Raw genomic sequence first — 72089 nt, forward strand, 5'->3', positions numbered from 1 at the left:
CTCCCACAACCCTTTTGGTGCGTAAACCTCGTATTTTCTGGACTGCAGAAGTCAAGATGCCATTAGGAATGGGCAAATTACGCAGCCTTCCTGCGTCTTGCATACAAGCCCATGAGTGTAATGCTACCAATTTCCCTCCTTGCTTATTGATAGTTAAGGTAGATCCCAAGACGCTCATTGGCCAACAGGGGAGGCCAAGTGGAGAGTTTTAATAGTTATGCAGTTAAAATGAGGAGAAATATTCAAATTGCTCGATACCATTGGAAACAGCACAGGAGGCTCAGCCTAACCTTGTGCTAGTGAAGCCACCTTAACTCGGTGACACGCACGGAGACGCCATCCAGAGACCGGTTCAGTCTAAGACTGAACATCTTAGACGTTCGTGGTCGATAAAAGCTGGTGGACCATGGAAGTGGCTTCTAGTTAGTGGTGAAGGAGGTAAGACTCTTATTAGTTCATAACGTGGAACGGTCCCTCGGAGCTGAAGCTGGCGAGTAATGGGTTCTAAGGCCATTTATAGATGAGGTGACTTGGGGGGAGGCGGTGGTGGCGGCGGAGGTGACCGCGGTGGTGGCTGCCGTCCGCTGCTGCCTCCTGACAGTGATGCTCATGACATGCTAGAGCATGTTACCACAAATTTAGTGGCTTAAAACAACACAAATATGTCATCTTCCGGTTTTGTAGGCCAGAAGCCCAACCCACCCAGGCCTTGCTGGGCTAAAACCCCGCGGTTGGCAAGGACGTGTTCTTCCTGGAGGTTCCAAGGGTGGAACTGCTTCCTTGCCCTTTCTAGTTTTTTTTTTTTTCCCCCTTCCTGGTTTCTGAAGGTCACCCTCACTCCTTGGCTCATGACCTCTCTCTCCATATTCAAAACCGGTTAGCATCAGTCCCTCTGTCCTTTCGTCCATCATTACACCCCCTCTTCTTAACTCAGCCAGACGAAGTTGTCCGCTCTGAGGACTCTGGTGATTGCACGGGGCCCGCTAGGATTTGCGGCATCGTCTCTCTATCTGAAGGTTCATACCCTTAATCACATCTGCAGAGCCCTCTTGCCATGTAAAGGAGCGTATTTACAGGCTCCCGGGATCGGGGAGTGGAAATCCTCGGGGGAGAGGAGATTATTCCGCCTGACATAGCGATTAATCCTCATAGTGTGTCTTGAAGAGATGACTTAATAGATCCAGACGCCAGATACCAGAAGCTGCCTGGTTCCTGTTTATTCTGAAAGCTACTGCTCAGTCATTCCTTCAGTTTTATGAATCACCACCCACCATCCAATAAAGTCCTCCCCCCCACCCTTAAATGAATCAGACTTCGTTTTATTTGCCTACGTAGGAAATTTATGTCACCAGTTGGGAAGGGATACTGAGTTTGAAGCAAAATAATAAATAAAATATAAAAATAAAAGAGCTGCTCTCCATGAGGCTGGTTGGTCAGGTTTGTCACGCAGCCCGGAGCGGAGACGGAGCCGTGCTGCACGGCTGGGTGCCACCCAGTAGATGCGGGGGACTGAGCGAGTGGGTAATGCCCCTTGCCGAGGGTGCTGGGTGGCGGGAGGGCTACGTCATGCTCAGTTTGGTCCATGTGGGGACCTGAGAGCCAAGGAACGTATCCCCGAACCGTGACCCTCATGGCAGTGTCGTGTAAAAGATGGAGGTAACAGATTCCTTTGATGCAAAACAAGGTTGTCTCAGAAACGGAAGGGCCAGAGGGCAGAGCAAGACCCCCTGGAAACACAAAAGCTAATGGGAAGCAAACAGGGAGCACGTTTCAGACACGTCCTGGGGCTGGACGTGTTCTGGGCTTGGACTTCGGCAGGAGAGGCTTGCGCAGTCCACACACCCACAGCCGGGCCGCAGGGCAGATACAGGGCCCCACGCACGGGACTTCGCTTTGCACCTGAAAATTTAGATCCTGTTGCAAAACGTGCTGGTGTCTGCAGGGGTGAGAGTTCTTGATATATTGACGAGGCATCTTCTCGTGGGTCCCTGGAAAGGGCTGGGCGGGCGGCCTGCAAGTGACTGATGTGGAAGCAATAAATTAAGGATGAACGAGATAAGCTAGAAAGCAAAGGCTTTTTGAAGACCTCCCCTGCCCGAGCCCTTGGGCAGGTGCTTCCCGTCAGAGCAGCTGACGAGGACGACATCCAAGTGCGTGCTTACGTCGACAGGCTTTTCCTACGTGCACCATCACTGTGAGTGAATGCACACACGTAGGTAAGTGTCGTGCAGCGAAAACGTCATTCTGCACTCATTGGAATGACTTGCTGTAGGTGTTCTTTTTTTCTGAGTTGATGATTCCACCTGGTTTTAACTGCCAGTCTCTTCCAGCAGTGACCCTGACCTTCGGCCCGACCTGGGGTAGATCCCTTTACTATTTTAGATTTCGTGTTTCACATCCGTAAACAAAAAGACTATTAGATGGACTCCACAGTTCATTCACTCAACAAATATTTATCGGGCGTCGTGGCTAGGGGTGCACAGATAAAAACACGTCCTTATCCTCATGATGGAGACAAGTAGGAATTTAATTTTGTAGAGTGTGATTAGGTTCTGCACACGGGCAATCAAAGGGAACTGAGGAGGTGCCGGGGGCTCAGAGCTGAGCGGTGAAAAGGACAAGGGAAACAGTCTGTCCTTGAAGGTCCTCAGCATGTGTGGTAGCTTTCCTGAGTCCAAGGATTCAGGAGGGAGTTGGGCGGAGTGGGCTTCCTGTTGGGAAGCCTTAGGGCCACTGTGGGCAGGACGCCACCAAAGGAAGAGCACTTGCAGCCTCAGGGTGAGATGCTGGCCGTTGGTGCTGGATGAGAGCTTGAACACTGGCCTAGGGAAGCCGTTGAGCTGACCATCGCTTCTCCCCAAAAACATCCAGTGCAAGCATTTCAAGGTCTGACCTCCGGAAGGCTCCAGAACCCACAAATCTAAAAATAGATATGCCCATGACCTCGCCCCGCTCTGCTCTTGCTCAAAGGTCGACTCTTTTGGGAGGCCTCTGCCACTTAGTCACTTAATTATTTCTTCAACTTAAAATTAGAACTGCCATCCTGCCTTCCTGACATCACCAATGTCTCTTCTTCTGCCTCCCCCCCCCCTTTTTATGAAGGAGTTAGCATATTCTAAAAATGTTATATAATTTACTTCTCTGTTATGTGCACTATTTATTAAGCATCTCTTGTGCTGGAATGGAAAGCTCCATAAAGACAGGGATTTCCTTTTCCTTCTTTTTTTCCGATTTGCTCTAAGCCGTACCTGGCACATTGCAGGTGCTCAGTAAATATTTATTGAGTGAACAAGTCAGGGAGGATTTTAAAATGAAAGGCCATGCTGTGTTTAGAGAACAGACCTACAAGAATCTCAGAGGCAGATGCATGGAGATGGGCGAGCACTCGGGCAGGGAGCCGCAGGAGCTGGAAATGCAGGCTGAGGCCTTGGTTGCCTGGCTGAGACGGTGGCACTGCACCAAAATCCATGCTGTGATGGGTAAGAAAGAATCTAGATAGAGATTGAAAACCGGGCTTCTGGCAAGACATCGAAGATCTATGTGTTTAACAGGAACGCTGAGATACCAGTGCGTAGGGGAGACCCTTCCAGAATTCTGAATATTTCATAATCTTCTTGCAGTGTCTGGTCAAAAGGAAAGAGATGCAAAAGGAGAAGATGAAAATGTGACCCGGCTGATGCTACCAAACCAAAATAAAATGTTTAGGGAAAAAGGAAAGGACATATAGGCATATAACATCATTTTAGAGAAAAGATGAAAGTAAAACAAAAGCTGGAGAAAACCTCATCACTGAACAAAGGAAGAAAAGAAGAGGTTTTAAGGCACGCAGGCTTTGATGGGCCGTGGAACAGGGAATGAGAAATCTAGTGAAGGTTGGAGGATGTCTGACATTAACAGCACCACAAATCCTACAAGGCAAATCTGATTAAAAATATTTTGAAAGCCATTTTTATTCCATTTCATCCATCCCCCCCACCCCCTGTTATACTCACTGGAAAAAAAAAAATCACTTTCCTTGTTCTTGGAATTATAAAGCCCTGGGGTGACGGAGCTCATTCCGCCCTTTCTCACCGTCGCGTGCAATGCAAAGGGCACCCTGGCAAAAAGCACAGGAGATCCCCTCACTAGTCACGGTCATGACGTCAGCTGGAAGGAGCTGGAATAATGACCTAGGAGATGGGTCACTAGCCCGGAATCCGTGAGTGGGTCAACGACCTTCTGAAATTTAATGGAACCTTCCGTGGACACGTATGCACGTCTCTCCGAGGGAAGGGCCCACGCTTTTCATCATTTTCAAGGAAGCCGTGACAGCACAGGATGCTCACGATGCCTAGTTGCACGTACAGTCCGAGTCCATGGTTCATCGTCTCCGCCTGGGACCCAGGGTCTTCCCCGGACGCGGCACGTTCAGTTTTAAATCAAGGAAACGTCCCAGGGAAAGCGGAACAGGTTGGTCCCCCTCGTGACTCGTGTGATCATTTATAGACATGGAAACACACCCAGAAGCGAGGCAACGATCTCCAGAGATTCCACATTTGCTGGAAAAGCTGAGGCCTCTGGGTTCCTGCCTTTTCCACGTGAACAGGCAATCCTCAGGTCACAACCCTTGTTCTCTATAGTGATTCCGTTTCTTCCTCCGAACTGTTGAATATGAACTAGCTACCCCGGGCAAAAATATATGGTCTACATTTGTCCATATAACTTCTCTCTATAAGAACATATGTTTTCCATATAAATATAGAACCATAAGTATTTAGAAGGAAATCGGGCCTAAAGCAATAGATGTGCAGAAACGTGGTTTGAAAAGAAGCTTTCAGCAAGGTTCTATCCTGTTTACTTCTTCGGATTCAGCCTTCTAAGTACTGGATCACCGCGAGGTTAATCACGGATGAACTAAAAAAAAAAAAAAAAAATGTATCCTCTACTTTGCTATTAAAAGAGAATAAAATGCCTCCTTTGACTGGATTTTATTGCAGGAACTAATTTTCAACTATAATGTGAGTTTTTTGAGCAAGTTTGAGCACTGTGTAATTTATTGCTGCTGATGGACTCGTCTACAATGGCATCCTCTAAATCACATTTAATGGGATATCGTCTACGTTTTTCAACATGTGGGTTTTTTTTTTTATTCACAGAGAAGCTGTATCATGATAAATATTATCTTAGAGTAGTAGTTTGGTTGTTAGGCTGACATGCATGTGACAGTACTGAGGTTTCAATTATCCACTTGCATCAATCAATCTTTTAGTTTTCAACACTGTTGCCTGCAGTAATGTCACAGCTTTTCTGTCAGACAGAAGAACTTTGCGGGAAATGTTATTCATTACAGCTGCAAATCTGTCACCGTGCCTGGCACGGCTTGTTAATGACAACATTTATTTCAAAGGGCCATGTTTCGCTTTGTTGCAGGAGAGTTGACTTTGTGATCGTAAAGTATAATGAAATGCCAGAAAGATGAAGTGAACAAAGTTTTCCAAAAATATACTAAAGGGATCCAAATCTGTTTTTAAAAAAAGAGAAGACTACATTTGCATTCATAGTTTTATGTCCTTCCTCGTATTTGCAAATGAGCGCCCTTGGAAACGGGAAGGCTGCGTGTGGGTGGCTGCAGAAACACCCCACGATGGTTCTGCTCTCGCGTTGGGTTACGATTTCAGGTGGACACCGCTTAAGTGGCCAGGCTTTGGATGAAACACAGAAAACGTTTAGACACTTTGCATGTCTTCTGAAAGCCTTTCACGAAAGCTGTACAAGGACAATAGCAGGGCATAAGGATTCGTGAAAACTAATTCTCACTAATTTGAGTGTAGTATTTCTTAAAACTGTGAGATAAAAAGGGATACGGGTTAGCAAGGTGAGGGACAGAAACGGGAGGGATCTAACTCAGCTTAAATTAAAAAAAAGTGGGTGTTTGATTTCTTAAGGGTTAGACTGATGTATAAGTTGTTTCGAGGTAAAAAAAACAAAAACAAAAACAAAAACAAAAAACACGGCTGGTCATAAAACTTCCTGTTGGGCAGGTAGAAAAAAGCCATAGTTCTTTGCATCTTCTTCCATCCAGGGATGGGAAGTGGAGCTTTTTGTCACCTGTTTGGACCAACAGGATGGGAGAAGCAAAGTTGAACTGGTCCCAGGTGTGGGCTGCAGGAGGCCTTGCGCACTTCCTCTCGGGGCCCAGCCACAAACCCAGGCCGACCTGCTGAGAGACCCTGTGGATCCGAGACAGGCCGTAGTGCCAGCGACTGACGGTGGGTTAGCCAGCTCCCATCCCAGCTGGCAGCCGACCCCGGAGCCGAGTGACGCCAGCCCAGGGCAGCAGACAGAGCAGAGGGGCGGCCAGCCCCAGACGCCTGGATTAAATAACCCCAGACGCCTGCTGTGCGTCACCGTCACCGGCCTGGAGGTGGTTCATTGTTCAGTTTCTTTATCTGGAAGGTGACAGTATTGAGCCAAATGATCTTTTAATTTGTTTCAAGACCTATTTTTTTTGCGGATCGTGTGAACCAAGATGAAAAGACCGTGCAGGAAGATCAAGATTGTAGGTATGAGGTAAACATTTTGTAAGATCTTTGTAAGAAAGATCTACGTGCGTACACATGCTATTACCTAGTCCATCCACTTTTCAGCTTATTTCCCTGTGTACACCTCTGCATGTCACCCATTTTCTAAAAATCTTTATTGCTTTCCCCTCTGCTTGCAGCATAAATTCTCAGCAATTTAGCAGGTGAATTTTGGTTTCTTCTAATTTTTTAAAATTTATTTTAAACATTTATTAATTTATTATTTTTTATTATTTTTATTTTTATTTTTTTGGTTTTGGTTTCTTCTAATTTTATTGAGATGAATTGACATATAGAATTGTATACATTTAAGGTATATAGCAGAATGATTTCACACAGGTAGGTATTGCGATGCCTATTTGTGCTCCCCCCACCCTGAAAATCAAATGTTGGAACCCTCTTCTCCAATGTGATGATATCGAGAAGTAGGGCCTTAAAACCAAGGGGTTTGGGAGGTAATTCGGATTAGATGAGGTAATGGGGGGGATGCTCTCGTGAATGGCCTCAGGGCTCTCATATGAGACACAGAGAGCTTGCTTTCCCTCTCTACGCTCCAGGATGTAAGGATACAACAAGAAATCAGCCATTTACAATGTGGAAGAGGTCGCAGCCAGAATAACCCAGCCATGCTGGCATCCCGATCTGGGACTTCCGGCCTCCAGAGCTACGAAGAAAAAAAAGTCCATGGTATTTGTCATAGTAACCCAGACTGGCTGAGACATCAGGACATATCGACCACCCGGATACCGGTTCCTTTCTGAATATGCCAAGTCGTCATCCCTTTTTTGCATGTACCTCTACGTCGTTAGTTGTATCCTTCTCTCTATGCTTCACCTGGTGAACAATTACTCATTCCTCAAAGATCACGTTGATCTGCGATCTCCTCGATGAAACCTCTCCTAAGTGTCCAAGTTGGAGATATTTGTCACATGAACGCTTTGGTTGTGGCTTCTACTGCATTGGATTGCGATTTTTTTTTTTTTTGCTTATATGGTTGTGTCTACTCTTAGATTTTGCAATTGTGGAGAGACTTCAGATATGAGGGAGAACAAACAATTACCACCCGCTGTCTAACAAAGAAATACATCTTAATAATCAAATGGGAAGAAAAGAGAAGGAGTGATTGATTTGCCTTTTAGATCCCATATAATTTTGTTAGTATAGATAAGATTCATTTACTCCTTTTTTCAATGATTTCATTGGTTTGCCTTAAATTACCGAAGGTAAGAGCTAGGAACAAAACAACATATGAAAGGAACAGTTCATTTGGATGTAGAGAATAACTTATTCACGTGGAGAGTAACTTATTCTCCACATGCTTACGTGCCAAATATTCTTCCTATCAGTAGAAATATATTAAAGGCTGAAAGAAATCTAAGGTACCTCTTGGTAGTAGTAGGTGTATACACGCAGAGGGTACCTTGAAGCCATTTAAAGCCGGAAGACTATTATTGATCAATTTGTCATCTTCTGAGAGCCTGAGTTACCAAAGCTCCTGAAGCTTCCCTTGCAAAAGAAGTGGACAAGCTGCATAATTGTTGCTTGTTAATTTTCTTGGGAGAAAAACATGAACTCGTGTTGTCTAGACACGCTGATTGTAATCCATCAAGCAATGATTAAAGAGTAATACTATTCTTCATTATACAGAATGTTAAAGAGACCCTTGAATAATAATTAGTATTCTTGAAACACAGAACATAAAGGGTCCCAACCTGTAATATATTTTCTGTGAAACAAAGGATTCATAGGAACTCAGTGCAAAAGAAAAGTGAGGATAAATTTTTCGTTCTTAAGAAAAAGACAAGGAAGCGACAATCATGTTACAAGGGCCTGATTTCAAGGAATTTAAAATTAGAAATCACGCAATCCAGTCTCGGGAATAATTCAAATGTAAATATTTCAGGTATAAAACATACACACAAATATATGTACATACATGTGTGGGAACACACACACACACACACACATAAAATACAACCCAACCCCGGGTGGGTTGACCACACCAACTGCTCCACCACTGAGATCACACGTTCCTTACAGATGCACGGATTTTTATGTAACTATTATCTCACCTTTAGTTCTTTTTTTAAAAATTTTTATTTATTTATTTATGATAGTCACAGAGAGAGAGAGAGAGGCAGAGACACAGGCAGAGGGAGAAGCAGGCTCCATGCACCGGGAGCCCAACGTAGGATTCGATCCCGGGTCTCCAGGATCGCGCCCTGGGCCAAAGGCAGACGCTCAACCGCTGAGCCCCCCAGGGATCCCCTCACCTTTAGTTCTATTCGCATGCCTTTCTATATGTATGTCTTTGGTCTCGTCTACTGGGTTTTTCCCTGTTTAGAGGGCAGTATATTTCTTTTTCTAGGCCTTTTCTTGTCACTGCAGCTGAATGAATTATCAATTTTAATCAATACTTTATTGATGGAAGAAGGAATGTTAGCGAACATAAATTATTGGTTTCTATCATTCCTCACTTACATAGCTTATCCTCTTATGAAGCTAAGCAGCCCCCTCCAAACCTTGCTCAAGTAGTTCCTTTCCATAAAAATGTTCGCATCTGCATCTTGTCGATGTTAATCAACCTCCAGCCCCTCGATTCCTTACATGAACCCTCTGTGAATCTCCTCTGACTGTTAATTTTGTGCCAAACATCACATATTGTTATATGTTTTGTGTTTTCCTTCATTTGTCATTAACTTAATAAGTGCTTATCTCTCCTCTCTTTAAGTAGGGTGGAAAACTCTTGAGTGCAGGTTATAAATCTTATTTATCTATTGTCCTCAGTGCCTTCTTGAAATCCTCTCATATGCCATGAATGATGCTTAGAAAAATCTATTGATTCTAATACCAAATAGCAGTAGCTGATCTATCAATTTTCCACTAAGATTTTCATAAATCCTGACCATGTTTATTTCTTTCAACCCTCTCCTAATTGTCCCTCTTTCTCTACTACCTTTGTGGAAGTAGGTTTAATATTGTCTGTACGGGGTGAAAAAGTCTTCTCTTCCCATAAAATGAGCAGAAGCCTGTCTGGGAGGAGGCAAAAGTCACAGCACCAAATACAAGGATTGTATTATTAACAGAAAGCTGAAATTTGAAAATATCTATCATATAGTAGTGAGTGGTATACATTGGATTAATATGTACCCAGTGATACCAAGAGTAAGAGCCAGGATAAATAATTTGTTCGGGCCTCCTCCGGATATATCCAAGAGTCTGTTGGCTGGTTCCATTGCCTCATATTTGAAAACGCCTCCCGTTAAGACAGGACTGCATCAGGATCTGACTGAATGACAGTTATCAACTGTCACCAGACCATTTAAAAGTGAAGTACACTTGCTGCCAACTGTCAGTGCCAGATGCAACAGCAAAGCACTTTACAGAGTGCTGACAAACTGCATTGATATGATTTCTGAAGAGTCTCAATAATTTACGCTAATTAGGAGTGGGCCAGTCTGAAAAGTGAGACGTCTGAGTTACTACGGAATCTTTATAAAAAATGCAGTTGCTTGGGTTTTAGGCTCAGAGAGTGGTGCAGACTTGGCTAAAGAAGTCATCCAGGGTCGTTGATGAGCAGACGGAGGATTCGTTAGCATATTCACCGTGTGCTAAAAACAAATGGAGAAGCGAAGATGCGGAAGTGACCAATATAACAGAACCAGAAACTTCAGTGATCTTCCATAGGTTGAAATATTGGGCTACTTCAGGAAAATGAAATCCTCTAGGCCCACATCCATAGCTTTTTATATAAATATGCTCTTTGTAAGAGATGCCGAAATATTGGCCATGTAGGGATTGGGTAGGCCACAGTCAGATGGTGAGGCTACTAACAAAGGAGGACAAAAAAGATAAAACCAGACAAACTTCCGGCTTTTCTTACCCAGAAGCTTAATGTGAAGTAACAGTATCGTAAGGCCGTCTCCTGGGAAATGGGACTGAGTTATGGGAACAGCAGAGTACTGTCTTCTTCCATATGGAGGTAACGGTCTTAGCCTCAGCACTGGGGAGACCTTGGAACTAGAACACTGAGACTGGTTTGGGCTGCCGGGGAGCGGGAGAGACTCTGGCCCAAGAGCGTAGGCCCGGAGGACAGGACCCGACAAATGAGAGGCAGGAAACCACGGTCTACAGCGCAGAACCTGGAGACATGTCGTCTAGGCCTGAACAAGTCTAGGGCTGATCATCTCTCCCGTGTGGGAGAGTCAGTCGGATGTCTTATCGTCGTCTCCCCAGGACAGAAGCGGGGCAACCGAGTGAAAGCAAATGAGGGACAGATACCATCAAAATGTAAAGAACTCTCTAATCGTTTGAGCCATTTGAAGTCGCAGTAGGATGCCTTGGGGAACAGTGAATTGTCCACAATTGCAGTCATTCAACAGGAATGCTGGGGATATTACAGAGGACGTCCCGTCATGGGCTTCGATCCTGTCTGCCTACGAGTTAGAGTTGTTACAATAGTCTCCATGCTTAACCCATTAGCCAAACACGCACGTGGCAGGGTTCTCTTGGTCACTCTATGTTTACCCCAGCCCTAGAGCAGGAGCGTCTGGCTTCATAGTCTCAGTTTCTCCTACTTTGCCTGCACTTTTTACTCCTCTCCTGCCTGTGGGTGAGCTTAGCCCACCTCTCAGAGCCCGTCCTACTGCAAACTCCTCTACCTGGTAGCTGATGTAGGTTCGTTGAGGAAACTAGAAATCCCATTTCAGAATCCAGTACCAAGATGTTGCTCAATTCAGCTTTACTCATAATGTCCTTGTTATTTTATTTTTGAGCTTCTACCGAGCAGGAGAACCGCATGTGGTTGAGTGTCAGCTCTGTTGCTGGAGTGGCTTTGTTTAGACTCCTGTGACATTGGGCAAGTTACTTAACATCCCTGTACTTGTTTTTATTTTTGTTTTTGTTCTTTTCACCTGTAAATAGGGCGTAATAGAAGTACTTATCTCACGGCTTGTTGTGATTATAGAATGACTTAATTTATGTAAATCACACTGAATCAACTGTCACATGCTAAGCGTTAGCTATTATTAGTATGAGTTGGACTCAAAAATTCAAATTTGAGGAGAAACTGTTGTAGGTAGAAATAAAAGAGACTGTGCTTCAGGTGTGGTGTGAGAGGCCAGGGTTCACGGAGAAAATAGCAGTGTCCCAGGCAGACAAAGGTGGGCTGGGGAATGCGAGTTCCGTACAGAATGGAAACAGTTCCGCCGTTTTTCCATTCTGGGAACTATTTTCAAAGACATGGGTGCAAAGGGACGCGGCATATTCGAGATGAGAGCACAGGGCACAGGGTTGACGAGAGCATGAGATGAGGCTGGGGAGGCCCAGCAGTACCGGTCCCCGGAGGACTTGCCACACTTGGTCTTTGGGGAGGTTGGTTGGTTGTTAGCTGTCCCAGTAACACAGCAAGAAGGTGTGGAGACCGTAGCTTGGCACACTTTCTCTGTACAAAGCTAGACATTAATAACTTCAGGCTCTGCAGGCCGCTTAGGTCTCTGTTGCATATACTTTCCCCCCAACAATTAAAATTCTAAAAACCATTCTTATTCAAAGGCTGGACATAAGCAAGCGTCGGGCTGGATCTGCTGATCCTTAGAGTGAGACCTTTGAGTCCCCATGATGTATCTACCCTCGGAAAAGCTGCCCGCGGCAGAACGTGGATGCTGGGAAAGGCCTCGAGCTGGACCATACACCAGGTAACACTGATGCTGGCAAATTGAGGGCGCTGGAAGGATTTTATAGCAACGCTCTAGTTTGAGAAAGGAGACGCTGACCGCAGCGTCAAAGATGGACTAGATGATGAAGGACCATTTGGGGGGCACTGAAGAGTTTGGATGACGTCATCAGCCCGTTCAAGAAAGTCAATACCCCTGGGACTCTGACTAAGAGGAAACAGAAGGTGTCAGGAGCTAAGCAGGTCAGTCCTCTTCTTTCCTTCCTCCTGCCCGCTGCTCCGAGGGCGATTTCTTCTCTCGGCCTTCCCGGAGTCCAGCTTGCTGAGTCAATGCATCTATTGAGCAAACTATTTTTTAACTTCATTGCTCAGTAAGGCTTTTCTTTTTTTTTTTTTTTCATCTCTCTTTCTGACTGGGCTTGCATCATCTAATAAAGTACTCACACTTCATATTTATTTATTTATTTATTTATTTATTTAAAGATTTTATTTATTTATGCATGAGAGACACACACACACAGAGGCAGAGACACAGGCAGAGGGAGAAGCAGGCTCCATGCAGGGAGCCCGATGTGGGACTCGATCCTGGGACTCCAGGATCATGCCCTGGGCTGAAGGCAGGTGCTAAACGCTGAGCCACCCAGGGATCCCCATTAAATCTTGCCTCAGTTCCCTTTTCCAGAGAACCCAGGTGAAGAGACACATGGATGATGAAAGAAAAGCTTGCAAAGAAGTCTGAGAAGAAGGTCAGCATGAAGGGAGGAGTAGGAGAACACGTGTGGGAGTTGCGGAGAGAACTTCAACGAGGAAGGGATGGTTGGTGACAAAGGACACAGGTTTTAAGGGAAGTTCGGGCAGTTGGGTAGTTGGGAGGTCACTGATGATCTCGGTGGAACAGCTTCCTTGGTGCGGCGGGGAGAGTCACACTGCAGAGGTTTGAGGCTGAACAGGAAGTGAGGAAATGGACACCAATGGCCTGTGGACCTTTCTTGATAAAACCTAGCTTTGAAGGAAAAGAGAGAAAGGGACAATAGACAGTAGTTTTGAGGAAATGGAGTTTAGACATATATTTTTGTTTAGAGTTTTTAATGGTAAAGAGTAAATGTGTTTAACTCTGGGAAATGAACGAGGGGTGGTGGAAGGGGAGGTGGGCGGGGGTGGGGGTGACTGGGTGACGGGCACTGAGGGGGGCACTTGACGGGATGAGCACTGGGTGTTATTCTGTATGTTGGCAAATTGAACACCAATAAAAATAAATTTATTATTTAAAAAAAAGAGTAAATGTGTTTATACTTAAGGATCAACACAACTAGGAAAATCGTGCAGCCACTCTTAACCCATCAGTGGCCATCCAGGTCCAGGCCAGCCTGAACTTTGGCTCTTCCTATCGCCTTTTCCCTGCTTTATTTTTTTCCACTTTACTTCTCTAGATATAAGCTATATGTATTTAAAAGAATATATTTTTATTCTATGTCTCTGCCCTTTCAAATGTAAGCTCTCTTGGGGCAAGGACTCTGGCTTATTTGTTTGTCTTGTTTATCCTCAACGCCTAGAAGAGTGTTGACCCGCAGGAGGTACACAGCATTATTTTTGTGTAACAAATGAATCTGGCACGTGTGAGATGTACGACTGAAAAAAATGAAACATCAAAAAAATAAGGTGAATCAATTTTTTTTTAAAAGTAGAAATAACTAGGACAAATGCTAAAATATTAGATGAATATGAGATTTATTGAGCTAAGCCTGACCTTCAGGATTCCAGAAAATGAAGGCCAGTTTGCTAAGAAGATTCTTATAACTGGATGTCAGAGTCAGTAAACGCACCTTTGTACAGTCTGCGTGACTTGGCTGGTTTTATTGCCCAAGCGCGTTTGCCACTCCAGGGTCTCCATGAGCTCCTTAAAATGCGAAAGCCCATGCACCTAATTTTTAACTAAGAAAGTAAGGAATTGGGATCCCTGGGTGGCGCAGCGGTTTGGCGCCTGCCTTTAGCCCAGGGCACGATCCTGGAGACTCAGGATCGAATCCCATTTCGGGCTCCTGGTGCATGGAGCCTGCTTCTCCCTCTGCCTCTGTCTCAGCCTCTCTCTCTCTCTCTCTGTGTGACTATCGTAAATAAATAAAAATTAAAAAAAAAAAAGAAAGTAAGGAATTTTGGGGAGTGCTGTATAGTGGGGAAAAAAGGGAGAGGTGGGGAGGGCAGGTCAAAAAGCCCGTCCACCTATGCATTTTGCTTGCAAAATTATTTTGCAGGCGTGCGTTAAGCAATGGACTCCACCTCGGCTTCAGGGCTGGGGGGCAGTTGGGGTCACTGTCCAATAAAGGGCTGAGAAACCCAAGGGGGAAGGCACGTGGGGCATGTAAATAAAGAAACAGGTGTACAACCCCTGGCCCTACAACTTCGAATTCAATGAGTGGGCAAACATTCCACGGGGAGAGAGAGGTCGTGAGGTACAGTCTTCCTCAGAGTGGATGAGGCAAGGACGACCTCCCCCCTTCCCAAGCTCCGGCGCTGCTGGAATCCCGTTCACCGGTGGGTGGTGATCGTATCAGCTGTCAGCACTGGCTTCTTACTTACCTACCAGGCCGGTGCTGCTCCCCCATCTGAGGACAGAGCGCAGGTGACCCGTGGCCCAGGGGTCGCGGAGCTTCGGCGGCTCGGCCTTGATGCAGCGTTATTCATATGTGGGGATCACTTTTTCTCCTCTTATATACAGATTCATTTTGAAAATGAAGGAAAGGCATAAGAAGCCAATCCTCATTTGCGTTCCCCACCGAGATGTGGGGTGTACCCTGCTGGGGTGCCTCTGAGCGCGCGTGCACGAGCACTTGCCCCCCACGCCCAGCACACTCACCTTGCGGGGTCAGGCTCGAAGTGCTACGGGGTCAACCCGGTTTTTACTTTGGGGTATTGGTCGGGGATGCGGAATGCGGGGAAACAGAGCTTCCCACTGGGAGTTAAAACTTAGGCGCGCACGCAACAAATGAAGAGGCGAGATAATCTGCATCAGCGGGGATAATTGTATTATAATAGGGAGATATTGATGGGTCGATTAATATTTTGGCAAGTGGACTTTCTAGGCTGTTCTGTAGGTGGCCATATGTGTTAGGGAATATATTAACTTTTATGTTTCGGTGTACAAAAGGGACAGGGTTGAATTGGTAGAATAATTAAAAAAGAAAAAAAAAGGACCAAGAGCTTGATCATCAAGAAGACACTGGTCATTAAGAAAAGAGTTTTCGGTCAACAAGCTCTTTGGGAATGATATGGTAAATGGGAAGATGAACAGACGTGGAATTCGGGAGACTATGAGAGAGGGGGGGCGATTAGAGTAACGTGGGAGGGTCTGTGCAGAGGTCCCGTGGGCAAGGATTCAGGTCAGAGGTGCCAGGGCAGTGACGTCGTGAGCACTGGCTTGCCTGCTGTTGCCACCTGGTACTTTTCCTGATCGGCATAAATAAAGCAAGCATTCCCTTACCTGCCTTTCTTACTGACCTAACTACTTGGAAGACATCCAGGAGCGGCAGATGAGGGAGTTCGCGTGGCCTAGCACTTGATCACGTAAATCTCTCGATGTTGCAAGCTTTTTTATTTTTAACGGTTGCCAAGAAACTCACTGTGAGATTAAACCATAGTGTATTAAGTCCAACCGTTATCGATTGTCATTAAAAAGCGTGGTAGGCAGATAACGGGCCTCCAAGGAGGTCTGCATCCTCCTCCCGGGAACCTGTCAACGTGGGAGGTTCCACGGCGAAGGGAAGTTAGGCTTGCAGAGGAGATTACCCGGGATCATCAGGCTAAGGCCCAGTGTAATCATCAGGGTCATTGACAGTGGAAGGGGGGGTGGGGGGTCTGACGAACAGGTCGGAGTCCGTTGGCCGGGTGGTCTGAAGATGAGGGAACGGGGCCTAAGCCAAGGAAACCAGGCAACCTCTGGAAAATGGGAAAGGCAAAGACAGGGTTTTGCTCTTAGAGCCTTCAGAAAGGGCCCCTCGTCTTGACCTTGGCCCAGTGAGCTCTGGAGGTGGTCACACGTGTTAGGGAACATGCTATTTCCACGTTTATGTTTTGGTGTACAAAAGGGGAAACGGTTAAATTGGTAGAATGAAGAAAAAAAAACAAAAACAAAAACCATGAGCTTGATATTTAAGAAAACACTGGTCATTAAGGGAAGTGTATTTTGGTCAACGAGCTATGTGGGATGCTGACCTGCGGAACTGCAGGATCAGAAGTGTGTGCTATTTTTTTTCTTTCAATATTTTATTTATTTATTCATGAGCAACATAGAGAGGTAGAGACACAGTGAGAAGCAGGCTCCATGCAGGGAGCCCGATGTGGGACTCGATCCCGGGTCTCCAGGATCAGGCCCTGGGCCAAAGGCGGTGCTAAACCTCTGAGCCACCCAGGCCGCCCCAAGTGTGTGCTATTTAAGCACCAAGGTGCTGCTCGTGCGTCAGAGCAGCAACAGAAAACAAATATAAGGTCGAATTTCAGGTATCCGGGCGGCTTTCCAGACTGCGGTCTAGATGGATCCAATTCAATTCTCACCCGTCTTTTAAAATGTAAATTGTTCCACTTTACAGCTCTTCTTAAAACTCACAAGTGGCTCCAAATTGCCCTTCAAGGATAGAATTTAAACGTTTGCAAAAAACGTACAAAGCCCTGCATGGTCGTGTCCCTGCTCACATAGTCTGTAGTTCCTGCTCCTAGTCCGGCCTATCCTTGGCCAAGTTCCTTCAACGAGCCAACTCTCCCCCCCTTTTTTTTTTTTTTTTTAAGATGTTATTCATTTATTCATGAGAGAGGCAGAGACCCAGGCAGAGGGAGAAGCAGGCTCCGTGCGGGGACCCCGATGCAGGACTCGATCCCGGGACCCCGGGGTCACGCCCTGGGCTGAGAGCAGACGCTGGAGCACTGAGTCCCCGGCGACCCCCAGCCCACTCCTCCGACCAGGCAGGTGCCCGTGAAGGGGCACGAGGACATGAGGCCCCAAGAGCCGAGGCTGCGTCCTCGGTCCGCTGCTGGGCTCGGTGGCCTTTGGCAACCACGCTGCCTCTTCCCCTTCCTCCCTCCGCTAGGAAATGGGGTTGAAGACGGTTTCCTACCAGAGCCCGCGGCACAAGCAGCTGCTGGGCGCAGCCACCTGGAGTGTGGGTCCCAGCCCTGTCCTGGGCGCCCCTGCACCTGCCCCTGCACCTGCGCAGGTGGCGTCGCTCCTCTGTGAGGCCTCACCCAGCACGTCCTCCAGGGTGCTTGCGGGATCTATCTCGGGAGCCGCGGCCTGCGGGAGAGGGCCCCCCTGGAGCTGCGGGCCAGGCCCTGCGGGCGCCCTGGGGCAGGGAGGGGGGGATGTGGGGGGGAGTAGGGTGGGGGGTGGGGGAGAGCTGCACAGCCACGGCCTGGAACGTGGCCAGGGCGGCGGACTGCGTGGGGGGACCCCCGCCTGCACTCCAACTTGGGGACCAAGCGCTGCCCCAGGCGCTCCCGATGACAAGTGGTGATGGAGGCGACAATTCTGAAGCCACAGGTTGTGCCTTTTGAGGGCAAAGGAAGGACCTGCTGCCCGCGTGGCTGGAGGCTGATGTCTGCGCAGGTGTGGGCTCCCCGCTCGTGCCCACCTGTGCCTCCTGAGCCCCCCGGCGCCTGCATCTGGCATCAAGCACCTGGCGTCAGGGCACCTGGCACCGGGGCACCTTGCACCGGGGCACCTTGCATTGCGGCACCTGGCATCAGGCACCTGGCAGTTGGGGCACCTGGCATCAGGCACCTGGCATTGGGCACCTGGTGTTGGGGCACCTGGTAGTCGGGGCACCTGGCATTGGAGCACCTGGCGTCGGACACCTAGCGTCGGGCACCTGGTGTCGGGGCACCAGGTATCAGGCACCTGGCATTGGGCACCTGGCATGGGCACCTTGCATTGCGGCACCTGGCATCAGGCACCTGGCATTGGGGCACCTGGCGTCAGGCACCTGGCACCGGGGCACCTGGCAGTCGGGGCACCTGGCATCAGGCACCTGGCATTGGACACCTGGCGTTGGGGCACCTGGCAGTCGAGGCACCTGACATCGGGCACCTGGCACCGGGACACCTTGCATCGGGGCACTTGGCATCAGGCACCTGGCATTGGGGCACCTGGCATCAGGCCCACAGCGTACCTGCACCAGCGCCTAGGAACTGGACCCCTTTGGGCGGCAGCGATCGCGTTTCTAAATGTAGCCCTGGGGCAACCCCGGGTGGCTCAGTGGTTTAGCGCCACCTTCAGCCCAGGGCCTGATCCTGGAGTCCCGGGATCGAGTCCACGTCGGGCTCCCTGCATGGAGCCTGCTTCTCCCTCTGCCTGTGTCTCTGCTTCTCTCTGTCTGTCTGAATAAATAAATAAATACATATTTAAAAATAAATAAATGAATGAGCGAATGCAGCACTGGGGGCTCCGCCACCCAAGCCTGGGACAGGCCGCGGGCGAGTCTCTCACTGCTGACTCGGGACCCACCCCGAATGGGGGAGCGATCTTAAGACTTACATGTATTTTTATTGGAGTTGCATTTGCCCACACAGTGTCCCACCCAGTGCTCGTCCCGTCCAGCGCCGCCCTCAGGGCCCGTCCCCCTGCCACCCTGTCCCCCCACCCCACCTCCCCTGCCCCCACCCCTTGTTCCTTTCCCAGAGCTACGAGTCTCTCATTGAACCCGGTTCCTATCTGGGGACAGTTTGGGACGGGAAGATCAAGTGACGGGGCAGCAGATCGAGGGCCAGGGGTTCAATCCCGCGCCAGAGCCACCTTTGCAGACTGGAGGAGGTGACGCCGACGGCGGGCCCTAACCCTAGAGCTCTTCTGGGTCCTTCCTCCGGCCCCAGTCTGTAGCCCACAGTCTGCTCAGCAGTCGGCCGGGGGGTGTGGAGCCCATTTAAGCTGAGGTTGTCGCTGCGGCCTGCAGCGGGTCCTGCGCAACCCGGACCCGGTCCTGCCTGGTCCCCCGGGGTTACATCCCTGCTCCTGGGTACAGCTTGTTGTCTCGGGGCCGATGTGACCACGTAATGGGGAAGTCCACGTGGGTGATGCTCAGCAAGGGGGGATTTTGTGTGCTGGGGGTGTTTGGCTAAGTCTGGGCCCACCTTGCCTGGCCCCGCTGGGATGCAGCGCCTGACCCCGAGGCGCCGCTTGGGGCGGCTGACTAGCTCCACTCCGCACCCCGGCCTCCAGCACAGCCGAGCCGCACGCCCAGCGGTGGGACTGGCATCGTGGAGATGGCGAGTGACTGCGGGCAGCCTGGTGCGGGGTCCCCGGAGTCTCTTCCTTGTAAGGCGGGGGTTGGAGCGGGAGCGCAGGTGCATCGACGCCCATCGACGCCCATCGACACCCATCCACCTGACCCCCGCGCCGATCGGTGACTCATTTGGAAAACCAGCAAATTCTAGAGTGGTTGTGATAACCCCGGAGGCAGTAGCTAGGATTGTTGAGGATGTAAGCTTTTTAGGGGACGTGGCTTGTGTTCAAACCCCTGCCCAACAACCCCTAGATTTCACGACTTTGGTAAACCCGTTTAGGGTCTGGGAGCCCCAGTCGTTGCATTACCAAAACGTAGATGAGACTACGTGGCAGCAGGGTGCAAACGGGACCGACGTGTACGAAAACCTTAGCTCGTAAAAAACACGAGTTGGTTTAATCTTCATAACTAGATTAATGAAGACACTAAGTAAACGCTAACTGTATTAGTGATGATAATAGTAATTGCTGTTGTCAAAATAGTGTGGCGTATCAAAAACCCTACAGAATCTGTCGGAAAACTTCAGTGTTCGCCTATGTAACATCGGGCTCACACAGTTACAGGGGGTATGAAAACCAATAATAATGCCAGAAGTAACGTCAAAATCATGATACATGGGGATCCCTGGGAGACTCGGCGGTTTAGTGCCTGCCTTCAGCCCGGGGCGCGATCCTGGGGTCCCAGGATCGAGTCCCACATCGGGCTCCCTGCAGGGACCCTGCTTCTCCCTCTACCTGTGTCTCTGCCTCTCTCTCTCTCTCTCTCTCTATCATGAATAAATAAATAAAATCTTAAAAAAAAATCATGATACATGATAATATTGTATGTACCAGGTGGTGTTTCAGATCCTTTGCAAGTTTAAACTGCTTTAATTCTCCCCACAATCCTGTGCTGTGGGTAATAATCTTATCACTGTTTTGCAGCAAAAGAAGGGTAAAGGTGCGTTGCAAACTGTACACCCCACAGGAATGTTAATTGCTATCACTAGTCGCATATTTCAAAGTTTCCTCCCTACTCTTTTTATTTTTTTATTCTTCCAATAACTTAAAAAAGTAATTAATATTAATTAATTAATTGGAGTTCGATTTGCCAACATACAGTATGACCCCCAGCGCTCATCCCGACTCTTAGGTCTTTAGCTCCCTGTGATAGCCCACGTCCTTGGCGGTACTCGGGGTCCCTCCTTGGGAGGTGTATTCACACCAGCTGTCCATGATAAAAAAACATGCATCAATTATTTCACCGAAGCAGAAACACCACCCAAAATTTCCCTGCCACTGACTCTCTTGCAGGTATCGGGCGGCACCGGCTCTTTGCCGTCTTCCCCTGACGCAGGCCCCGGCCCAGGCCCACGGGATGGGAATGGCCCCTGCTGACTGACGGGAAGCACAGCCAGGCCTCAGCTGTCCTTTGCCATGTGTCACGCAGGTGGGGTCCAGGCAGGGCAGTGTCAGTCACAACAGGGGGTTCCGTGGTGCTGCGGTCACTGCAGTCGGGGATGTCCACCAGGGCGAAGACTCTCACCCCCGACTTGGTTGGGAGGCTCCGGGGCTGGGAGGAGGAGAGGGGGGAATGCATGCAGGCCCCACGGCTCTCTCGCGCCGCGGACGGGTGACGCCGGGACCGGGTCCTGGGTTCCTCGTGGGTGACGGGCTCTGGGCCCGCAGCCGCCGCGCCACAACCTCTGCTGCCACCTGTTACGCGCGGCTCGTCCAGGATCCGCTTGGCGAGTGACTTCTGGGACTTGGCGAGCAATTGGGCCGGCTCTGGGCAAGCAGCCTCGATCTTCATGGAGTGGCAAGACGGACCCCGGCCCCACCTCTCGGCTCAGAAGAGAGGGTCGTCTACACCCTCTCTGAACTCAGAGGACCCTTACGTTGACATCATTTGAAAAGTACCGTGAGTTAAATAAATGATGCTTGGACAAGACCGGGAGAAAACGCTTATTATGATAAATTTTACTACTCTTTGGACACTCTAATTTGATAATATTTCCTTAATTGCTTAATGTTGCAATAATGCACTTCCTCCTCTCATTTTCTCATTCGAACGGCAACCACGGATTGGAAAACATTTCTGGGAATCCACTTGCATGATCACGTATTGTCTCCGACTGTAGATGCTGTTTTTAGCAAGATGGCTATTAGGAAAGGAAATATTTTGAAATGAAAGGAAAATATATAGGTACACTACCCCTAAATCTAGAAAGGTACGTGTGCTTTACTCTTCTAGTAACATCAGAAATTCTTGTACTTTCTCTGATACACATTATCGCCTTTTTTTTTTTTTTTGGCTTATTTTTGATGCCAAATTTCTCGTTTTATCTAAGAGTGATTTTTCCCATTCACAAGTTAGGACGGCAACTGCTAACGGGGTGGGCGCAAACGGTTTTAAATAAACGATTTTTACAAAGCCTTTTTGAAGGCTTTTCTTCAATTCTAAAAAAACATACTGATTTTCCAAATGTAACTTGCAATTCTGTGTCAATGTTTAAGTAAGAGAGTTGATCATTTTTTCTTTGAATTAATAGTTCCTATTGTCATTTTATGGTCTGTTGGTTTAACGGTGATTTTCTAAACCTTATCTTTGGTGAACGGATATTGTACAAATGATTTTTTTTCCTTTGCCTATAATTTGTTCCAGATATTAATCCCTGATACCACACCAGGAAATTTCTGTGTAATGTAAATTTCAGTGTTAAATTATTTATTGCATATAAATTTTCTATCAGACGGGGATCAGCACACTGAATCCCCTAATGCTGGTCTAATAGAAAGTTAATGGCTTATTCCAACTGATTTCGCGAGAACAAAGGGACGTGCTAACCTCGACGACAGTGTGCAATTAGCCAAACACCCAGGGGAGAGGTTTTCTATGGTCCGCATGGAGTCTGCAGAACTACAAAGGTAGCAACTCCTTTCTAAGCCGTATCCTTATTGGATTATCACCATTAAGCCCGTGGAGAGCTCGAGCTGAACGTCAGTAACACGGCGGGGGGACAGTGTCTTCTGAGACGGGCTGCCCACCTGGGAGAGGGTGCTGCGCTCCCCGGGAGTGCACCCGACGTGACTCCTCACGGGTAACCTTGCTCTACCTTTCTGGTTTAAAGACTAGGCCGGAGGAGGCAGCACAACGACGACGACCAGCGACGCAGATTCAGATTATTGGCTCTCGACTATGATTTTGGCAGGGACTCCCCGGCCTTCGGGTGAGTGGAAACGCCGGCAGCTGCTTAGGGGGCAGGATTTGAGCCCCGACTCTGACTTCGTCCAAATGAAAGGCTTCTGCCCTTCAGAAGACATCGTTAGGAGAACGAAAGGCAAAGAACAGACCCATGTCCCTCCTGGAAGAAACAATTCAACGATATGTGATTTAAAATTAAAACAACAACAACAACAACAACAAAACACAGTCTTCCACTCCATGCATTTTCCTCTTATCTTACCAGTTATCGCTGTTTTCTTGCCTTATCGGTCTCATTACCTTCCATCTCCTAGTTGAGTCTTGATGTTTCCTCGTTCAGTGATGTGACAGAGGCTTACCGAGCGTGTTTCCCGTGCCAGGCACTGTTCCCGGCAGGTAGGTCAGGGACCAGAGCACCAGGACCTCCCTTTGGAGGCTGGCGTTCTTGAGGAAGACGGACCCTGCTCCGTTCCGAAACGAATGGCAAAGGGACTGCGTGGAAGGTGCTGCGAGAGACAAGTGTGGGGCGCTGGGGAGAGCCACAGAGCACGGACTTGGTCTACAGGGGTTGGGGTCTCACGGAGGCGGCGACGCTCCACGTCGACTTCCAGAAGGGGCATCCTGGACTCAAAGTACGCTGCCTGTCTCTACACAGATGCTCTAAACATGTTTCCGAATTAAGGGGAGCATTTCCTTGCCTTAAATACGTTAAATATGCTGTTAATAGTTGTTTCCCCACCCCTCAAGGTAACTTCCGAATACTTAAAGCACTATAGGTAAATGAAGCAGATCTGATCAGATTGAAATTACGTTTTTCTTTTTACTTTTGGGTGTGTCTTTCTCTCTCTCTCTCTCTCTTTTAAAGATTTTATTTATTTATTTATGAGAGAGACACACAGAGAGAGAGAGGCAGAGAACCAGGCAGGGGGAGAAGCAGGCTCCACGCAGGGAACCCGACAGGGGACTCGATCCCAGGACCCTAGGGTCACGCCCTGAGCCGGAGGCAGATGCTCCACCGCTGAGCCACCCAGGGGCCCCTGTGTGTCTTTTTCTTAGTTGAAATATATGTCTCTTTATTTTTTTTCTTTTAAAATCACCATAAACCCATGACAGATGATAGTTGAAGACCGATAATTGAGGGAGAAATGTTCAGGGATTTACTTTATTAAGGAGAATGCCTAAATTGCGTGTTCACTTTCCATGGTTGTGCTGATTAATTTTAACTTATTATTATTATTATTTTTTTTTTTTTGAGACTGGCATATTCTTTTCTTATGCATTTTCCCCTAGAGCCCAAGAAAGGTGGGGCTGGAGAATCAAAGTGATCATAGGACATGGAAGACTCCTAACTCTGGGAAACAAACTAGGGGTGGGGAAAGGGGAGGTGAGCGGGGGGTGGGGGTGACTGGGTGATGGGCACTGAGGGGGGCACTTGACGGGATGAGCACTGGGTATTATTCTGTATGTTGGCAAATTGAACACCAATAAAAAATAAATTTATTATTAAAAAAAAAACCAAAGTGATCATAGGAGCTTAGCCTCTGTGGACACCATTATTCTTCCCAAACTCACACTTTTAGGACCAGCTGATTTCTTCCTCCAGCCAATGGGCCTACATTTGGAGGCTCCATGGAGCAGGTCTTATGTATATACATTTTCTTCCCCTCACTTATATGCCTTGTTCCATTTCAGATATTTTTCAAATAGATTTCATCTCATATTTACTCAAGATCAATACTCCACTCAGAAAAGTTAGTTGTCTCTTGCCTAATACAGACATAAATACATTTAAGAGGTTATCTTTCTGAAATGGCTGTTTGAAAACCAGAACTAAAGCTATTTTAGATACGGCAATAATGATTTATTTTAAACATTGCTTCCAGAATGCTACATTTTCTTTTCTCTAGCATACTTAAGTGCTCAGTCCCACGCCGTAACTCACTTGGAAGATCAGATTACAGAGACTTTTGCTGTGTAAATTCTGAAAGAGCCTTTGGCCAAAAGCAATAAGACCGGACTCGATCTGGAAAGGGCATCAAGAAAAACAAGGAGGCTTATTTAATACTTTTCTGCACCACAGCCTGGAGCAAGGTGAGACGGCATTAGATGTTGCTTCCATTTTACCAAGAAGGAAGAGAAAAATCTTGGGAAGGTCTATGGCCATCAGGAGGTTGGAGGGGCGCCACGTTTCTTTGCCTCCCTCCCTCCCTGATGAGACTGACATGCTTTCCTACAAGACACCCCCCTCCCATCGCCCTCACAAACAACCCCTGTGCTCCCACCCATGCTTTAGGGAGCCCTTGTTGCTGAAAGAGGTAACTTTATTTAAAAAAAAAAGATTCCGTTATTGAAGTGTAGTTGAAATGCAATGATGGGATGAGCCCTGGGGGTTATACTATATGTTGGCAAATTGAACTTTAATAACAAACAACAACAAAAAAGAAATGCATGTTAGTTCCCTGGTGATCGCACAGCTTCTATGTAGGACACACCCTGGAAGGGCTAAGTGAGTCGCCCTCTGCGCCACATAACATTAGTACGTTCCGTACACGTCTTTACAATATTACTGACTATATTCCATATGTTGTACTTCTCATCTCTGTGACTACTTCATACCTGAAAGTTCACACCTCTTAATCCCTGTTACCTATTTTACCCACCCTGCCTCCCTCTCCCGTTCCCTCTGACAACCGCCAGCTTATTCTCTGTATTTATGAACCTATTTTTGCTTTTGGTTTCTTCGTTCATCTGTTTTCTTGTCTAGATTCCAAGGGTAAGTGAAATCATATGGTATTTGTCTTTCTCTGTCTGGTTTATTTCACTTATTATGATATCCTCCAGGTCCATCCATGGATCCTGTTGCAAATGGGAAGATCTCATTCTTTTTTTTTTTTTTTTGTATGGCTGTGCAATATTCTATTGCATATGTGTATCACATCTGGATCCATTCATCTATTGGTAGATATTTAGGTTATTTCCATATCTTGGCTATTGCAAATAATACTGTACTAAGCTTTTTTGTTTGTTTGTTTGTTTTCAAATTAGTGTTTTTTTGTTTTCTTTGGGTAAATACCCAGTAGTGGAATTGCTGGCTCTTATGATAATCCCATTTTCAATTTTTTGACGAACCCCCAAACTGCTTTTCCACAGTGATTGCACCGATTCACATTCCCACCAGAGGGGCACCAGGGGTCCCTTTTCTCCACATCTTTGCCAACGCTCATTATTTCTTCTTTTTTGTTACTAGCCATTCTGACTGTGTGAGATGATATCTCATCATGGTTTTGATTTGCATTCCTGTGATGATTAGTGATACTAATCACTTTTTCTTGTGTCTTCTGGACATCTGTATTTCTTCTTTGGAAAAATATTATTCATGTTTTTTAAACATTTTTAAATTGTTTAAATTTAAACTGTAAAATGTAAATCTTAAAAAAAATCCCATTTTTAAATTGGATGATGATGATGACGATGACTTTGGTGTCAAGTTGTGTAAGTTCTCATGTCTTTTTAAATATTAACCCTTTATCAGATATATTATTTTCAAATATCTTCCATCAAGTAGGTTGCCTTTACATTTCCTTGATGGTTTCCTTTGCTGTGCAGAAGCTTTTTATTTTGGTGTAGTCACAATGGTTTATTTTTGCTTTTGTTTCCCTTGCCTCAGGAGACCTATCTAGAAAAATGTTGCTTTGGCCAATGTCAGGGAACTTTCTGCCTCTGCTCACTTCTGGAATTTTTATGTTTCAGATTTCATAGTTAGATCTTTAATCCATTTTGAGTTTATTTTTGTGTCTGGTGTAAGAAAGTGGCTCAATTTCTTTTTCTTTTTCTTTCTTTTTTTTTTTTTTTTGTAAGTAGCTGTCCACTTTCCCCAACATCACTTATTGGAAAGACTGTCTTTTCTCCATTATATGTTTTTGTCCCTTTTTTCCCCATAGATTAATTGACCACATAGGTGTGAGTTTATTCCTGGACTCTCTGTCCTGTTCCACCTGATCTATGTGTCTATTTTTGCATCAACACCATACTGACAAGATTACTACATCTGTTAGTATATCTTGAAGTCTGGGATTGTGGGACCTCCAGCTTTGTTCTTCTAAAAGAAGTAACTTTCCTAGCCCTTTGGCATGCAGGCTGCTGAAAAAAAAAAAAAAAAGACATTGAGAACATCTGGACTAGGGCACCAGCATAGAGGAATCAGAAATGTGTAACAGCTCTCTCGGCTCTGGCTGCATATTAGGATTCTCCGAGGAGGTTTTAAAAGATGGTAATGCCCCCTAGAAATTTTGAGTTAAATGATGTGGAGTGGGCCAGCTATTGGTACTTTTAGGAGTCCGCTTGTAATTTCCACTCTGTGAGCAGGGTTGAGGAATCAGTGTTAGATGCTCATCATTATCCTTTCATTTAGATTTTCCATAGTCTTTGTGACCAGTAGTCTTCTAAGCAAGATACTCCTTCTAAACATCCCCCCTGCTCAATTCTGCTCATTGATCAGATTCATACTAGACCCAAGGAAATAATTTAGTGAGTCATTTGCCACCTCTATGGACCCTGGCATAACAACCGCTCTGATTATAATTGCTACGGGGCTGGACAAGTGATGAGCCAAGACGCTACATCCCCCGTTAACACCATTGAAAGGGCTGCATTGTAAGGGATGCCAAGCAGTGAGGCCCAGCTCAGGGTTTTTGTCTGAATGATCAGCTCTTTTCAAAGACTTTTGCTTATCGAAGAAAAGTTTTTTCTTCTCTCATAGCTTGAAGATGCTTGGGAACTTGGGGTGGAGCTGCTTAAGATTTGTGCCTGATAAGGCTGTAGCTCTGGATGCTAATGAGAAAGAAATCTTAGCATCTTTTATGGACATCTCTGAGTTAGGAGTCCAGTTAGTGAAGCAGGATGGAGACAGTAGTGGCAATCAGCTCAGAGGGATCATACGATGGTGAGTGTGGAGAGTATTAGATTGTAAAAAATAAGACCTGGGTTCTAATGATTTCTGCCACAGACGAGCCTTGCTGCCTTGAGAAGTTCCTTTGGGTTTGGGGGCTTTCTTTTCCTTCACCAAGAAGGACCTGGGATGATTAGATGATATCTAAGATTTTTTTTATAGCTCTAGTATTATATAATTCTCCAAGTTCTATTGGTGGATGTTTACTATTTACACATATAAGGGGAGATGTTAGAGGAATAGACCCTCTTCAGCTCTTTTAAGGTGGTCAGAGCACATTTCGAGCTTGCATTTAGTCACACGTTTACTGAGCATCTACTGTGAGCAGAGGGTTGTGTGAGGGTTAGGGATTGAGCATCCAAGGAAGCCATTTATGGTTCCTGCCTTTCCCAGACTGGCATGGCATGGAAAGACAGAGGAAACCACACAAAAGGCTGATAGAAAGCCAGCTCAGATGAACGATTTGATAGCGGTGCAAAGATCAATAGGGGATGTCAGAGGGAGAAATGAAGATCATCCAACTTCATCACGGTAATTAAGGATGGCTTTACAAAATCCCCTTTTGTTCCTTGGAGGTATTGGAAGACAGCAGTGGCGGTAGACTCCTCTGGGAGAGGCCCGTGTGCTCCTTGTTGGTAAGCCCTGCGGTGTCAGCCGGGCACCTGTGTTGGCTGGGGGCTCAGTACACGCTCCTCTTGACTGATCACAGAAGAGAAGTTATTGCCTGCATTGTCGTCAAAGCTACTCCGTCCAAGAGCAGCATTAGCAGTGGCCTGGCACCCGCTGTATAGATTTGTCATCATATTATAAGGAGCAAAGCCATTTGGCAGCACCTCGCTCTAGGCCTCTCCGCGGCTCTGCGCTGGTTCTCAAATTAGACGTGAATAATCGAGCCAGCGTGTTCCGATGGTGCTGTCACAGGTCGTGTGGGCCGGAACGAGGGTGAGCTGATCATCAGCCTGGAATCAGGGTGAGCAGCCTCCCGTACCTCACACAGCTTCTCTCCTGCGGCGGCCGTCACGGAACACCGGGGCATCGAGCTCCGTCACGGGCCGAGCTCACAGTGCCAGGAAGGATTCTGAACAGAATGTACCCGAAGAAGCTGGTGGTGCCTGTGAGCGCCAAGACGAACAGATTGTGCTGCAGAGGGTGTTTAGGAAGGGCCATTAAGACAACTTAAGTTATCGAAAGGCTGTGACAGGAGATTCGTGATGCGTGACAGGAATAGGCTTAGGTGGTGGAAGGACAAAGAAAGGAAGTTGGGTCCAAAGTCAAGTAAAGATAGCAGAAGGGCAGATTCTGTGCTTGGGGTATCTGGAAGAGTCTGAAACTCAGGGAAATGGGATAGAGTGCTCACAGGCCACTTTTCTTTGGGGCTGAAAGGACTGGGCCTACAGGACATCTGCATCAGAAGTCCCCTTTCCCAGCAGGTGCTGTGTGGGTTCCAGCTCATGGGGAGGGCTGGGTGTGGCCAGCGGGGGGGGGGGTGGGCATCACATGCAAGAGAGTGAGCATGGAGAAGGCTCACTGTAGACCGGGAGCTGGGGAGGCGTGGTCCACAGGGGAGGACAAGAGGTCAGAGGACAAGGTCTGGACATTCTGGATATTAGCTCCAGAGGGCCCAGTTGGGGTCTTATTGAGACCATAAATCAGCAGGATGCACGCAGGTTTTTGAGGCATGAGAACTAGTGTTCGATGCTTCCAGGGCCGCCCAGCATCTCTTTGCCCTGCTTCTGGCACAGCCTCCTGCCCTGGCACACACTGCAGCACGGGGGGGCACCCTGGGTAGACAGCTGCACAGCAAGGATGTGGATCCGGGTTACTGCATAATCTTCTTTTCCTGAGAGAGGACAGCATTCATAGTGACTCAAGCTTGGAAACTAAGGAATGCCAGAGTATTAGAGATGAAGGTGCATCATCGGAGAGGGAGGTGCATCATCGGAGAGGGAGGTGCATCATCGGAGGTGCAGGTGCATCATCGGAGATGCAGGTGCATCATCGGAGGTGCAGGTGCATCATCGGAGATGCAGGTGCATCATCGGAGGTGCAGGTGCATCATCGGAGAGGGAGGTGCATCATCGGAGGTGCAGGTGCATCATCGGAGAGGGAGGTGCATCATCGGAGGTGCAGGTGCATCATCGGAGAGGGAGGTGCATCATCGGAGGTGCAGGTGCATCATCGGAGATGCAGTTGCATCATCGGAGGTGCAGGTGCATCATCGGAGAGGGAGGTGCATCATCGGAGGTGCAGGTGCATCATCGGAGAGGGAGGCGCATCATCGGAGAGGGAGGTGCATCATCGGAGGTGCAGGTGCATCATCGGAGAGGGAGGTGAATCATCGGAGGTGCAGGTGCATCATCGGAGAGGGAGGTGCATCATTGGAGGTGCAGGTGCATCATCGGAGGTGCAGGTGCATCAGGGACGCGCGTCGTGAGCAGCTCTTGTGAGCCAAGGGTCACGTGAGGGTGCGGGACGGGGCATACAAATGAGGCCCCCCTGGTCCCAGGACAGCACCCGGGTGGGGCAGAGGCACCCACCGCGTGGCCGACAGAGGCACTCAGGTGATTTCTTCGGGGCGCAGGGCTCAGTGGGGGAAACGAGGCGGGGAAGTAAAAGCCCCGAGCACATCCTGCAGGTGGTGGCGTGAGCAGGTGGCCAGCCCGGCCCGGAGACCCGCTCTCCATCGGGGAATCGGGAGGCGCCGCCGTCCTGGGGACGATAGCTTTGACCCATCCCACCCCGCTTTGTCCCCAGGTGGCCACGCCACGGGGTCCCTTTGCTCATGCTTGAGCTCCCGGGTCACAGGCTGACTCGCTGGGTGGGAGCGAAGCTGGGTCGCTGGGTGGGTGCTGAGCGGCGACCCCCCTTCTCCTGAATGTGAGGACGCCAGGCTCCCTCCGTCACCCCGGGCCCCTCGGAGCAGTTGCTGGGCCGGAGAGGGGGGCCTGGCCGGTGACCCAGGCGGCCCCCGCGGCTGCTCCCCCGCAGGCCTGAGCAGGGGGAGCCCGCACTTAGCCCAGCCCCTCATGGTCGCCCTGCACCTGGAAGTTCCAGAAGCCCTGCCCGGGTTCCTCTCCGACTCCGGGACTAGGTGGAAACTGTGGTCAACCCCTGGTTTTTGTTTTTTTTGTTTTTGTTTTCTAGCAGGACACGTACACACAGGACCCCCCCCCCCCCCGTCCCTTCATCTGTCTCTGCATATATAGAGACAGATAGTTCGGGGCATGCATGTATGTGCAACTCTTCAGCAATTTAAGATCCAACTTAGAGTGGAAAAGCAGTTGCCCACGTACCCTGGAAATCGCAATATTGTCTCCTTTGTCTTAAAATAATCAGAGAGCAGTTGACCCTTGGACAAACAACAGGTTTGAACCGCATGGGCCCACTTATATATAAGTGGATTTTTCTTTTCTTTTCTTTTTTTTTTTTTACACTACAGTCCTGTAAATGTATTTTCTCTTCCTTATGATTTTTTAAAATATTTTCCTCCAGCTTACAATTTTTGTAGGAATACAGCGTACAGTGCACATGCGAAACAGGTGTCGGTTGTTTATGTTACAGGTAAGGCTTCTGGTCCACAAGGCGCTGTTAGTAGTTGGGTTTTGGGGGGGTCAGAAGTCATATATGGACCGAACAGGGAGGCAGCTGTTCCTCCGTCATGGTCGTGCCATCATAGCCCCAGAAACAACCTCCGTTCATTTGTGACCTTGACAGTTTAATAAAATGGATGATACTTTCTGATCAAAAGAAAAAGAAGAACAAAAGAAACCGTGGACGCTTCTGTATGTCCTACAATTAAAACTTACTCCGGGTTAATCGCATGTTTATGATGGAGTTTGTTCGTTTAATAAGTTGTAGTTTTATAATATGGGAAGGAGAAGTTATTTCTCAGGGCAACACATCTAGATTTTTTTTTCTGAAGAGATTTCTCTACCGTGTGCTACATTTATGTCCCTGCTTTTAAAATCATTTTTGAGGGATGCCCGGGTGGCCCAGCAGTGCAGCATCTGCCTTGGGCCTGGGGCGTGACCCCGGGGTCCCGGGATCGAGTCCCACATCAGGCTCCCTGCATGGAGCCTGCTTCTCCCTCTGCCTGCGTCTCTGCCTCCCTCTGTGTGTCTCTCATGAGTAAATAAATAAAATCTTAAAAAAAAATAATTTTTGAAATTACTGGAGGACAAAAGCAAAAATACGGTGCTCACTGGGAAGTGTCGGAGGGTTTTGCATGCATGGAGCTGCCTTTCCAGCTGTGACTCACCTGGAGTTTGTCCGCTGGACCTTCTCTTCGAGCCCGGCGCGCCCTGGAGGGACCGTGGGGTCGCAGGGGGCCTGAGGGGGACGAAAGCAGGCACGATTTTCTCTGCTCGGCAGGGCAAGGGTGGTCTCCCCTGCCTCCCGCCTTTTACCTTCTCCCCGTAAGTCATGTCCTGGGCGGGTAAGAGTCCAGACGACTCGGGCTCATTTTCATGGCTGGAAGAAAACTGATTTAAAATGGTTCTTTTCTTGCTCAAGCTCGGTGCCTATTTATTCATTAAACAGAAATCAACAGTCTTTATTGTGACATTCAGTGATGAATGTTTAATGCCCTGAACAGGAAAACTGTATCAGAGGTGTCGCTGCTGATCAAGCCCCAATCAGAGCCTGGGGCGCTCAACACGGACACTAGGGGCCCCCTAGGAGTTCTGCGAGGCAGGGTGCAGGCTCTGCAGGACCCATCCCCAGCTACAGGCCTGGGCCAGGTGAGCTCAGTGCATCCCTGGGGGTCCCTGAGGTGGGGTGCGGACCTGCCGCACCTGCAGGCCTGGGCCAGGTGAGCTTCCTTTCTCTCCCTCCCTCTCCTTCTCCCTCCCCCTCCCTATTTAAACCACCACTTGCCTTCCAGGAACAGCCTACCCCAAGGCACAGACACTCCCCTGCAGTGATCCCAAGGCTCACGTGTGTGCCCAACCCGCACCCGGCCTCATTTACACATCTGTATTTCACATATGTCACACTTTGCACACAATTTCAGTCTCCTTAGAAGGACATAATCACAGATTTTGCTGTTATTTCTTCATTTTTCTTTCTCTTTTTCCTCCCAATTAGCCAATGCTTTTGCAGGGGTGGCGCTCCCGGTGCAGGCCATGGGCCCCAACACCCCTCGATTAGAGGGATCTCAGGGGTTAGCCCCTCAGCCAGGGGGCTCCCGGCTGTGCCTTTTCTCCTCATGCTGCTTCATTCAAGGACCTGAGGTGGTGCAGGCAGGGAGGGGGCAAGGCGGCAGGTGCTCTGCAGGGGCCGTGCACCCCGGGGCTGAGCCGTGTCTTGGAATCACAAGCTTCTTCCTCCTCATTCCTCAACAGCATTGGGTGTTTCATTGGGGCCGTTAGGACCATATCACATCATCGTTTTAATTTGCATTTGTAGGAGGAAAAGATTGCCTGTCTTTGCGTGTATTTATTTGCCTCTTCGGCCAAAGGCGTATTTTCCTCTTTCATGTCTGCTCGCTTTTTTTTGGTGTTTCTATTGAACTATCTGTCTTGCTCTCATGGATTTGTAGGCATTTTTCAGACCTCCAGAACACAAACTCTTTGTTGATTATGTAGATCGTAAATATTTTTTTCCTTCCCTGGTTGTTTTCACCTCTTACTAGTGCCTTTCGATGAACAAGTGGTCTTCATTTGAATATAGATCATTTTCCTCTTCTTTTTTTTCCTTTCATGACTAGTGACTCTTGTGTTCCGTTTGAGGACATTTTGTCTGCTTCACCATCAGGAAGCTACTTCCCTCTGGAAACCTTGTCCTTTTACCATCTACACTTATATCCGTGATCCATCTGGAGATAACTCTTGTCTGTGATGGTAGGTGGGAGATGATGGTGCAGAGAGGTTTTGAACGCATTTAGCAGGTGTATATCCAATTAGATCCAGCAAGACTTTTATGGAGAAGGCTCTGCTTCCCACACTTCCTTGCACCATCATCTCACTGATCACCACCACGAAGTGGGCAGTATCTGTGCGGGCTGGCTGCTGTCCTCTGTTTCCTCGGGTAGCTTACTTATCACGGTGCCGGACCATCCTGCCCTAATCCCAACTCGCAACCTGAGCCGAAACCGCACGTTGGATCCTCAGCTGACTGGACACGCGGCCGCCCCAAGCCTAACTTGCTTTAGCAAGTGCTCGTTTCTTCCTGTAGAGCCAGAGGCGTTTTCCTCATGGTGGAAGTCTAAGAGGCCTCATACACTAGGTCTCAGGGTTGACGGCTGTTGGCAAATCTCCCCAGGTAGATAGTATATTACACGTATAGTCTATATAAGTCATTTTTTATTTCTAGAACTTGGCCTGAAACATAGTTTTATATATTAGTTCTGCCCCATTGCCATGTTTTCCTGTTCCAGGGGTGACAATTATACCTATTTTGAGTCCTCCTATCTTTGCAGACTCTGAACGATGGAGTGTCACAGGGCTCCGTGCTTTGGGTCTTCTTTCATGTTCTGCCAAGACCTAGGGCCTAGGGTTTCTTGCCTGCTCCCACGGTTTCAAGTGCCACGTAAATGCCACAGTGCTCAGAGTGGCAGCGCCAACCGTGACCTCGCTACCCAGGGCTAGACGAGTGCGTACAGTTACTCTCTGACACCGCTCTTGGATATTTAATATGCTCTTCAAACGTAATGTGTCCAATGTGAATTTTTTTTTTTAATTTCTGCCCCTGATTCTACAATGGGGTGCCCTGACTCAGAGAGTAGCAACTCCAGCCCGTTTGCCGGTGCTTCAGCCAAAACACTGGCCTCCTCTTTCTTTTCCACACTCACATCCAATCGAGGAGGAACTTATTCTCTCTTTGGAAACCCACCCGTGAGCTCTGCTTCCAGCACCACCACATTCTTCCAAGCAATTGTCACTTCTTTCTTTAATTACTGCAGGAGCCTCTGACTGGCCTTTTGCTCCCTATGTCTGTTACCCTCTCTGTTGCCTGACCGATGCTTTAATATACAAATCATCCCATGTACCCACTCAGTTCAAGATCCCCCCCAAGGCTTATCCTTTCATTTTTTGGTGACCTTCAAAGCCATCCCACAGCCTATGTGGTTTCTTCTCTTAGTTTACCTCCTTTCTTCTGACATACCTTTATGATTTATGCCTTCACTTGACCCAGATCCCTGATCAAATCTCTCATCTGTGAGGCCAGAGTGGCCTTTCCTGATCATCTGCACCCTCCCTAGCATAGAAGTCCTCCCAGCTGTTTCTACCAAGTCCTTTACCTGTCTTACTTTTAGGATCCATCACCATGTGGGGCGTGTGTGTGTGTTCAAGGGCAATGCCTGCCAAATAGTGAGACCTTGGTAAACGTTGGTTGAATAAACAAAATTGCCTTTCCAAAATGCATATTTTAATTAAATTTTTTAAAATGTAATTTGAAAAGACATTTGCCGACCTCAGTGTGGTGTTCTATGACGTCAACTCATTTTGATTTGGACTGGACTGAGCAAATCACTGAGATCCAATAGAAAACTGCTTTCATTCCCTAAAATGGTTTTCCTCTCTCATTCAGATAGATGCCTCTAGGTTAATGTGAGAATCTGGGTCCGTATCTGAGGAAGCTACTCTTACTACTTAAATCAGAATTCCGAGGAGCATTGAGCTCACTCCGTTAATACTGACAAGATTTGCAAAACAGTAGGTTCCTCTGAGAGAATACTATTCATAGTAAGAGATTGTAAATTTTGCATGTGAGGTAACAAATGGAAACTATTCCTTAGTTCTTAATATTGCAGGAATCCCGGGTTTGGAAAATATATTTGATTTTTTACATTCCTCTTTAGTAAGATCTCTTAGCTCATTATTTCTACTTTAACCTGATGCTCAATAAGCTGTTCCTTGTGTTTTCTTAATTTGAACCTCTCTTTGATCATCATACTTCATGGTTGTTGATCATCTAGTAAATATAGATGAAAAGTGTTGTGTGTCTTGTAGGAATGCTGATACTAATGTGGGCCGATTGCTGTCTGGATCATATAAATAAGTGAAAGTGCTGCATAAGTCAAAATGTGCTATATATCAATGTTGTTAAGTTTGTTAAGATTACAATAATTATCATTGTTGTTAGGGATAAGAACTTTGCTCAATAAAGTCAGGGGTACGATCAATAACATTTCCTATTTTTGAAGACAATCAATGTAAACTTAACTAAGAGCTCTTCTCTTGCTTACCTAGCAGGAAATTCAATCTGGCCATTGCCTCTCCCTTCAGCCAGAATTGTGTGCAAAATTTTTTAGGTCTTCCTGAGAGAGTCGAAGCACTGAGCTGGGCCTACCAGTCAATGGCAACTAGTCAAACAAACTGGTTGCTGATGCAACTACAGATTCCTTCCTGGTTGGGTGCTTTGCTGCCTCCATGCCACGCTGGGGGAGGGACCCTAGAGGGGCCGGGAGCCCACGTGCCTGGAGTGCAACATTCCCATCCTGTAAAACAGAAGCTAAGTCCTCTCCACTGAGGCACAGGTATTTTATCAGTTAGAACTCAAAGTTGCTGGAATGCATCTGTCTCTAAGCAGCTTAAACAAAATGGGCACATTATTATTATTTTTTAAAGATTTTATTTATTTATTCATGAGAGACACAAAGAGAAAGAGCGAGAGAGGGGCAGAGACACACCCAGAGGGAGAAGCAGGCTCCTCACAGGGAGTCCGATGAGGGACTCGATCCTGGGACCCCGGGGTCATGCCCTGGGCCCAAGGCAGACGCTCAACCCCTGAGCCCCCCACACCCCCAGATGGGCACATTATACGGCAATAAGCAGCTTACAGAGTTTCCAGCGGGGCCAGGAAAATGAGTTTGAATGCTTCGCGGCCGGATAAATGCCCATCCGTAGCAGGGGACCGTGCCCGTAGGACGGGGAGACGTTTCTGGGCTACACAAGTTTATCTTTCAATTTCCTGTCTTCTGGTGGCGCAGTGACAGTCGAGGGCAGGCATCCACCGGGTCATATGAAGGCGCTTCCCGTGGTTTACCTTGTGTCTGTATCGATGAATTTCGGGCAGGATCGAGGCTCTGCTCTGCTGCCTTTCTGGGCGCCCTTCGATGGTTTGATCGATGCCACCAAGTGTCCCTACTTGTCAGGGGGGCAGCAGCGGACGTTCTGCGGAGTATCTGGTGCACCGAGCAATCTGCCTCGGGTCGAGCAGCCTGAGATCCTTGGTGCTCCTTCAGTGATGGAAACAAAATGACTGTTTTATGCAGATGCTCTTCATTACCTGCAAGGACAATTCCAGATAACTCCATTTCACGGTCCAATTCCCAGAGTCATCCGAGGGAACGTCTTGCAGCTAGCTGATCTCGGCTGACCAATGAGCCCGGAGAGCGTTCCAGAACAAATGTGCTGTAGTAGCCACGCGAAGACCTTTTAAAGGTTGAAGCCACTGATTTGTAGCTGCTACCCTGGGGAATTTTAGGCCACATTTTTTTTCTGTCTAATGGAAAGCTGTGGCTTTAATGATGCAAGTGGTCACAGGCTCCAGTGGGTGCAGAGCTGCTTCCTTAGGAGAGTCGGGGCCTCGCCTTGAGACACTCCTGTAGTTTCCATCCTGGAAAGGTAAAGTGGCGAGGACACTTGAGGTACTTCACTTTCTCAGGGAAAATGCCAGCCTTTTCTAGCGACAACTTCTTATCAGAACGACATACGTGTCTTTTCAAATAACACAGAAGAGTCTTCCGGCACTTGCCATTCAGCTACAGTTGTGGCTCCTCTCTTAATTGTTTGCTTCTTTCCTTCCTGCAAGGAGTTTGAAACAAGTTGGAATTAGTTGCTGAAACCTAGGCTTTGAGAATTTGAGAAATCCAGACTTGGGTTTTCTCTTGGCAAGTTGGGAGCCGGGGCAGCAGTGTGGGGGCCACGTTGCCCCCCGGCGGTAGAAGCCGGGCCGGGCTGCCGAGCCGCGGTCCGCGTAGATGAGGCTCAGGTCCCGCTCCCCTCGAGCTCCTGCTGTTCCCATGTTCCTCCCAGCCGCTCGCTTGCTCTCCTCGCCTGTGTCCTGGGCAGCTGAGTTTGCAACCTGTTGTCCTAGCGCACAACCAGTTAGTCCCTCCAAACAGGAATTTTGAGGAATTTCTTTATTTTTTTAAAGCTTACATGTCAAATGTTCGTATCTAGGTTTTTCTAGGGAAAAGATTCATAGCTTCCATCAAATTTTCATTAGAGCTTAAGATCCATTACTTTGGATGCTCTGTCTCTCTCCCCTTCATTTTTTAATAGTCGAGTTATGAGTGTGTTTCAGTGTAAATGTTTTAAGTCCTTGGAGCACCTGGGGGCTCAGCGGTGGAGCACCTGCCTTTGGCCCAGGGCATGACCCCGGGGTCCCGGGATCGAGTCTCACACTGGGCTCCTCACAGGAAGCCTGCTTCTCCCTCTGTGTCTCTGCCTCTCTCTCTCTCTCTGTGTGTCTCATGAATAAATAAATGAATTCTTAAAAAATACTTTAAGTCCTCTTTAGGGAATTACGTATAGTATAAATGCTGTAATAGGATTAATACTGATAATAAATAATGGAGAACATGATACTGTCTGGAAGCTAGCTTGGTCTTAAAGATGTTCCAGGCTTGTTCCTCATCTGTAAGTCACAGGGGTCTCAGATTCTCCCGGAGACAGTGGTGAATTGGAGACCTGGACATTTAGGGACATTCTTTCTTGTTCACATCAACTTGGGGGGCTCCTCGGAGTCTAGGGCTCTTCACCTGAGGAAGTGTCTCCATGAACAAATTGTCAGAGGCCCGACTGCTAAAGGGAGGCACACGGCTCTGTCACGGCGAAGGCTCTGCAGCCCAGCAAGCGGGCATCAGCTGCGGGAGCGCCTTGCGGGGGAAGCTTGAGGGAATCCACGTCTGGTGGAGGGAGCCTTTGCCTGCCGCCTCGGACAGCGCTTGCGCTCCATCTTCCCGTGTATTCCCTCACCTGCCTCAGGACTTTTTCTATTGCTTTCTACCCCTCTTCCTCCGCCTCCTCCTTCTTAATTCTTCTTCTTTTCTTCTTCTTCTCCTTCTCCTTCCCCTTCCCCTTCCTCTTCCTCTCCTTCTCCTTCTTCTTTCTTCTTTCTTCTTCTTCTTCTTCTTCTTCTTCTCCTTCTTCTCCTTCTTCTTCTTTTCTTCTCCTTCTCTTCATCCTCTTCCTCCCCTCCCACTCTTCCTCTTCCCACTCTTCCTCCTCCCACTCTTCCTTCTCCTCCTCCTCCTTCTCCTCCTCTTCCTCCTCCTCCTCCTCCTCCTCCTCCTCCTTCTTCTTCTTCTTCTTCTTCTTCTTCTTCTTCTTCTTCTTCTTCTTCTTCTTCTTCTTCTTCTTCCTCCTTCTTCTTCCTTCTTCTTTCTCCTCCTTCTTCTTCTTGTTCTTCTCCTTCCTCCTCCTCTTTCTCCTTTTTCTTCTCCTTCTCCTCCTCCTCTTCCCCCTCCTCCTCCTCCTCCTTCTTCTTCTTCTTCTTCTTCTTCTTCTTCTTCTTCTTCTTCTTCTTCTTCTTCTTCTTCTTTTCTTCTTTCCTTTCTCTTCATCCTCTTCCTCCTCCCCCTCCCTCTCTTTCTCTACCTCTTCCTCCTCCTCCTCATTCTTCTTGGAATACTATAGCAGACAAATCCTTCATTTAGAATTTCTGGGAGGTAAAGAAATTGTAGTATTGTAAGGTACTGTTTGTATAACATATGTAAAATCCTTAAAAAATGCCTCCAGAAGAAGGCATTGGTATATCTGGAGGAAAAAAATACTGTGATTTGCCTTCCTCTTTGCTCATATTGGAAGCTTTGAGTGACTCATTTTCCCACATGATTGAACACTTGGAAGATTTGGTAAATAATCTGAAATTTCATCAAACCGCTGATAAGAATGTAGCCCCAACACGTCGCTGTGGCAGTTTTGACATTGTGCATTGGGGATGGAAGTCTATAGACTTGTACAGAGAAAGAATGGGCTGGTAAGATCCCCTCTAGCATATTTCTGAAGAACAGCCACTCTAGAGGAAAGCATTTTGGGAAATCACTTCAAAAGTATGGAGCAAGAAAAGGAAAAACTGTGACACACTGTTGTTTTTCATAAATCAGCATGCAAGCTTGATTATTTTATAATTGTTATTTCATTTTTTTTAGCTTTGTTAAATCCTGTTTTGCTCTTTGGCAGAAGGTCTGAGTCAATTTTATAAATATAGTGATAATTGGAACTGTAATAAGTACCAGTGAGTGGTGTTTCTTCAGTGATGGCTTGTGCCCGGAGGTGAATCACTCCACTTCAAATTCTTTGGCACCTTGTGGGAAGCCCTAGCACTACGAGGGCTGGAAAGGAGTATTAAGTGTGTTATAAGCAGAAGGATTTGTTCTTCAAAATGGATGAAGAGAGGTCGGTCAGGATGCCGAACAGGGGCCCTGCATGCGGAAAGGATGGCTGGAGGCTGAGGCAGGGGCAGAGGCTCCCAGACTCCGCCCCCCCCCCCCCCCCCCCGGGCACAGGAGCTGCTGTACCACCTGGCTCAGGTGTGATATGGATGGAGTTGAGCAGAACTCAGTGGGCTCAGTGCTCCCCATGTCCTCCGGCACCGCCGATTCTTACCCGGCCCTTTGTGGAGCTCCAGGGTGCAGGATGAAAGGCAGCTTGGCTCCTATTATCAAACTCCAGATTCAATTTTAGGGTACAATGCAATGAATTGGGCTGGGATCAGTAGTACTAATGACAGCTCTTAGAAAAAGATGAACTTCTTCTTACCATCATAAAAAAATTCGATTTTTATAGTACCTAATAAGATAGTCTTATTTTGATCTGTTTATAGGATAAAAATATGCATATATAATGTAGAGATGAAGAATAGGGATAGAAAGAAACGAGAAGCTAGAAGATCTGTTTTCTAGGCCTACTTGGCTACTAACCTATGACATCAAGCGTCTTCAGACATTACTGTACACCTGGGGGTATTGTTAACATGCAGGTTCTGACTCAGGAGGTCTGGAGGGGGGCCACTCTAACGAGGTCCGGGGGATGCCTGGCTGGTCCTCAGTCCCCACTTAGGACCATATGATCTGAGTCAAAGGCTTGAGTGATCTCTGTCACTTGTCACTTCATATGAAATGTCACCTTCTCCCTGGGGTCTTCCTGGCCATGTAGGCTAAGGGGGGGGGGCACTTCCCACCCTATCCCCTTAACTGCCTTCACTTTCTTCATTGCCTTTACTCCATAAATGCTTATTTATTTATAGTTTGTCTCTTCCCAGTAGAATGTAGTTTCCATGAGGCAACAGCTTTATTTATTTACTTTTTTAAAAAAAATTATATCCTGAGTGTATGAAGGAGTGCCTGACATATACAGAAGCACAGCACAGAATGAATGGATGAGCTGATGGCTGAATGAATGAGTTTTCCCTTCATCATGGAATGTGTGACATCTTTGGAGTCCAGGGCCTTTTGAAAGATTAAACAATTCCACCTTTGATTTAAGCATATGCAAGAGCAGTGGGAGAGCCCTCAACATTCAGTTCGTCACTGAATTTGATGTAGGCTACAGGGCGTCTGCAACTATGAGTTGCAAAATTGTACCCTATTTTGCAATTTCTGTCGTGATAAAACTAATCCTAGGAAAATCTTGGCTGGAGACGTCAGACGTTCTTAACCTTCCAGGCCTTAAAAGGTGTGGTTTCTCAGGATTACACGGGTAACTGGAGCTCCTCCAGGATTTCTTCCATTTCAGCCAGTGCCAGAAGATAGGAGGCCCCTCTGCCCTTCTTGCTTGTGGAGTTCCCTAGTCCCCAGGCTGAGGAGATCTGCCGTCGGGGCAAGCTGAGTTAGAGTTCCAAACAAGGGACGCTCCTGAGGGTGCAGGCAGGACTGCAGCTCTCAGCAGTGGAAGGCGTCGTTTGTAAAACACAACAGGCAGAGGACAAGGGTAACTGCAGGTCAAGGGCTGATTGCTTCGTGCGGGGAGAAAGGAGGCGGGGTGGGGGGGTGGGCGGCGAGGTTCTCCCCCACCACAGCATTCTGAGCAATAGTGACTTTCATTAAAGCGATCGTCCTTGTTTTACTTGCCTATCTATAAAAAAATCATCCGTGTGAACACATTTTGAAATACTTTTTTCCCATCATTTTCAGGACCAAACTTCACATTTTAAAGTATTCCCCCCAAGAAAGGTCCCGCCTTGGGTGTGTGGCAGGGCAGCAGAAGGCGATAAGCACCAAGGAGACACAAATGACTAAGAAGGTGGCCTTCAATACTCTAACTCCAAATTTAAAACTAATTTATCTTAATTAAATTAATTAAATTGCAAACTGCTAAGAAAAGATGTGACTTGAATTAGTGTTTGTTCTTTTTCCTTGCCAAGAGTGAGAAGGCAAGTAAGTTAGTGTTAGTTAAAATCTAGATGATTTAGGTAAGTTAGTCAAGCAATAATTTCAGCCAGAAGTTTGGCCACTTCTCTTCAATTCCAAGGTATACCTGCTAATCTTCTCACTCGTGGAGAAGCAAATTGTCCAGATTTGTGGCTGATGTCTTCTACGACAGAAGCCCCTACCCCATTTCTCACGAGAGGCTGTCTCACAATGATGTCCAGGTATTGCGTGGTGGCTGCGGGGAAGTAGGAGGAGAAACCCACGGTGGGGATGCCAGCTGGTGATGGTGCTGCTGGGAGGCACTTTTTCTTCTCTGAGAATCCCGTTAAACCGCAGGGACTGGAGAGCTCTCCCAGGTAAGCCCTCTGGATTTATTGGGACGGAAGCGTAGTCTACCTGCCAGACTGTAAAATTCCCACATGTCGAGCTTTATTGCCTACAGATCTGAACTAGAGGTGACACGGTATTGGCATCTTCTTCTAACATGCATCTGTTGAGAAATGGAAAAGCAAAGAGCCAATGCTCATGAAATGATCGCTCCGCCAAACGTGGCCGCATCCTGTATCTATGAAAAAGATCATTAATGAGAGAAGTCAAAGATGTCAAAGATAACAGGGCGATAAATGAATTAATAAACTCTTCTCATCATGAAAGTCATGAGGGTGGTGGACCCGTGCGAGGGGAGTCCTGCTTTGTGGATGAGGTAGTACAATAGGGTCAAGACCATGTCCTTGAAGAAGACAGCGGTTTTGATAAGGGGAAGTACACGTACCTACACTAGAGATGCACAAAAGCATTTTTTTATAACCCATAATGACAAAATGCTTTTAGAGACTATTTTCTTAGGTCTAAAGTATTATTGCAAAGTCATGGCTGTGGGGCTTTACCAGTGGTAGCGTTTTAGTCATGCACTAAATATTGCATAAAATAAAATAAAGGATTTCCCCTAAATATGCAGAGGTCACTTATCTTTCTAGCTTACTTCATGGGGCTGAGAGGAGCTTGACAAGTACCCTGAGATGCTTGGTAAGGAAGGCTTCCTACAGTGGTTGAGGTAGTCACCGTCTTGGGCCAGAAGCATACACCTCACCGTATAAACCAGGACTGAAGAGCTCCTAGGACTTTAAAGGTACGGTGGCAGGTGACTACCATATGGGGGCTTGTGGGTCACAAGGAAGGGATTCTACCATTGGTGTAGTAAATTAGGCCATAATATTTGAACAGCCATGAACTAATGGATAATCACCAGCTAGCAATAGTGAAAAAACAAAAAACAAAAACAAAACAAAACAAAAAAAAACATGTAACAATCGTTTGCTGTTGACTAAATGGCTATACTCTTTTATTAATTATTTGGTTTAGTGTCTGACCAGCCTGTTTCCCATGATGGCACCCTTTCAGAAGAACCAGGGTGGCTGAAGTGATATTTTTCCACATTGTGACAGATGTTTCTAGACAAATAGGGTATTTTACACTGAGTATACAGAAAGCATGGCCAATATTTGGATACACAGAATGGTAAAATGAATGAAAATGCCCTTTTAACCAATGGATAGACATCCTATTAGATTCTTTTCATTAAATGGCCAAAAAGCACGTGTCACATCTGGCCTATTGTTCAGTCACTTTCCAGTCAAGTTCTTAAGTGATTTCCTAGTGCCATGAAATGCATGTTGAAAGGGGTCTTTTTCACTCTGCTGTGGCCTCTCCTCTTGAGCTGACATTACACAGTGCACATCACTGTCACTGTCACAGCATGAGCTGCATATTTTGGGCAAAACCTCTTTCATATGGATGTCAGATACTACTGCCAGCATTACATGTTCAGAATTCAGATCTTGTATTCCAGAAAGGATTTTTTCCCCCTCTTGGTTGTATTGACTCTTTAAGATTTGTTGTTAAACCATCTTCAGTGGGCCCTATAAATGGTGAATTTGTGAAGAAGGTTAATATTAATAATTTCATTTTATGGCAAAGCCACAACGATGGCTTGGTTAGGGAATGCTGATTATTTTAACATCTTAGGATCCAAGATTTTTTTACTTGATATTCATTTACATATTTGTGTGTGTATCATATATATTATATATATCATGCTTATATAGAAAATAATGATAAAAAGCATATATAGAGAGATACACAGGTTTTGTTTTGACCACCATTTTCCATACAAACATCTTTTGTTCTCTTCTCTCTTATACGGTAAATGTCTATGTTAAGCATATTACCTTGCATACAACCTAGGAAAAATCAGGCACCTCTGAGGTATATAATCCGCTATAGCATAATTGGTTAGATACATTGAGGGTAATTTTTTATAATCTTTCTGCATTAAAGATCAAAGTCCTGCCCATCAAGTTAACAGAACTCAGAAACGTTGGCAAATACGTTAACTGGTCTTTTCTTTCAGGTCTGATTTTGATCATGGAACGTCAGTCTTAGAAGTAAGAAAAAAATATCCTACCTCTGGCATTACTTACAGCCTTGGAGAAGGCACCTGACCTCTTTTTTATTTACCATGTCTATAAGAAGTTGGATTTGGAAAGGTTCAAGGTAATATTTTGCAAAGAAAGTGTTAACGCTTGTTTAGAAAAATTATAAAAGACATTTAGGAGAGAAAAAAATGTTTTGGGGCTTCTTAAAGCTTTTTATTCAAACCCAGGATGGAATTTTTATTCAGGGTGGGATTTCCTTCTGTGGGGGAGATGACTAGATGAGAAACATTTCTTTCTCCCACCCGGTTGCCATGAAAAAGACTGACTGATACGGGGGCGTTACAAACTCGAAGGGGTTACAGTCAGGAAATGCGTGCTGGCGTGGTGGGTCTGACGGAGCCTGGGATCTCAAAACGTAAGTGGCAGGTACCTGGGAGAAGTGTGGGAAGCGGTGATGTCCAGCTTGGTTTATTGATAGTACGGGACGTCTCATAAGGCAGACAGAGCAGCATCTAGAACCTTAATCAGGCCCCATTCTGCCATGGAGACAGGCTGACACATGGTCAGTGTCCGAGACGCAGCAGCAGGTACCAAGGACTAAACCATAGCATGACAGGTGCTACGCGAGGGTCACTGGAAAGTACTGTAGGTTTTTACTGATGTCACTCCAGGCAGATTATGAAGGTTGCAGCGGAGGAAGGGAGAGATGGAAATCCTCTTCATACTCCTGTGAGTTTCTTGGTGACGCAGGTTGGCCCATGGAGCATCTGTATTATGCTTTTACCCCGGTACCTACCCCAGTGCCTGACATTCAGTATGTGCCCCGAAGACATGTGCTGTTGAAAGAAATATCAGATTATCAATACGGATGAATGGTGTGAGTTTGATCTTGATAAAAGAGAACCATAGATCATACTTGACATTCTGAGAAAAACATTGTTTTGGGTTGGTTCACCATGACAGTATAATGAGAAAAGCATATATTTTTATATAAAAATAAGTATGAGTATTGTCTATGAGACAGTAAAAATAAAGCTTTCAATACTTTGTTGATGACTTGTATTACTTTTTTTTTTAAGATTTTATTTGGTTATTCACAGACACACAGAGAGAGGCAGAGACACAGGCAGAGGGAGAAGCAGGCTCCATGCACCGGGAGCCCGATGTGGGACTCGATCCCGGGTCTCCAGGATCACACCCTGGGTTGAAGGCAGGCACCAAACCGCTACGCCACCTGGGGCTGCCCATGACTTGTATTACTTAAGGATTTATATTGTATTTATAGTAATTAGTGGGCTTGTTGCAATTAAATGCTGGTTTTGATGCATAGACAAAATACACAATAAATATTTATAAAAAAATAAGTGAATGCAATTTATAATAGGCTGTTTGTACCATCAATTTAATCTATAAGTATGTGAAATAATTATATTAATAGAATTATCATGGAAAAGATGGGGAATATAATAGGTAATATCTGAAGAATATACACTGTCTTCTGACTTAGTCGCAGGGTTAAAAAAAGTAGCAGGAAAATAATTTTGCTCATTCTGTCACTCTTAGGCAAAGCTAAGATATTTATAGTTTCCTTTTAAGAGAAGAGTACTTTTTTTATAGTGCAATTTTTATAAATGATAATTGTAAGTTTTGATAAAAATTAATGAATTCTAAAAGAAATGATCTCCTCCAAAAAATCTGAGTGTAAAAACAAATTTCTTTTTGTCAAATGATATTTTTTAGAGTGATTGCAAATTAAAATTTATTCTCATGTTAAAAATTGGGCCTCTGAATGTAAAAACATTCATAGGCATAGAAAAGGAGAATGTATTACAAGTATAAAATTTCGGAATGAATTCTTTATTTTCGAATGTAGCGTGTATGATAATTGTCATTAAACTCAAATATTCTATGAAGAGGACTAGAGACAGAGGCTGTGTTCTTTTGGTTCTGAGGCCTGGAGAGAAGGAAATGTAGTCTACACGTCGCCTGATTTTATCTCGTGTCTCTTTTATCCACAGCATTTACATTTTTTTGTCCTTCCTTCTAATTGGGCTTGTTTATCTCATGTGCTAGGTCTTCATGGTTTATTCAGCAGCTCTGGTGAGGCCTGTTAAGGGTCCTGATTTGTTTGCTTAGCACACTTTTGGGAAGAAAAAGAGCCACTATGTTCCAGCAGACAATACAGTCACCGTTTAAAAGGACGGTTCCACACAACCTGTTTGCTCTTAAAGCGTAGATCTTCCCTTAGTGACTCTGCTTTCTCCAAGGTCTGTCTACAAGGGAGGAGGAGAAGCCCGCCTGCTTCAGATGACTCCGCGGAGATTCCGATTCTTGACGTTGTCTAGTAGGAAGGGGACCTGCGGGGCAGGCCTGGGCCCCCGTAGCCCGGGTACCGTGCTGGAGCCCTGTGGGACCTGGGCCCCCCGACCCCTGCAGGGTCACCGAGCTCCCTGGCCTGGCCCCCAGCCCCTGCAGGGTCACCGAGCCCAAGCTCCCTGGCCTGGCCCCCGATCCCTGCAGGGTCACCGAGCTCCCTGGCCTGGCCCCTGACCCCTGCAGGCTCACCGAGCCCAAGCTCCCTGGCCTGGCCCCCGGCCCCTGCAGGCTCACTGAGCCCAAGCTCCCTGGCCTGGCCCCCGACCCCTGCAGGGTCACCGAGCCCAAGCTCCCTGGCCTGGCCCCCGGCCCCTGCAGGGTCATGAGCCCAAGCTCCCTGGCCTGGCCCCCGTCCCCTGCAGGGTCATGAGCCCAAGCTCCCTGGCCTGGCCCCCCACCCACATGCCAAGTGCCCCCTGGTGCAAAGCCCTGAGCTCCACCCAGTGGACAGTATGGAGAGCACACGAGCACACGAGTGTCTGCAACTCAAGCCTTCAGTCCCATGGGCCCCAGCCTGTTAAAGATGAAGATCTCTTTATCTTTCTTTAGTTTTTAAAAGATTTTATTTATTCATTTGAGAGAGAGAGAGAGAGGGAGAGCTCGAGTGCATCTGCACATCTGGGCAGGGGAGGGGAAGCAGAGGGAGAGGGGGCCACGGACTCCCCCCTGAGCAGGGAGCCCAGCTGCAGGCTCGAGCCCAGCACCTGGAGACCATGGCCTGAGCCACAGTCAGACGCTTCACCCCCGGAGCACCCAGGCCCCACCTTTTCCTTCTTTAGAAACAGCCGGTGTTCATTGACTATATACCGTGTGCCGGGCCCGTGCGCTGTCTCCGTGCTGAGTTCTTCATGCACACTATCTTCTCCTGGGGGGGAGGGGGCAGGGGAAGTGGACAGATACATGTATTTATTATTTTATTATTTTTAAAGATTTTATTTATTTATTCATGAAAGGCCCAGAGAGAGAGGCAGAGACACAGGCGGAGGGAGAAGCAGGCTCCACGCAGGGACCCCGACCTGGGGCTCAATCCCGGGATCCCGGGGTCATGGCCTGAGCCAAAGGTGGATGCTCAACTGCTGAGCCCCCCAGGGGCCCCAAGATATATCTATTTTTTAAACTGTGGTAAAATAGATATAAAATTCATCATTTTTTAAAGATTTTTTTTATTAAAGTTCAGTTTGCCCACATATAGCATGACACCCAGTGCTCATCTCACCAAGTGCTGCCCTCAGTGCCTGTCACCCTGTCACCCCAACCCCCCGCCCACCTCCCTTTCCACCACCCCTTGTTCGTTTCCCAGAGTTAGGAGTCTCATCATTTTAAACACTTTTAAGCGTGCATTTCAGTGGCATTACGTGCACAGTGTTGCACGACCATCACTGCCGCCTACTTCAAATCTCCACAAAGCCACACAGAAACTGTTCTGATTCAATAATTGCTTCCCCTTCTCCCCGGCCCAAGCCCCCGGGAGCCTCACGTGTGCTTTCAGTCTCTGAGCATTTGCCTGTTGGAGATACTTGGTAGGAGTGGGGCCGCAGAGCATCTGTTCTTTTATATGTGGCTTGTTTCATGGGGTCGAACGTGGCTGAGCCTCGCTTGCGCTGAGGCTGTCTCAGGACCTCCGTCCTGTCCCGCGCGAGCAGTGCTTCCCGTGTGTATACTCTGCATTTCGTTTATCCAGTCGGTTGATGGACACTTGGGTTGTTTTTCTGTCAAGCTTCCAGTTTCTGCAATCGTAGACCGAGTCCGTGCCCTGATACCTCATCCCTTCCCAGAGCGACAGTGAAGCCATCCTCCCTCCGTATTCTCCTTCGTCCTTATTCCATTTGGAATCAGCTCTTTGCCCCTTTTTATTTCTCCGCTTTTGCTTTCTCTCTCTGCTAATGACTATCCTAGCCTATGTGTACCTATTTTTTTTTTCCAGAAGGCATAATTTCAGTGTGTTCACAATTGAGTTAAATTTCTTCTAGGATTCATTGCAGTGAAAATATCAGTGTAGATTTTTTTCTCTCAATTCATTGATTGATGCTTTACCATTTCCCCCCAGATCAAAAGGAATTACAAGATCTTTATATAATTTACCGAAATAGCATCCATCGTTTGAATAATTACTTGACCTCCTTGTTGAGTTTATTTTATTACAAATACATTTTTAACATTTTATGAGATCATTCTAACTATGCTGTATTTACTAGAGTCAAGGTGAGGCAAGAATGACTAAGGCTGTGCCCATGGAGGAAATTCCTCTATAGTTGTTGAAGTTTCTATAAAGCCCTGCTACTGAACTAATTTTACAGATTCCCTTTACTGATATCAGTTATTAATAAATTGGATTTAGAAAAAAAGTATTCCATATCCTTTATTCTCAGGAGAAAAGAAAATAGTTTAAACCAGGAACACCAATGAATTAAATTTAATGAGGACATTTGTGGCAATAATGATGGAGTGTCAAGGTCTCTAAGATGCGGCGTGCTAGCTATTTTTCATTCTCTTTAATTTACACATGAAGGCTTAAAGAGCTGTGGGCAAGCTCCTTCAAAGAAAAGAACATCACTGCTGAACCAAAGCTAATGCAAAATTATTTGAAAACTAGAGAGTCCTTTTAGCACACAATAATAGAGGAAAGCAGAGCTTTTATATTACAAAATATAAGCTTCTGTTTAAAGGATTTCCCCCTCTTTACCGTTCATATCAAGTACACCCAATTCATTTTTTATTCAGCTCCCAATTTTTTAGGCTGTGGTGGATCAGTGGGTCATGTGGGAGTATGGTGAAAAAAATGGTATTAAAAAAACAATCTTGGGATCCCTGGGTGGCGCAGCAGTTTGGCGCCTGCCTTTGGCCCAGGGCACGATCCTGGAGACCCGGGATCGAATCCCACATCGGGCTCCCGGTGCATGGAGCCTGCTTCTCCCTCTGCCTGTGTTTCTGCCTCTCTCTCTTTCTCTCTGTGTGACTATCATAAATAAATAAAAAATTAAAAAAAAATAAAAAAACAATCTTATTTATTTTATTTTATTTTATTATTTTATTATTTTATTTTTTTGCCCAAATATTTTTTTATGAATTTATTTTTTATTGGTGTTCAATTTGCCCACATATAGAATACCACCCAGTGCTCATCCAGTCAAGTGTCCCCCTCAGTGCCCGTCACCCAGTCACCCCCACCCCCCGCCCACCTCCCCTTCCACTACTCCTTGTTCATCTCCCAGAGTTAGGAGTTTTTCATGTTCTGTCTCCCTTTCTGATATTTCCCACTCATTTTTTCCTCCTTTCCCCTTTATTCCTTTCACTATTTTTTATATTCCCCAAATGAATGAGACCATCTAATGTTTGCCCTTCTCCGATTGACTTATTTCACTCAGCATCATACCCTCTAGGTCCAACCACGTGGAAGCAAATGGTGGGTATTTGTCGTTTCTAATGGAAAGATGAATGGATAAAGAAGATGTGGTTTATGTATACAATGGAATATTACTCAAAACAATCTTATTTTAACAATAACAGACTGGATATCGTTTAGTATTTCTTATATTCCCATTCATTTTGTGTAATGACACGCACAAAAAGTATGTAAATATTATCTTTAACAATCTTTGGGTGAGTGAAAGGATAGAGAGTTTATGCTACTATAAATTATAGTTGGAAATCTGACGCTGAGATGGTCTATACCTGTCAGGGAAACCAGCACAAAGAACAATTAATCCATCCTTTTGATTGTTTTCATAATCAATACCGATTTCTGTGGTTTAATTGACCCGGCCACAAATCACATTGAATCTTAACTTGGAAAAACCCAACACTTTACTTCTCCCTCTCTCTTTAGCTGACGCCTTTCCAAAGGAGATGCTCACCAAATGTTTGTGAAAGAACAAGATGAAAGACGACCGTGTGACTTGATGTCATTTCCCAGAAAAAAACAGACAACATGGCCAAATGGCACTCTATGGTCCAATGCCATTTGGACTAATGATTTATTCCTTTAACTTCTTTTTTAAGAAAGTAAAATAAACCCCCAAACAGCATCGTCCTGCTGTGGCACGTCTCTGTTAAATGCTCTGTGCTTGCTCAACAAATCCTGAAGCAAAAATGGAAACCCTGTGTTTATGAGTGAAATTATATCTACTGTTCGTGATAAAAACATATGGAGCAGGAGTTATGAACTGGGGTTCATGGGTCCCCAGGATGGCATGGTGAGAGTGGAGAGATTCTGGGTGACTGAGAAAACTGAAATGATTAACAAATTTTGGAGCATATTTTTCTGGGATGGGGAGACTTAACACTGATTGAACTGCTCCTATTTGCTTAGAGCTCTTCTAGCCATTTTATGAGTTTTTACTCCCTTTGTCCTCGTGACAGCCCTAGGATGGCAATGTTCCCATTATCTTCCTATTACAGATGAGAAAAATGACATACAAAGATTTTATATAACTTGCCTAGGGCGTCTCGACAACTGAGGGGTCAAGCCAGCATTTGAACCCAGAAGTCTGGCTCTAGGATCTATGTTCCTAAGCTGCATATACACTGTGCTATCTCTTGATGGAGAATAGGTTTTATAATTTTTTTTTTCAGACTTTCAGAAGAATTTGTGACCTAAACAGCATAGATATCTTCTAGAGTAGAGGAGACAACCGAACCACAGAAATGCTGCTTTCATTAGACACGCCATGGAGTACAGCCCGGGGTAGGGGTGGGGGGTGGGGTTGTCACCACTAAGACAAATCAGATGTAGGCACCTGTGGTCACTTAGATGTTAGGCATTTTTAAGGTCTGCTGATAAGTCCCAACCATTTATTAATTTAATCTGGCTCCCCAGGATGTCGTATTGCATACTGTCAATGATAAAATGGAGAAAATAATGATAAGGATCAAGATTCCGACAACGTAGGTAAAATGAGTTGAGCAAAATCTGGGGAAAGTTGAAATTTAAGTAGAGACCATAGAACAAATAAAATACATTTACTTAAATTGAGCCTAGAATTCCTGTTGGTCAAAGCAAAATGCAAAACATGATCAGTTCCATGATTCACAGTTTCTAAGAAAATCTACCACTCCCTCAGATAATAACACATCGCTTTATGTGAAATCGGTAATACATTTTATTTGAGTGTATAGTGAATTTTTTTTTCAGTGGCATCTCTCTGATACATGTCATAGCTGGTGATGGACCTAACTGTGCCCCCTCAAAGTTCATGGACTGAAGTCTTAACCCCCAGTAATTCTGAATGTGAATTCATGTGGAAGAAGAGCCTTCAAGTTAAGATTAAAGGTCAAATTAGTAAACCTCAATCTGATATGACCAGTGTACTTAAAGGAATAGGCTATAAGGACCCGGACATGTCCATGAACTGGAGAGATCCCGTGAGGACATAGTAAGGAGACGGCCGTCTACAAACCTAGGAAAGAGGCCTCAGAAGAAACCAAATCTGCGGACACTTTTTTTCTTGGATTTGTAGCCTCCGGGGCTGTGAAAAAATAAGTTTCTGTTGTTGAAGCCACTCAATCTGTGGTATTTTGTTACGGCAGCCCTCGATGACCATATAAGCAGGTTCCTTAGAATACTTGATGGTAATCTATGCTTCAGCATCCATTTGGTTCTTAAAATATTTTGCATGGCAGCTGAGGAAGCAGAGCCAAGTTAGATGAGGACTCCCCAGTGAAATTCTGAGGACCCCCAAACAAGGTAGTCTGAGCACAGCACCTTTTCTACCTTTTCTAAAACAGCTTCATTTGGAGATGAGATTTAGACCATTTAGAGGAATGGATGAACTCTGTGTGTGTGTGTGTGTGTGTGTGTGTGTGTGTGTGTGTGTGTGTCGGGGATGTATTTGGACTTGTGATATAATATACTGCTCTAGACAGCACTTAACTGCATGGTAAAAGCATAAAATAAAATATAGTTTCTATACCACAAATTAAAACTTAGGACTATTGGGCAAAAGACTTGATCTTTGATGGAAATGGAAAGGCCCTACCAAGGGTTGTGTCCTGTCGTTCATGGTCACCTTGGCTTCGAACCACAGGGCAAACCTCCTCAGGAGCAAGAATTTTTATTTGAAAGAGTTGTGGCCCAAAACTGACACATGAAAAAAAAGTAACGAATGACATGTGAATGTTTAAGTTGCACATCATAAGTTTGAAAGGGACATTTTCAAGGCAAGAGTGACCAGAATCACCATGACCAAGGAAAATCCCATTAACGTAGGCATATAAATGCAAATTTAAAAAACAATTAAACATAATGGTGATTAAATGTATAAAATGACTCACCATGATAGTCTCATAGTAATTTATGAATAATATTATAAATAATTGCATTTTTTATACCTCCGTTATAACATATGTCTCCAGGACTGTAATTAGTTGTTAGATTGGTTGTGCCCTCACTACTGTTACATCTTTGAGAGCGTGAGTTTCTATTTCATTTTCTTTTCTATCAGTGATGCTCCATATGTGTTTGCTGAATGAGTGAAAAAAAAAAAATGAACAGATGAATAACTAAAATTTGTATAGCAGTTGGATTCTTAAACTTTTCATATATCATTTAATAATTAACAAAAAATTTTTCATTACTTTTTTCCCTCATAACATGAAATTTGATGCTATCTAATTTTTAAAAAGTAGCATTTTGGAAGGTGATTTAAAAGATGAGAAAGTGTTCTCAGTCTAGTGTGAAGGGCTGAATACAAATAAAAGGATATAGCCAGAGGCGCCTGGGCGGCCCAGATGGTTAAGTGTCTGCCTTTGGCTCAGGTCATGATCTTGGTCCTGGGGAGTCTGCTTCTCCTTCTCCCTCTGCCTCGCCCCCCTGCTGTCCTCTCTCTCTCTCTCTCTCTCTCTCTCTGTATTTCTCACTGTTTCAAATGAATAGATAAAATCTTAAAAAAAAGGAAGTAGCCAATTTATTAACTGTGGTTATTACCTGGATGAAAAAATTCATTGTGAAATTCCTCCTTTACAGTGAGGTTTATTAAAAAAAAAATAACATATAAAATCTACATATAACATTTAAAAAACTAGATTGTCTTTATTTTATTTTATTTATTTACTTTATTATTATTTTTTTTGATTGTCTTCTTTTTAAAAGTTTCAGTGCATAGTTCTATGAGGTTTTTTTGGTGGGCATGTAACCACAACAGTCAAGATAAAGAATGCTTCCGTCACCCCTCAAGTTCCTGTATATTCCGTTGTAATCATTCCTCCTGACTCTAATGCTCACAGCCTCTACCGACCACTGATTTATTTTCTTACAATTTTACCTTATCCCCTAAGATCACACTCTGGAATTTTACCAGGTTTTGAGTCTGGCTTCTTTCATCTAGCGTAATGCTTTTGAGACGTTGATGTGGTTACATGTACCAGTAGTCTTTTTTTTTCTAGTTGTGAGGTACGTGTACAATCTCTGTAGTGTATCTCTTGATTTTGTTGTGAATGTAAAAGTGCTCTAAAAACAAATATTCTTTAAAAAAGCCTAAGAGTGGAGATGCTTAGTTGCACGGTCAATGTATATTTAACTTCAAAAGAAACTGCTCCGCTTCTTCCCAAAATGATTGTGCTATATTGCATTCCTCTTGGCAAATATGTGAGCGTTCTCGTTCCATGTCCTCATCATCACATTGGTATTGTCAGGTTTCTATTGTGGTTTAATACATCACATCTATGTAGTGATATCTCATTTTGGTTTAAATTTGGATATCCCTAATGACTACGGTATTGAACACGGATTTCACTTCATGTGTTTATTTGCCATTTTGATACCGCCTTTGATTGAACTGTCTGTTCAATTTTTGCCCATTTAAAAAATTATGGTCTTCTTTTTATTTTATTTATTTATTTATTATTATTGTATCATTTATTTATTTATTTATTATTTATTATTTATTTTATTTTATTATTTTATTTTTTTGATTGTCTTCTTTTTAAAAGTAATTTCTATGCCCATGATGGGGCTCAAACTCATGACCCTGAGACCAAGAGTCACATGGTCTACCTCCTCAGTCAGCCGGGTGCCCCCTAAAAAATTAAATGGTCTTCTTATTATTTAGTCTTTATGTAGCACATAGCAGATGTGTGTTCATCAAATGTTTTATTCTAATCTGTGGCTTTGTTGGAAGAGGTCATCAAGAGGATGTGGCTGCTGGTGAGCCAGATCTGGGCCCCTGGAGGCTCCTCAGCCCCTCACCTGTTTCTGGAACGTATTCACTTGCCTTCTGGGCTTCCTGGAAGCTTCCACAAGGATGCAACCTTGGGATGGTGATGTGTTGTTTAGACCCTCTGGACAGCATATGTGACTGAACCCAGGTAAAGCCTCTGTACAGAGTTTTAAGATTCTGGCGAACGTGTGCGGAGATCTACTGGTTGGTAGTCCTTGAAGACCAGCCTTGTAAGTAAGTTCCCTTGCTTGACAAACCTGCCACCTACCAACCTGGAGTGGTCTGCCTCTTTGCTTTCTCCTTGCCTCCATACGTGGGGCCAGACTACAAACCAACAGGCTTGCATTTTTATTTTATTATTAGTTTTGGAAAGCAGAAGGATTTTTTTATTTAAATGAAATTCAATTTGTCAATTTTTACTTTTCTGTAATTGTGCTCTTTATGTCATGTATATTTTTTGCCTAGCTTAAGGTGACAAAATTTTTTTCCTGTGTTCTTTCTAGAGATTTTATATCCTGGGTTTTGAGTTTAGGCCTATGAAGTATTTTGAATTAATTTTGGTGTATAGTGCAAGGTTCATTTTTGTACACATGGATTGCTAATTGGTCCAGCACCATTTATTTGTTAAAGAGATGACATTCACCACAGGGTAGCCTCGGCACTTTTGTCTAAGATCATTTAACCAGAGCCATATGGGTCTTTTCTGATCTCTTTATTTTATTTCAGCGATCTATGTGTCTACCCTTTTGCTTTTACCACACTGTCCTCATTACCGGAGCTTTCTAGTCAGTTTTGAGACCAGTTAGTGTTCTGGACTGAGTGTTCCCACAAAATTCATAGGTTGAAGTCCTAGCCTCCAAGGTGCCTGCAGTAGGAGACAGGGTCTTTAAGGAGGTCGTTAGGAGTAATGAGGTCCTAAGGGTGGGGCTTTACCCCAACATGACTGGTGTCTGCATGAGAAGAAGGAGAGGTACCAGCGATGGACGTACATGGAACAAACAGCGTGGGAGGACACCGCAAGAAGTGTCCATCTACGAGCCAGCGGAAGCCTCAGGAAAAACCAAACCTGTTGGCAGCTTCCTCCTTAGACTTCCAGCCTCCAGAACTGTGAAAAACTAAATCTCAGTGTTGCAGCCGCCCAGTCTGTGGTATTTTGTTCCGGCAGGCTGAGCTAAGGCACATCTTGGTACCGAGATGTGGTGTGGTGCTGTAACAAGTCCCTAGAACTGTAGGGGAATCTCTGGGATTGGAAAACGGATAAATGCTAGAGGAGCTTGGAAGCTGGAAGGCGTTTTTGTTAGAAGTCCAGGATGCCCTGAAGGGACTGTTGGCGGGAATAAGGACAACATTCTGGTGAGAGCTCAGGTGGAAATGAGGAACGCTGACAACTGGAGGAACAGTGATCCTTGTTCTAAACGGGCAAAGGGCTTCGCAGAACTGTGCTCTAGTGTTTTGTGCAAAGTTGAAATTGCAAGTGACAGCCTTGCCTATTTTTTCTGAGAAGATTTCTAAGCAAAGTGTTGAGGCCATGGCCGGGTTTCTTCTTGTGGCTTATGGCACAATGCAGTGGACAGATGACTTGAGGGAGCTGATAAGGAAAAAGGAACCAAAATGTGGAGATCTGGGAACTTCTCACCTGTCCATGTTGCAAAAACTGAGAAAGCATGTTCTGGAGCGAACACCAAGGGTATGACTGGACTATCACTTGATAAAGCAATTGTAGGGTAATGCCAGTGGTAACGTTGCAAATTTGGACTAAAGGGGATGGAGAGGGGACAGAATGAAGAAGGCTATTGGACTTCTTGGATTCTAAAAGAACTATTATGGGCAGCCCGGGTGGCTCAGGGGTTTAATGCCGCGTTCAGCCCAGGGCCTGATCCTGGGGACCTGGGATCGAGTCCCACATCAGGCTCCCTGCATGGAGCCTGCTTCTCCCTCTGCCTGTGTCTCTGCCTCTTTCTCTCTCTCCTCTCTGCTGTGTTGCTCATAAATAAATAAAATCTTTAAAAAAAAAAATAAAAGAACTATTATTATTGTTCTTCTACTCAACAGAACTCTTCAGGTGCAAATGCAGATGGAAGTTTTTCTTTAAGAGAAGGGAAGATTGATCCCCAAAGCATTTCTGAAATCACTAGGGCTTCCCCTCACAAAACAGGCTCAGAGCACACAGGCCTCGGAGGGCACAGCTGTCTCCTTCTGGATCAGTGCGCCAGGCTGCCACCACTCAATGCCTCAGGACCAAGAAAATAAATTTCTGTCTTACATAGATTGATTTTCTCTTTATTGTGGGTCTTTGGCATTTGAAATTCGTTTTTTCCCCTAGGTTTGTTGGGAGGGACATTTTTTTTTTCTACTTGAGATTCACTAAGTTTATTGGGTCTGTCGTTTAAGGTCTTCTTTTATTTTTAGAAATTTCTCACCATGATCTTTTTTAAACCTTCCTTCTATCTCATTCTCTCTCTTCCTTTTGAAACTCTAATTGCGATAATGCTATCCCGTTTCATGTTGTTTCACAGCTCGTAGGTAATCTTTTCTGTTCGTATTTATGTTCGTGCAATTTCCATTGACCTATATACTCAAACTTACTGATTTTTAAAAACTATATTCAGTCTACTGATGAGCCCAGTGAAGGTATTATTCATCTCTGTTACTGTATTTTTTATTTCCAACATTTTCATCTGATTCTTTCTTGTGGTTTACTTTTTTTTTTTTGCTGAAATGTCTATCTGGTCATTCATGTTGCCTGCCTCACCCATCATAGCTTTGTAAGTATTGATCATAATCATTTTAAATTCTCTGCCTGATAGTTCCAATAACTGAATCAACTCTCAGTCTAGTCCTAGTGGATCTTTGCGCCTCAACAATTCTTTTCCTTGACATTTTGTATATCTCTAATTTGTGACTAAATTCCAGAAGTTGTGGCTGGAACAGTGTAGAATTAGGTAAATAGTGTTAATGCCTACAAATGGTTTTCCTCTTCTACTATATTCTTAGTGTAGGTAGTTAAGTCCCTCTCTTGAAGAGGTTTTGTGAGTTTGGGCCTTGATGTGGCTGTGGTTGTCTTCCCTTAACCATTAGCTTCAGATGCTTCTAGTGTTACCACGTGCTTAGAGTGAACATTTCTCTGTCTTCCTCAGACTGTGACCTTTCCTGTGCGTCTGGATCTTTGAGCATTCTCCTGCTTCTCCCTAGCGATACACTGCTATTGGTTTTTATTCTTTGATAGCTCGTCTCGACTGGAAGACAAAGGGAAAGAGGGTCTCTGTTTTCTGCTGTAGTCTCAGTCATAGGCAGGCTCTGTGTACTTGGGTTTCAGGGACAGGACTGTATCAGCGTTCCAGCCACCTGTCTCCTGCGTGGTTCCTATGTGGGAGTTTCCTGCTCCTTTGCCTGCAGTAGGAGGGCCCTAGTAAATAGCGACATAGAATCCTCGGCCCAGGACTGTTTCCTGCTTCTCTTCCAGAGATATATTAATTTTTTTTATCCCTTTTCCCGCTGTAAAGGGTCTTCGTTTGTATCCTGTCCCTTAAGTGGCAAGGTTTTCGTTTTGTAGGGACGATCAGTCTGCACAGGACTCTGGTTGCTCCTCTCCTTTAGGGCCGTGCAAGGAGGGGAGGCTTTATCCAGCCTCCTGTTCTGTCCCTAATCTCTTTGGTAATGCTCAGCAGAGGTGTGTGCATTAGATCGAGTGCGGACTCCTCTCGTAGCTGTAGAGGCCAGGGCTTCTGTACTCGCACACTATTTGGCTTCTATAAATTTGTTAATAATCTTAGATGAGTGGTTATAGTTTACCTCTATGGTTCCTTGGGTCTTTAACTCCTGAGTTCTGCCCAAGGTGGGCCAACTCTCAACTTCCATTGTTCCTTTGGGCATCTACTTCTGCTTAGATTTCAGGCTATTTAGCTTCTCTGAGTCTTCAGCTCTCTGAAGGTTGGGGAACGGTTTGTGTAGGGCCCGCCTATGCAAAAATCAATTGGAAAACAATTTGCTTGACCTTGAGTTTCTTATTTTGGAAACAATAACAAACCTCAGCTAGTTAACGATCATATGATATCTAGACATTTATTAAATAAAAAAATAATTTATGTCAGATAAAATTGAAAAGGTTTTGATTTGTTTTTGCTTTGGATATCTTTTAATATATAATCTGTCTTTTCTTGTTCTTGAATCACATAATGAATATTTTCTTGTTACCGACTTAAATTTCATAACATTCTTTAACGCTACTCTTGTGTTTGGAAAGGAATCAGTTATTAAATAAAACATTTACATTTATAATATTAATGTAAGAAATGCTATGTACTCTTTGCTAATTAGCAGAGTAGTACACAGAGTTGTGATTTTTTTTTTCACTACAGGCATTAGGATCTATAGATTGATTAATGGAAATATTTACTTATTTGGAAAATGAGACTAAGATTTTTTTTTTTTAATGTAAGATAAGAAAGTGAAGCTAATCATTGATGCTTTTGTTTCTTGACTGAATGACATCATTCATTACATATAATATTCTTTGGGCTTATAGCCATACACCCTAACCACTATCATTTTGTCTTTTAAATATTTCATTTGAAATGTAATGTTCAATTATTCAAATATAATTTGTATTTTTACTCGATATTTCTGGCAACTTCATAGCTCCATATAGTATTGGTGTCATAATCTGTCATTGCTTCATAATAATAAATTGCAACCAGCCATGCAGTGATTTCTTAAGGATACTAAATATGCACCTTTATTTGTATTTGTGTCTTTTTGGGGAGATTCTGGAAAATACTTTTTTTTGGACAGTGTAATTAAGGAATATCTAAAAAAAGTCCAACTGGAATGCCTTAGACTCTCTTAGGAACCAAATAAATCAGCAAATCTTCAGGTGGATAGTGGAAACGAAAGATAAGAATACTGTAAAATACTGATTTAAAGTTTTTACCTTGCTTAATGCAGAAGATTTCACCATATACAAATACTACAATTCTGAAACTTCACATACTAAAACACATACCCTTACATTTTACAATGCTATCCGAGAGATTCACTTGAGGGTCTAGAAAATCATCATCAGTTTGCTATGCTTGACATAGTAACATTGCTCGTTTCTTTATAAATATAGTTCTTGCTGCCATTTGTGGCTAATGAGCAGTCAACAACTGAGGAACCACTGCACATTGAACCCTTGGCAGTCCTTCCACAGCATCACAGGTGGCTTGGAAACACAAGTACAGGCCAGAAAATCGAGAAAAAAAAAAAACCCACCTCTCCATTCCAGCAGGAAGGAATATGGCATCACCTATAGAAATAAGCAGCTTGGGTAAGATAAGGGAGCTAATTAAGGAAAAAGTTAAACATACCTTCACATGTGATTAACTCATGTATTACAGGAAAAGCATAGTCTCTGAGTTGGTATCTGAACCATTTATGTCATTTTGATGAGTCTCTACTGTGGCTTGTCTGTGAAAGCGGGTCTAGGAGGAGCAGTGGAGCTTTGCGCAGGTAACTGGGGTGATGATAAAAGGGGAGAACATCTCTTGCGTGGAGAACAGCACTGTGACTTTTTCGGATCGTGGTCTCCGGACCCTGGTTCAGCGCTCTGGATTTGTGTCAGGTCAGAGAGAGAGACACAGACCATATTAGAGGATCTTGGGTCATCGGGCACATGCTAAGATGCCCCGAGGACTACCCTGCATTCCTCAACCTTTGCAACACAGAATCCATAGGACCTAATGTTCTTTCAGGAAGATGCTGCTACTCTAGAGGTTTCCACTCAGGCAAGGATATCTGTGAAGCTTCTCAGAGCCTAAAAGCAGGAGACTAGAAAAAGCTCCGTTGAAATACTCCTGGGGGTTCTAGAAATAACTCAATGAAACCTCACAGTAGAACAGACTAGAGAATCTCCATCATGGTAATGAGGGCCATTTCAAGTGAAATTTGGGTTATTCGTGTGACCCCAGTGGGGAAAGTCTTAAAGTCTCCTTATCCATCAGATTTTTTTTTTTTTAAAGAGGGAGGTGGGGAGGGGCAGAGGGAGAGGGAGAGAGAGAGAATCCTAAGCAGGCTCCCCATCCAGTGTGGCCCCGATGCAGGGCTTTGCCTCCCGACTCTGAGATCATGACCTGAACTGAAATCAGGAGTTGGGATGCTTAACTGACTGAGCCACCCAGGCGCCCCTGCATCAGACTTGATCTCAAGTGGTCACTTCCTCAGATAAGCCTTTTCAGAATTCCTAGGCTGGATGGGGTCTCCTATGCATATTCTCAGTGTCGTTTGTTTTTTGGTACTTACCAGAGTTTGATTAATAGTTTTTTGTTAATATTCTTCCTACCGTTAGACTGTAAGTTCCAAGAGGGAAGGGGCCACAAGCCTGGAGCATAGAAGATGCTCAGTATTTGTTAATATAAACAAATGAGTGAATGAATGAGTGAATGGCATTTTTGCTTAAGCAATTCCATATAAAATTTATTACTTCTTTACTCAATATTAATTAGTTTTTGGAAAACCTGTTCGAAACTTCTCGGGGGCATTTCTCCTCTCTAGATTTTATGTTGGCTTCTGAACCCACACTCATGGTAGAGAGAGGCTTCATTCAGCCCCCGCTGAGGAAATCATAGTCTGATTACAATGTGACAAAGTAACTGGTGGAAACAGTAAGAAAATTCAATCAACAGATTAATTTGAATAACTGATGCCAGATAGCCAGTTGGTTTGATTTTTACCCCTCGCTGAATTGACTTAATTAACATCTTGTTTTCATACTGCGTAGCTATCTCTATGTTTATTGACACACAAAATTATCATTTACAGTAAGCAAATGATCTCCTCTGAGAATTGGAGTTTGGCTGCCCTGTTACTCTATGCACTTCTGATTAGGATTTCTAACTTCGTTTTCTTAACCTTCCCTTAATGATTTTGCTCTTGTTGGTGCACACTAAAATTTTTATCAGTTTATACTGAACGTAGAATATCTTGTTTCTAAATTTTAACGCAAATGTATGTTTTATAATGAGCTTTGATAGTTTTAAATACAGGAAGAATTTAGAAGTAGACAGCGATGGGTTGTTAAGAATCAATTCTCTTAGTTTTTAAAATTTTTTTTAAATTCTCTTAGTTTCTGATGGCCTTAGAAAACTTGATGCGGTAAGCTATTCATGTCTATGAAATCATACTATAGATAACATTATTTTTCTCAATATTACTTTTCATTTATCTTTTTACACTTTTATTTGGTTAGAATTAACGTTCGCAAATAATTTCACTAACATCATATGGGTCTTACTTCACAAGAAGTTATAATAACAGTAGACTAGGTCATCTTATTCGTCCTCTGATGATATTTTTGAATAGTATTTCATGCTATTGATTTATAAGCTGTGGTATTCTAAAATAACAGGGAATCCTGCTGTCCCATATCATAAATGAGTGTGAGGTAGCATAGGAGGGGTGAAATTCTGCAAATTGACATGTTTACGGGTCTAGTTAAGGCAGGTAATATAAACGAAGGCAGCCAGCTAGAGGTGGCAAACAGAACACTTGTTTTTTTCTTTTCTTAAATGAGGCCCTTGTTGTTTGGCTCCAGTGGAAATGTAGGATGCAAAGACCTTCAGGCTTTGTGCTTCTGGTTCCTTTTTTGTTTTACTTGCAGCTAAGAAGTGAATCTTAGTTTTTTTTTTTTTTTTCTTTTTTCACAGCTTAAAATCAGATAGATGGATGTGCAATCCTGGTTCTGCTGCTTAAAGCATTTATCTTAAAGACCATCAAGGTCTAGCATTCATTAAATAATAGCTATGAATAGTAAAACTAACATAATAGCTGTTCATGGTAAAAGTAGAAAAAAACCTTGTAAATTGGATCGACCTCCAACTCCTGTATTGCTTAAGATTTTTTTTTAAAAGATTTTATTCATTTATCCACAAGACACACAGAGAGAAGCAGAGACACAGGCAGAGGGAGAAGCAGGCTCCCTGTGGGGACCCCAATGTGGGACTCGATTCCGGGACCCTGGGGTCACGCCCTGGGCCAAAGGCAGATGCTTAACCCCTGAGCCACCCAGGCGCCCTGCTCAAGATTTTTTAAAACAAAATGTCTAACTCTATACCTCGCCTGAGTGTGGGCATATATGTGTTCATGTAGATATTAGAAAATTAGGAAAAAAAGTTAACTAGAATTTCTGCATAGACATAGATCAGGATAGGGCAAAAGCAGAAAGACTAATGACAAAGAAGCACGTGTTCTGCTAATTCTGCGAACATCCTACCTTAGAAGTGAAGTAGCAGCTCCCACCACTCCCTCAGAATGCGTTCATTTGCCCATGTGTGGTTTCCTGAAGGATCTTTCTGAGTGGTTGAGACTAATCTGATGAGTTAAGGCCTTAACGGCACGTGATTGTGTGACACGTGATCTCTCCCACGCAGCTTTTGTATTTTAACACAGGCCTCCAACACCTTTACCCGGTGGAGTGTGTAATAAGGTTAGAGTAACCAGACACAGGACCTCACTCCTGGGAGGACGCAGTAGTCGATGTCTTTGGGTAGACAAGAAATTTAGGTACGAGCAACGTCAGGGCCAAAACATTGAGAAGGAAGACATTTCCATCCCCTTCAAATCTACATATGTGTAGAGTTCATTAGTTAGAAGTCTATCCTAGATTGTGTATGTTATATCAAAAGAGACTAATAATTTGAATTTTCAACCAACTATTTTTAACCAGTTGTGTTGCAATTACAAAAGCAGATGAACAGAAGACAAAAAAGGGATTAATGAGTTAATTTCTCTTCTTCAAGCTCCATTTTATGCTTGAGCACATCGTTATAATCTTATAACAGGGATCCCATCAGCTTTAACAACCACTATTTTGGAATTGTTTTCAGTGGCAGGACCTCTACTTTTGACAGAGTCCCCCAAGATTTTTTGGAGTTCTCAGGGGATGCCACACCTGCTCACAAATTAACCCTCTGTGGTGTATACACTTTCCTTCTACTCTAGCTTTTTCCTGATACTGAGGCCGAAGACAGCTATGAATCTGTGCCCCACTATTTGCCCTGGTGGCCTGCATCTCACTGGGACCATTTCTTGGGTCGTGCACTGGCTACCTTCACTGGGTACCAGAGTCACCTCTATGCCCTGCTGCTGCCTCCTCTGGGCACAGTATCTTTGACAGGTCCTGCTTGCATCTTCACTCATGAGTTGAGGCTTTGGGGGTTCTGCAGTGTTTCCATGCTCTTTGGAGTCCTCGGACCCTGGTGTGGGATTACATTCTCGGTTGATAAGAGTAGATCACTTCTCTTCGCTGTTCTTTGTGCTCCAAAATTTCAGTTTTAGATGAAATCATCCTTTCAAATTTCAGTTATAGATCCTCTTCTCCTTGAGTCTATACAAGGTTAAACTGAAGAATAGACTCAAATGAGGGATCATGTCTTGGTTGGAAGGGACAACCCTTCTAACAACAAAGAGTTTATTTTGACTACGTCTGTGTACCTGACCTCTCTTTCTTTAGGGAATGTTCTCTTTTCTGGAGTCTATGTGTTATAATTAGACCCGTGGCAGCTACCCTGCTGACTACCAGACACAACTACACTCGAGCAAGGGCACAACTTGCAGTCCAGCTGGGCTGATGCACATCTTCCTTTGTGTTTTTTCTTGGTGCCAGAATTGGGTCTCTGTGCTTAGATTTTTCTCATTGCAACAGTGTGAACCTAGAAAACTTGGGAGCTCATGACCCTAAAAAAAGCTCTTTCCTCCATTTATCAAGATCCATCAAACTATTTTCAGATAGACAAATGACCACCAAAATAAAAGTATCTGCTAAAAGGCATAGAGTCTAAGACCAGGCATGGAACTTTAATGGAGAAAATAAAAGACCCAGAGGAGTCATTTTTATTTCTTCCATCCATGAATCAAAATAGAATCTGCACACCATCTAAAATCTTATGTCTTAACTTTTAAAAGAAAGCTGAACAGGACAAACCTCACTACTGCTGTGTGATATAGTATTGATTGCCTATAAAACAGCCCTTCTGTCTTCATCCATGTAACAGAACCTCCATATTTTTCAGTGGGAATGAGACCAGCACCACGGAACACACTGCTTTCAGTTGATCATACCTCCTCTATCCCCTTTCGGCAGCAATTGGCCTAGGGCTAGGCCTATGACCCAGTCCCAGTCCAACGAGGGAAATTAAAGGGAAGTATTCTTTTAGGAAGGTATGTTTCTTCCTTATTGAAGAGTGGACACATATGAGGAAGGCTCAGTCTTAGTGTTTTGACAGCGTTCATGCTTTCTGTGTTCAGAAATGGGCATTTTAGGGTCAAGTATTTGGAGCCATTGCGGGCATTTTGGGATTAGCTGGAATAGGCCGTAAGTAGCAAAGGCAATAGGATCCAGTGGTCAGACTCATCGAGCTGCTGAACAAACCCCCAAATTACCAATCCTCAAGTTTTATTTTAAACGAACAGGAGATATCGTTATGGATTAAGTCACGGGTTGGCAAATAACAACCTGTAGACCAAATCCAGTCTACTGTCTGTTTTTGCAAATAAAGTTTCACTGGAACACAGTCACCACATTCATTTGCGTATTGTGTATGGCTCCTTTCTCTGCAATAGAAGAGCTGGGTAGTGGTGACTGAGCCCATACGGACCGCGAAGCTTGAAATATTTACTACCTGCCTGTTCACATGCAAAGTATGCTGCTCCCTACACTGAGCCAGCTTTAGCAGAATTTTCTGATTGTCACATGAATGGATCTGAAGGGATAAAATCTTACCTCTAAAACATCTGCATTTGTTGGACTAGCGACCACATTTTTACACTTATATGCCTGTTAAAATTTGACAAACTCTTTTCTAAATGAAAAGCAGATTTTTAGATGGGAAAGATAAAGTGTTTAGAAGCTCATGTCTACATTTTAATTCATCCCTAAATTCCAGCCAATACTTTGCCCTGAGATGAAATCATCATCTTAATTGTAGCCCAGTAAGATGTAAAATAACTTGAATTTTCTTTCCAAATGAGATGTTTAATGGAAATGCTTTAAGGCCCCAAGCTCCTGAGTGAAGCACTATTGTCACAGCTATTTCAAAATGACATTTATGCAGACTATGTGAAATGTTCAGAGTCATTAAATAGCGTCCTATGACCACTCATTTATCCTTCCTCAATCGTGTAACAAGAGACCTAATCATGATCAAGTCCTAGTTTAAAAAAAAATTGCCTTTTTTAGCCGACTGCCCTGAAGCTTAAATAAGTCCGATTGCTACACATATGCTTAAAAGGACTTAACACCAATCTCTATACCTATGAACTCAAGAATTGTAAAGTGGAATGAGCTTGTGATGTTTCCTGGGGATAGTCCTTCATATGAAGCTAATTAACTAGGGCTTAATGTCTCCCCCTGTTTTCTAATGTATGGCAGAAATATACACTTAAAATTAACAATTGTAATGTCCTAGTTGGACTGTGGAACGGGGCTTGGTTGTCTTTTCCTCTCCTGTAATTGCAGAGGGTGGAGTATAGACAGTGTGATGGGCTGCCGCTCTCCATATTCATCCTCCCTCTGCTAATCTCACTTCTACTCTTATGATTAAACTGTATTGAAAGATTTCTTCCATGATTCAGGAAGATTGTTTTTTAATATTTATTTTAATATGAAAGAAGGATATGCTCATTCATCATCAGAAATGTTGTTAAAACAGCACTTCTTATCAACCATTGATGATGAATGGGAAGATCTTTTCTTAGCACAGGAGAGAATATTACACAAATCTTTTTGAGTCTTGCCACAAATCTCTCTTAATAAAATTCAGCTCATCAGTTTGCAGAATAAGAATGTGTCTTCAGTCATAAAAGGTGTAGTGACAATGGGAGATGTTTCAGACATCTTTTTTTCCCTCTCTGTGCTTAGGCTTATGAGCAGATCACAGGCGCAGCTGAAGCTCTATTTGTTTTTAACAGAGAAAAATTTGGGATGATAAAGTTTGTTTTGAGTGGACAGCCTGTCATCTCGTCATACAGTCTCTGATATCTATTTGTTATCAATTGAATATGTGAATAGCTGTAGATATTGGGAGAGGTTACAATGGAAAAAGCAACCGACAAACAACATCGTTTTAGTAGATAAACAGGTGATAAATAAAAGACAGTGCTGTATCCACCAAAATGACTATGTTTATGGCCTGTTTGGCAGTTACTGAGCACCTGCTGTATGCTGGGTTCTGACAGACCACAAGGTAGAGCTGTGCACAGAGCCATGCTCCTGCTATCATGGAACTAACATTTAACTGGTCCCACGGGCCTTCCATTTGTCACTTGAGAACATAGTCAATAAACACAGTCATATTTTCAAGCATCCAATAATTCTTTATAGGTTGGCAAAAATATGCCTTCTTATTTTTATTAAATGAGTTATTCCCTTTATCTGCAGGGAAAAAATGATGAGGTGCAGATTTGAATTAGATACCGTGGTCTGAGTGATTTCATTGGCAGCCAGGTCATCCTAAAAGAAGGATCTAGGAAACTGATCTTGAGGCTTAGAAGCTTTAGTACCTCATGAACCGGTGCTGTTTCAGAACCTTTGAACGTATCAGTAGATCAATTCTGTATCATTCACAGAGGTCCCAATGCTATCACTTTGTGTGCAGCTGGCAGATACGCATAAAAGTTCAGGTAATGCGTGATGCAGATGGAGAGTAAGCAAGAACAGTCGTCACAGTGCGGAGCGACACACCATCCCAGGCCACCAACACTGGCCTCAGGAAAACCATGTGTCATTTCAGGGATCTCTTCTGAGTCAGATCTTTTTTCTTCCAGCTAAGAAAAAAAAGTGCTATGGAAAATAGAATATTTGAATATTGTTGGACTTGCAGAAGAGATTTAGGCAGATCTAATTGTCTTCAAAGTCAAGACATGGGATCCTTTGAGGTGCTTAGGATCAGGATGGGATCTTCCTTCTAAGTATCCATCGTGTCCTACCTGCATCTCTACTTCCTGCAGCGCCATCTGGCTGGATGTAAATGTTGCCTAGAATGTCCTCAGATGTAGCATTTTGTTTAAAACCTACTCTTGTAACCAGGGAATAACATAGTTTTAAAATACAGACTGTAATGAAGCTTCTAGTGCAGAACGAGTCCAACTGGATAGACTATCAAATTCCTTCCCATAGGTGTACAGTCTCTGTAATGGAAAGGGAGGAAAAAAAACCCCAAAGGATATATTGAACACAAATAATTAAATAAATAATTATAAAAAGGCATGAAATTAACTTTACATTGCCATGATTTGCTTTTAAAACCTTTAGAATATTTATGAGGGATTTCTAGTTATGTGGATAGGCTGTATGTAGTTTGTGTTGTGAACGATGACTCAAAGTCCGTCTGTATTCATATGGCAGCATGTGAAAGTGAGTGAGGTAATATCAATCAGAATGTAATATTAGCCACAGTTTACTGCTTAAAATTTGAATCCAGTAGCTAAATAATCCAGGTATATAAATATTGGTCCGTAAATCAATCTAGTTAACTCAGATTTTCTCAAACCTAGTACTTTTGACCTGTTGGACCACATAATCCTTTGTTGAGTGAGGCTATTCCATGTGTTATAGGTATTTAGCAGCATCCCTGGCCTCTACCCAGTAGATCTTCCCCAAGAGTAACAACTAAATTTTCCCCAGATATGGCTAAATATCCACTGGGAGGAATATTACCCTTGGATGAAAACCACTGAGTTAATTGAACCTTTTTTTATTCCACGTTAGTGTTCACATGTTGCTGTAGCAAGCATGAAAGAAAGAGGAGTAGTGAATGGGGTGCAGTGATTAATCAACTGTTTGTGCTTGAAGAAAATAACTATTTCTTGAAGTATGTTAGCAATTTCAAGACTGAAAGTACAAAAATTCAAGCTTAACATTAAAACTAAGAAAAGCATAGTTAAATCTTATTTCTATTACTGGGAAGGCACTTTAGGTTCTTGTGCACTATGGAAACATTATTAATAATATGGTCACCATGATGTAGATATGCAAAGATGGAATAGATTTAATCATGGAATTGTGTCCCAAAATATAAAGGTAATAGTTTCACTGTCTTCTGCACTGATTAGTAGATATATAGACTATTATGTAAGGTTCTAGAAAATCTATTGAATTTAGTATACTTCTGGCAAGTGTAGAGAGATTTCAAGAGAAGACTACCAAGTTAAGAAAAATTCTTAAAAACTTGTCTAAGACATCAGATTGGGGATGAATGTGGACCAGGAGATGCTTATTTATTTGTTTGTTTATATGTTTTTATGATTTATTTATTAGAGAGAGAGAAAGCAAGAGTGCGGAGATGGAGGGCCAGTGAGAGAGGGAGAGAGGAACTCAAGCAGACCCCACAGTGAGCGTGGATCCTGACTCGGGGCTCGATCTCACAACCCTGAGATTATGATCTTAGCTGAAACCAAGAGAGGGCTATTTAGATAAAAATAGATTTAAAGTTAGAATGCAATACTTTCTCTCATTAATTTAAAACTTGCATGCAGGAGAATGAGTTTCCTTGCATTGTTTTTCTCCAGAAAGTGGACTATTGGAGACATGGCGTTGTTACAATGTAGGACAAGTCTGTTCCACTCGGCCTGGCTGGCTCCTCATCCTTCAGTTTCCATGTCACTTTTTAAAAATATTCTCCCTTGGTTCCTTTATTTAGGTTAGATTCTCCAATAATTTCTCTTACAACACCCTATCTTTTACTTCATGGGGCCTGTGATAATAGGCAATGAAATATTCATTTGGGTGATGACTTGTTTAACATTTGTTGATCCCCCTGAACGTAGACCCAAAGAAAGCTGGTATTCCGTCTCATTGATTCACCACTGCAACACCCGCAATCACTTGGGGTCTGGCACGTTGTGTGGGTTCAATGTGTATTCCATTAGTTAATAAGTAACATGAGTACTGTGTTTAAAACAAGTTCTTTGATAATAAAATAATATGCTGGGGCACCTGCATGGCTCAGTTAGTTAAGCATCTGTCTTCAGATCGGGTCATGATCTCAGTGTCCTGGGTTCAAGTGCTGCATTGGGCTCCTTCCTCAGAGACGAGTCTATTTCTCCCTCTGCACAGTACCCCCCCCCCCCATGCTTGCATGCTTGCTCTCTCTTTCTCTCAAATAAATAAATAAAATCTTAAAAAATAATAAAATAATATGCTGGTACAAGAGTGTTTCCACAATTGTTATGACCATCTTGCATCATATTCCTGAGGTGTGATCAAGTTGTGTGTTGGCTCTGGTTCATACTGACCCATAAGAGCCAATCGTGTGACTCTCTTCCAAACTCCAAATTCAGTGATGCCAGGAAGGTAACTTGAAATGGCTCATGATGGAAGTATTTACCACTAGAAATAAGCCAACAGTACAAATGAGGGATTTTTTTTTTTTAAAGTTATCTGTTAAACATTTATCAACATAACAATGGTGTTGATGATATTTCTGTACCAGTAAGAAAGTTGAAAAAAGTAGCTTCTAATTTCTCTTTCTAGTCTGTGTCTCTGCTTCTACAAAAGTAGCAGGACTAGGATTCAACTTCAGAAAATCAAATACTAAGTTGTTTGGAACAAAGCTGCTGCTAAGCACAATCAGGAAAACTGGGTATAATATTTAAAGATATATTTTTAAAAGCAACAGAATGCTACCAAGGAAGTGGGAATTTATGGGCAAATGATCCTAGAAAGTAAGGAAGTCAAGAGAGGTGAATTAGCATTTGGTGCTGGTTTTCTTCCCAAGACAATTACTACTTCCAACTTTTAGTTGAGAAATTCAAAGGCTAAGCAGATACTCTAACAAGGTGGGGTGTATGGAAATGGAAGTGAGGATCCTACCAAAAATAAAGATGCTTTCAAATGCCAAGATTTTAGTTGGTAAATAAGAATAAAGATGAACCTGAGGTAGAATAGCCTTAAGGAAAACTCAAGTCCCCCTTAGGATCATCTCAATCCTTGATTAGACTACAGTGATCTACTCTTAATTTAGTTAGTTGTCTTCCTGCTGAAAATGTCAATCCTTTTTGGAGCTTCATAGGGCCTGCACATTTTTCATCTACAATATCAGATACATAAACAAAAATACCATTCTAGGCCTACAGGAAGGTATTCAGCTAAAACAAAAGAAGGAGGAAAAAGACAATGGAAATAGATATGCAAAGTGTATCAGTTTTCTATGACTATTCTAACACTACAAATCTAATGACATCCAGTTAGTATCTCATAGTCCTCGAGATTTAAAGTATGAAATGGATCTTATTGGACTAAAACTAAGATGCTAGCAGGCTTGCGCTGCTTTTGAGGCTCAAGGAGAGAATCCATATCCTTTCCTTTTCCAGATTGTGGAGACTGCTTGCATTCCATGGTGAGTGGCTTCATCCCTCCAACTTCATAGCCAGCAATGAAGACAGAATCATCACACGAAATTCTCTGGTTCTCTTTATTTTGCCTCTTTCTTTCACTTATAAAGACACTGGTGATCACCGGGTTCAGAATAATCTCACCACCTCAACATCATAATTATCTCACCAATTCGAAATGAAATAGTCTCTCCATAAAAAGGTCAGTTTATGAGCAACCCTAATTCCACCCTCAACCTTAATTTTCCTTTGCTATGTGACCTAATGTACCCATATGTTCTAGGGGATCCAGGTATGGATATCTTTGAGGGGTCATCACTCTGCCTAACACACAGGGTGTCTGGAAGATTAGGTTATATGACACATCTTGAAATGACTGTGATAATGATATTTGAACAAGTCAGAGACAAGATAAAGAATTTTAGTAGGTAAGTGGAAAGTATGAAAAAGAATAGCTGGAAATCATTGAAATAAAAAATACAATAAAGTAATTTAAGACTTCAATGTACCAGTTGAAGAGCAACTGTAGAGAGCTAGAGACAGAACTGGTGATGAGGAATATAGCTCAGAAAGCAGCATCCAGAATGAAGTAGAGAAAAACAAACAGATGGACAATAGAGAAAACAGCATAAGTGTCAAGCAGGCATGATGAAAAGAAATAATATATGTCTCTGGAGTCTCAAAGGAACAGGAAGAGATTATAGCACAAAGGAAATACTTGAAGAGATATGGTTGAAATTTTACAAAACTAAGAGAAGACATTGAACCATAGGTTCAAGAAGCTCCAAAACGCTAAGTATGGTAAATATA

At 44.4% G+C, this 72089-nt stretch overlaps 2 long non-coding RNA genes across 4 annotated transcripts; one reads left to right on the forward strand and one right to left on the reverse strand.

Moving 5' to 3' along the window:
- Nucleotides 1-21318: 21318 nt before the first annotated feature.
- LOC144316952 (uncharacterized) lies at nt 21319-28742 on the reverse strand. The gene is made up of 3 exons (XR_013382775.1): nt 24625-28742; nt 22526-22842; nt 21319-21639 (listed from the first exon to the last, which is right to left on the reverse strand). It is a non-coding gene; the product is annotated as an uncharacterized LOC144316952 (long non-coding RNA).
- A 1143-nt stretch (nt 28743-29885) lies between these two features.
- LOC144316950 (uncharacterized) lies at nt 29886-50786 on the forward strand. Of its 3 annotated transcripts, XR_013382773.1 has the most exons (6): nt 29886-30191; nt 41714-41822; nt 42172-42306; nt 42928-43079; nt 44361-44503; nt 50588-50786. It is a non-coding gene; the product is annotated as an uncharacterized LOC144316950 (long non-coding RNA). The 3 variants fall into 3 exon arrangements; XR_013382774.1 differs by lacking the exon at nt 41714-41822 and having other exon boundaries at nt 29889-30191; XR_013382772.1 differs by lacking the exon at nt 29886-30191 and having other exon boundaries at nt 41565-41822.
- Nucleotides 50787-72089: the final 21303 nt, after the last annotated feature.

The sequence above is a fragment of the Canis aureus genome, chromosome 7, assembly GCF_053574225.1.
Source record: "Canis aureus isolate CA01 chromosome 7, VMU_Caureus_v.1.0, whole genome shotgun sequence".
NCBI lineage: Eukaryota > Metazoa > Chordata > Mammalia > Carnivora > Canidae > Canis > Canis aureus.